At 46.1% G+C, this 72,089-nt stretch overlaps 1 protein-coding gene across 3 annotated transcripts; it reads left to right on the forward strand.

Annotated features, from left to right (window-relative positions):
* The first annotated feature begins 11,334 nt into the window (after positions 1–11,334).
* Positions 11,335–46,314, forward strand: LOC140721459 (NACHT, LRR and PYD domains-containing protein 14-like). 3 transcript variants are annotated; one of them, XM_073036279.1, is made up of 14 exons: positions 11,336–11,838; positions 17,162–17,333; positions 17,430–17,495; positions 19,850–21,641; positions 22,468–22,554; positions 27,714–27,884; positions 31,516–31,686; positions 32,323–32,493; positions 34,251–34,421; positions 35,771–35,941; positions 36,649–36,819; positions 37,352–37,522; positions 38,737–38,881; positions 46,105–46,239. In XM_073036279.1, exons 1-13 carry the CDS (start codon positions 11,653–11,655, stop codon positions 38,837–38,839), a joined length of 3,603 nt encoding a protein of 1,200 aa, XP_072892380.1. In that variant the 5' UTR covers positions 11,336–11,652; the 3' UTR covers positions 38,840–38,881; positions 46,105–46,239. The 3 variants fall into 3 exon arrangements, with proteins under 3 accessions (XP_072892379.1, XP_072892381.1, XP_072892380.1); XM_073036278.1 differs by lacking the exon at positions 38,737–38,881 and having other exon boundaries at positions 11,335–11,838; positions 46,105–46,314; XM_073036280.1 differs by lacking the exons at positions 22,468–22,554; positions 38,737–38,881 and having other exon boundaries at positions 11,335–11,838; positions 46,105–46,314.
* The last annotated feature ends 25,775 nt before the right edge of the window (positions 46,315–72,089 follow it).

Consider the following 72,089-nt stretch of genomic DNA (forward strand, 5'->3'; position numbering starts at 1 on the left):
CAATTCCACGATTAACAAAAGCCAAAATACAATATGCTAAGTACTAAGCACAGGATCAAACTGTGCGGCAACTTTTAAGAATTAATGGAGGTGAACCAGTGTTAATCCACACTGACAGAGCCAGTAGCTCTGTAATTATCCTTGAAGCTTGATCTTCCAAAGGGTATGAAGTTACACCTTTCCAGATTGAACCCCATCTTCCATTTCTCAGCCCAGCTTCATCTGAATTGCATCTTGTCAACGCCAGGTTGTAATCTACGACGATCCTCCACAAGACTACCCGCCCCCCAACAACTCCTCAAACCTTTGTGCCACCTGAAAACTGACTAACCGTGATCCATCTCCTTAGCCAAGTCACAGTAGAAGAGTCACAAAGAGCAGAGCTCCAAGTTCAGATCCCTGCGGAACACGACTGGTCACCGACCCCCCGGGCAGAAAGGTTCAAAAAGATTAATTTATCCTGCTGACATGCAGGAATTTAGACGCTAAACTACGCCGCGGGTTCCCTTGTCTTGGATACAGGGTGTGGCAATGTAATTATACTCTGTCTCTGGAAATGCTGAACTCAGGCTAAAGGAACGAGCCAATCGCACACGTTCTTCTCGAGTGGCTGGCCCTTACTTCTCCCTTTAGGTGATTAAGTGTTCTTTGTCAAGTACTAATGAGATGTTAAAGGATTAATTTGTCCTGATGACGTGCAAGAATTGAGATACTAATCGCACACATTGCTCTTGGCTGGATCACATCTGCTTCCGCTTTAAGTGCTTCAGTATCCTTTGTCCCGTACTATCACTGTTGCCGGGCATGTGACTGGGGGGGGGGGGGTATCCAAAAATTGTATCTTTCATACGTGACTGACTGTGCTGTAAGACCCTGTATAACGGGAGGGCTGTTCTCTCGCTCGGGGGGCATCGCTGGACAGGGCTCCGCAAGCACTGCGAAGTTTGTTAAGCGATCCTCCACAAGACTTGTGCAGGCTTAAATAAAGAATCGTGGCGATCCACAAGAAGTTGGCGTATTGCATTTGTGTGAAGTGTGTAAGAATCTCAATAAAACAAACCGAAATAACAAGATCAACTGCCCCCCCCCCCCGGGTCTATAAACACCCTCTGCCTTCTGAATCCACAAATGCAAGACTTCCTGTATCCCAAGCCTCCTGACTTTCTCAACAAGCCTACGACTGGTAACCTTGTCAAAATCTTTACTAAAATGTATAAACACCGCATCCACAGCTGTACCTTCATGAATGTGATTTGTCACTCCCTCAAATAATTCCATCAGGATCATGAGGCATGCCCTGACTATCCATAATCGTGCTGTGCTGCTCCAAATGTTCCTAAATCCCAAGAATATTCTCCAATAATTATCCGATCACTGAAGTAAGACTCACTGCTGGATAATTTCCAGTGACACTCGAGTCTATTTCTTGAAAGAAGGAATGACATTTGCTTCCCTCCATTCTTCTGATACCCCTCCCGTGGCGATGAGGACAGGAAGATCATCACACAAGGGTCAGAACTCTCTTCCTTCGCTTCCCATATTAACCTGGGGTATATCCTGTCCTGCCCTAATATTATTTTTCAAGCGTTCCTGCGCATCTTCGGTCTTGACGTTGACACATTCCAGTGTGTCGGCCAGTTTCATGCTGTTCACGCAGACGTCAATGTCCTTCTCACTGGTGGATACTACAGCAACGTATTCACTGGGAACCTCACCTGCCTCCGCCGATTTCAGGCACATGTTTCCTCATCTATCCCTCATCGGTACTCCAGTCATCCACCTGTTCTTTACAGGAAGGACTTGGGGTTTTCCTTAACCTTATTCGCCAAAGTCTTCTCGGGTCCCCGTCCTGGCTCCCCTAAGTCCATTCTTCAGCTACTTCTTGGCCAACCTGCAACTCTTCAGTGTCTGTTGATAATTGCTTCCATCAGCTTCTTTCTTCCACTTGACCAGATGCTCCACATCTCTTGTCAACCATGGTTCCTTCACCCTTCCACCTGTTCCCTGCCCCAATGGCACAGACCAAACCAGAACCCCATGCAAGTGCTCCCTGTAGAAGCTCCAGATTTCCCTGAGTTCATCCAGCTTGTTTGTACGTGTTGATTTGACCACAACATCTGCAGTGGACTTTGTTTCCCTGAATACGTTTGTTCCCATTTTACGCTGTCACGGTCCAGTAGAATATCTTTTCCATGGGAAAATAAACTGCCCAACATGCACCATGAACAGTAACATATGTATAGATGTTCCAATACGAGGGGACATCTTGGTCACCATCCAAGCCTGCCTTTGAAAATCATAGAGCTGAAGATAAATTGTCTGTCCTTTACATTCCAATGGATAGAAGCTTACCCCATCGTCTATCCAGCCTGAAGGGACACACTCAGCGATACAGGAACAGCTTCTTCCCCTCTTGCCATCCGATTCCTAAATGGACATTGAACCCTTGGACACGAAGTCACTTTTTTAATATACAACATTTCTGATTTTTACATGCTTTTAATCTATTCAATATACACATACTGTAATTTACTTATACTTATTTATATATTATTATTATAATTATAATATTATGATTATTATAATTTTTATTTCTTTCCTCTTCTATATTATGCATTGCTTTGAACTGCTGCTAAGTTAACGAATTTCATGTCACATGCCGGTGATATTAAACCTGATTCTGATCTGATTACAACAGACTGCTGAGGCCGTGCTTAACGTATTAAGAGTTGCTCGGTCCCATTATTTAAGAAGGGGTGTGCAGACTGTGGAAAGGGTTCAGAGGAGGTTCACGAGAATGAATCCGCGACTGAAAGGCTTATTGTATGAAGAGAGATCTGGAATTTCGAAGAATGAGCGGGGGGTCGTGGGTGGTCGGCTGGGGTATCTTATTGAACCCCTTTGAATGTTGAAAACCCTCGGTAGGGCAGAGCCTCAGATTAAACCGAAGCCAGTTTGAAACGGAGGAATGTCTTTAGTCAGAGGGTGAGACTTTGTGGAATGTAATTCCGCCGTCTGCTGCGGAGGCCCGGTGTTGAATTGACTTTATTTCTTACATCCTTTACATACACGATGAGTAAAAATTTTGATGTTTCTTCTCCGTCAATGTGAAATGTGGAATTTATGGTAATTTGTAATAAGTAGTATGTACAGTAAAATATGCAACAGAACAGTCAGTATAGCTTAGAAATGCAATTGTGTCAGCGTGAATTAACCAGTCTGATGGCCTGGTGGAAGAAGCTGTCCCGGAGCCTGTTGGTCCTGACTTTTATGCTGCGGTACCATTTCCCGGATGGTGGCAGACGGAACAGTTTGAGGTTGGTGTGACTCGGGTGCCCTGTGTCAATGCCCGCTGCCTTGTGTCGATACCCACCCATGGGGAAGGCGTCGGAATTAAATCCCGAGTGGAAAAAGCCCGGGCTGGGGTCGCTCTACGTCGTGTTCAATGCTGACAGGCAACTCCCCGGACGCTGCCGGTGCCAAACCGTGTTGCTCTCTGCTGTTCCTTTGGGTTGATCAGGTGCGTGGAGAGGGGTAGCTCTGGGCAACGTTGCTATGGGCAACTCTGACCGATGGAGGCCTGAGCTCAGCAGGATTGGTACATGATCAGGAGGGTCCCCGGAGAGCTGTGACGCAAGCCAATAGGTTGGGACTGCTGGGCAGCATATTCCACATGAAGAAGTAGAGGGAGGGGTGAGGCAGTGAGGAAGTGGGGAGGGAGCAACGGGAAGTAGTGAGAGGGAGGGGTTGAGTGAGATGGGGAGACTAAATGTCAGAGTTAGAGGTACCTCTGAAGGAAACAGTGTTAGTACAGGCCAGAGAGGGAGAGGTTGAACTGCAGACCTAGTGGAGCGAAGAAGAACTTCACACCTCCTTTGGCAGAGACATAGATCCACCCCGCCACGCAAGATAGATAGAACAGTACCAATAAATTTGACTTTTGATTACGAATTCATCTTAAAGACCACTATGGCCCTGAAACTAAAGTCACCCCCTCGTCTTTTACGATTCCACAGGGACAGCCAGGGAAGCGGCGATCACCATGGCTGCAAAATCCAGTGGGGATCAGGATCTGACTGGATCACAAGCAAGCCCAGGCAAGTACAAAATATTTATAAGTGGCATGTATTCTGGTTCATTAGAAACTGTCAGTGACACAGTCCTGTAGGTCGCGTGCTCTCTTGGGGTAATATCAGTTCATGGATAAGGATTCAGTTAGCGCCGAGGAAGATTAAATTCATCGAGGTGACAGTAGTGGGCACTGATGGTCTTCACCGTCTACCAGCTGCTGCCAGGGGAAGTGGCTGCTAGTGACATTCTCTCTCTCTCTCTCCCTCTCGCTCACTGTTAATGGAGGAAGGTGTCTGCGTGTGACGGTCTCTCTCTCTCTCCCTCTTACTCAACGCTGCTGGAGGTTTATGCCTGAGTCCTGGCTCTCAGGCAGGGTGTAATCGACACAGTTCGTGAATTGGATTCTGTATAACCATATAACTATATCACAATTACAGCATGGAAACAGTCCATCTTGGCCCTTCTAGTCTGTGCCGAACGCTTATTCTCACCTAGTCCCACTGGCCTGCACTCAGCCCATAACCCTCCCTTCCTTTCCTGTCTATATACCTATCCAATTTTACTTTAAATGACAAAATCGAACCTGCCTCTACCACTTCTATTGGAAGCTCCTTTCACACAGCTATGACTCTCTGAGTAAAGAAGTTCCCCCTCGTGTTACCTCTAAACTTTTGCCCCCTCTCAACTCATGTCCTCTTGTTTGAATCTCCCCTCCCTCAATGGAAAAAACCTATCCATGTTAACTCTATCTTTCCCCTCAAATTTTAAATACCTCTATCAAGTCCCTCCTCAACCATCTACACTCCAAAGAATAAAGACCTAACTTGTTCAACCTTTCCAAGTAACTTAGGTGCTGAAACCCAGGTAACATTCTAGTAAATCTCCTCTGTACTCTCTCTATTTTGTTGACATCTTTTCTGTAATTCAGTGACCTGAACTGTACACAATACTCCAAATTCGGCCTCACCAATGCCTTGTACAATTTTAACATTACATCCCAACTCCTATACTCAATGCTCTGATTTATAAAGGCCAGCATACCAAAAGCTTTCTTCACCACACTATCCACATGAGATTCCACCTTCAGGGAACTATGCACCATTATTCCTAGATCACACTGTTCTACTGCATTCTTCAATGCCCTAGTTCAACGTGTAGTTCACATTACGATGTGTTCCTGGTTTCTAGTCGCTCCTGTTTAGTGTTGCTATTTTTAGCCATTTTGATCGGGGCGGCTTGCAGAAAAAGGAACGACATCGCATGAGACAGAACGGAACAGAGCTGAGCTAATTTTTCTTCCCATTCGGGGCAACAGGTCTTTCACTGCGTGCAAGTGTATTTGGGCGAGGGTTCATGTCTTTGCTGGAGCGTGTTCCATGCTTTTCTTTGTTTCGCGGCTATCTGTGGGAAGACAAATCTCACATACTTGTACAATAAATGTATTTTGAATGTTTGAATCAGACCATTCAAATCCATTTTCAAAAGTAAAAGGGGTAAAAATAACGTAATGCCACCATAGGTGATGGGAAGACCTGGACATGTAACTACTGGAAATGGAGAGTGTGCATTTACGAAGCGTCTTGAGCCTCGCGTTTATTCTCGGGGGGGCACAAAGAAGATCAATGTATTGGTAGAGATCCGGATGAGCGCGTAGAAACAAACCACGTGTCCTCCATGCAGTCATCTACCCTTCACTTGAGCGCCCCCAAGTGGACATATCGGCATGACATAACGGCACAATGCAACACACACACACACAATGCTGGAAGAACTCAGCAATTCAGTCAACGTCGACGGGAGTCAACAAACAGTCGACCTTTTCGGGATGAGAGTGGACGCGGACAATGTTTCACCAGTAAAGGTCATCAAAGTGACTCAGAAAGGAAGGAGAGAGCGAAAGTGGGAGGAAGAGAAAGAGATTCATAGATATATCCGGTCAGTCAGACTTAGGGTTAAAAGATAGAGATAGATATATAGAGAGAAAGAGATTTAGATTGAGACAGGCTAAGGAAGCTAGCGAAAGGGAGATAACTGAATGAGTGTTTAGAGAGAGAAAGGAGGAGAGAAGAAAGAGCTACAGAGAGGGGGAGGAAGGTAACAAGGTGCCAGTAGGAGAAAAGGCAATGGTGCAAATATTCGCTAAGACAAAATTGGAGGAGGAGGAAAGACTCACGTAGAGAGAAGGGGTGAGGAAGGATTGCAAGGGAGAGAGAAAAAGAGCAAAAGAGAGAGAAATGAGAGATTCTACTGTACGCAGAGTAACCTTTTCAGTGGAAAATTTTATTTGCTTTCGAACACTTTCTGGAATCGTTAAGACTATAAGACCATAAGACAAAGTAGCTGAAGTTGGCCATTCAGCCCATCGAGTCTGCTCCACCATTTCATCATGAGCTGATCCATTCTCCCCTTTAGTCCTATTCCCCCGCCTTCTCACTATAACCTTTGATGCCCTGACTACTCAGATACCTATCGATCTCTGCCTTAAATACACCCAATGATTTGGCCTCCACTGCCGCCCGTGGCAACAAATTCCACGGATCCACCACCCTCTGGCTAAAAAATTTTTTTCGCATCTCTGTTCTGAATGGGCGCCCAGCAATCCTCAAGTCATGTCCTCTCATACCGGACTCCCCTACCATGGGAAACAGCTTTGCCACAGCCACTCTGTCCATGCCTTTCAACATTCGAAATGTTTCTATGAGATCCCCCCTCATTCTCCTAAACTCCAAGGAGTACAGTCCAAGAGCGGTCAAACGTTCCTCATATGTTAACCCTCTCATTCCTGGAATCATTATTGTGAATCTACACTGAACCCTCTCCAATGTCAGCACATCCATTCTTAAATAAGGAGCCCAAAACTGCACACAGTATTCCAAGTGAGGTCTTACCTGTGGCTTATAGAGCCTCAACGTCATATCCCTGCTCCTAAACTCTATTCCTCTAGAAATGAATGCCAACATTGCATTCGCCTCAACCTGGAGGTTAACCTTAAGGGTATCCTGAACGAGGACTCCCAAGTCCCGTTGCATCTCAGAACTTTGAATTCTCTCCCCATTTAAATAATAGTCTGCCCGCTTATATCTTCTACCAAGGTGCATGACCGTACACTTTCTGACATTGTAATTCATTTGCCACTTCTTTGCCCATTCCCCCAATCTATCCAAGTCTCTCTGCAGACTCTCTGTTTCCTCAGCACTACGGGCCCCTCCACCTATCTTTGTATCATCAGCAAACTTAGCCACAAAGCCATCTATTCCATAATCCAAATCGTTGATATACAACGTAAAAAGAAGCGTCCCCAACACAGACCCCTGTGGAACACGACTGGTAACCGGCAGCCAACCAGAGGCAGGGAGAGAGTGGGGAGAGAGCGAAAGGGGTTAGTGAGAGGGAGGGGTTGAGTGAGATGGGGAGAATGTCAGAGTTAGAGGTACTTCTGAAGAAAACAATGTTAGTACAGGCTAAAGAGGGAGAGAGCGAGATGGAGGGAGAAGAGGATTGTGGATGGAGAGGAAGGAGAGGGGCAGTGGGGAGGGAGGGGTAGAGAGAGGGGAAGAGTAGGGGCAGAGGCAGGGAGAGAGTGGAGAGGGAGCAACGGGGTTAATGAGAGGGAGAGGGTGAGCGTGACGGGGAGAGGAAGTCTCAGAGTTAGAGGTACTTCTGAAGAAAACAATGTTAGTACAGGCTGGAAGGGGAGAGAGGATGAGGGGAGGGGAAGGAGGGTGGGAGAGAAAGAGGTTGAGAGCGAGGGAAGGAGGGAGGGACAGAGAGAGAGGGGCAACAAGGCAGTGTTCGAGTTAGGGTGATTTTTAGAGGTAAACCTCGCCAGGAGCGGCGAGGCGGGGTAAGTGGCAGTGTTTGCCCGGGCCCCGTGACGTCACTGAACACGTGGCAGGTGCTGCGACTCTCCCGGGAGATAGACAGCAGACGGCCGGTCGGTCAGAGACTCAGCGGGCGTGGAGCAGGAAGATGGGCTTTTTAAAAGGAGAGAGGGAAGGCGGTGATGCAGAAAGTGGCAGGCGGTCAGTGGATCGAGGAGGCTTGCTGGATGAAGGTCACATTCCTGAACAGATGAACACTACCTCACGTCTCTTGCTCTCGCTGTCCACTACTTTATTAATTATATAAGTTTTTCAAACGTCCGTTTTCTTTCTGCTGTCCAGACAAGATTATCATTTTCTATTTTTTCTATTTTTTCAGTATTTTCTTCCACTTCCACTTTTACTTCCATCTCTTTACTTCCTTCTCCATCTTCTTTTGTTTTTCTACCACATTATCAAGTGTATTCTGTATCCTTTTTATATCTGTTCTTGTAGTTTTTAATTCATTCGTCAAATATATCAGGATATCTTTTATGTCTCCTTTGATCTCTTTCTTCTTTTCCTCTTCCTCTTCCTCCGAATTTCCCAAAGACTCTATTTCTACTTCCGTTCCAGATCCACTTTCTCTTCCAGCCGTAGTTGGGATTTGTAGTTCTGTTGATATCTTCCCATACATACTTTCGCACATGCGTTCCTTCCATTTCTTCTTAGAGACCGCCGACATTGCTGCAACTTCCTTCCCCTCATCATCAGAAGTGCCATGCACTTCGCCGGGAGGAGATCTAACTTGAGTCCGATGCTTCACCGATACGGTTAGGCCTTTTTCCCCACCGATTTGCACAGTCTTCGAAGTAGTAGCTTTCTACTGTTTCAATTTAGGAGCCATATCAAAAGATAATCCTGAGTTGCTTATAAATAGTTTCTAATAGATATTTGTTAACTCTTCTTCATTTAAACCCTATTTCATTACTTTTTACGAGGGAGCTGGATTTCCAACGTCTCGACCCTACGTCATCACGTGACGCCCCACTGCTTTATTAATTAAATACATTTATACTGCTGCATTAATAGGCATTAAACAACTATCACATGCAGAAAATAAGGAGGTGGAATCGATCTTTTTCCAACGCTGACAAAAAGCTGGCGGAACTCAGCAAGGTCAGGCGGTATCGACGGCAGTTGACTTTCAGGACCAGATCTTTTCTCAGGGCAGAAGCGGAAGCGGGAAGACCTCAGAATACAAAAAGGGGGCGGGGGTTTGAAAGAGGACAGACAGCTCGAAGATGATGGCTCATGCCAGGCGGGTGGGGAAGGTGAGTTAGCTGAGATGGGAGGAATCTGACAACGGGAGAGTGGACCATAGGTGAAAGCGAAGTAGGTGGTGTGCCGACGGAGGTGATGGACAGCTGAGAAGTGGTAAGGGGCTGGTGGGGGGGAAGCATAAGAATATGGCGGGGGGGGGGGTGTAGGGAATTATTTCCTTCCAGTGAAACCAACATTCATGCCATCATGTTGGAGCCGATCCAGACGGAACACAAGGTGTTGCTCCTCCAACCCATGGGTGGCCTCAACTTGGCACAGGAGGAGGCCGTCGATGGACAGGTTGGAACGGGAATGGGAGTCAAAGTTCATTTAAAGGCAGACAGGATGGCAGAGAAATGGGAAGACATACGGCGGCAGAATGCTGGACAGGTCATCGTCATAGGCGATCAGGATTAGCTTGACATTGTTTTTTTTTCTGGAGAAGTAATTTGGCATCGCTTTCTTCTGGGCAGTGTCCTTCCAAGACGGGTGACCACCCCCCCCCCCCCCCCCCAGCCATTAGCAATATACTTCAGGCGTTGTCTGCCTGGCAATGTCATTGGTCACATGTCCAGGACTTGTGATTTGCTGCTCACATGACCAACAACGCTTCCTCCAATGGCTTCACGTGACCCTATTTGAGGGGGTGGGGGGGGAGCGTAAGCAGGCGCTACAGCGGCCAAGGTTGACCTGCAGGCCCAGCGGGGCGAAAAGGCGCTTTACACCGCGTAGATCCACCCCGCCACACAAGCTGGATAGAGCAGTGCTAATAAATTAGGTTTTTGTCTATGACTTCAACTTAAACTCACGATAGCCCGGAAACCATGGTAACCCGCTGGCCTTTCCTGATTCCGCAGGGACGGCCACGGAGGCGGTGATCGCCATGGCTGCAAAATCCAGTGGGAATCAGGATCTGACCGGATCGCAAGCGAGCCCAGGCAGGTGCAAAACATTTATAAACGGCATGTATTCTGGTTCATTCGAAATTGGCGTTGACTCCGTGCCGTAAGTAACGTGAGCTCTTGGGGTAGTAACAGTTTTTGGATAAGGATTCTGTTAGCGCCGGTTTAAGCGTCGAGGAAGATTGAATTCATCGAGACGACAGTGGTGGGCACCGGTGTTCCTCGCCGTCTACCAGCCTCTTGCTGGCTGCTGCCGGGGACAGGTTACATTCTTTCTCTCTCCCTCTTGCTCACTGCTAATGGAGGCTGCATGTGATGGCGTTTCTCTCTCTCCCTCTCGCTCGACGCTGCTAGAGGATTATGCCGGAGTCCTGGCTCTCAGGCGGGGTGAAACCGACGCAGTTTGTGGATTGGACTGTGCAGTTCACGTTGCGATGTGTTTCTTGTTTCTAGTCGCTCCTGTTTAGTGTTGCTATTTTTTTCAGCGATCTTGACCGGGGCAGCGTGCAGAAAAAGGAACGACATCGCACGAGACTGAACGGAACTGAGCTGAGGCGATTTTTCTTTTGCCATTGGGGCAACGTGTCTTTCATTGCGGGTGTGGGTTTTGGGGAGGGGTGGTGTTGGTTCATGTCTTTCCTTGAACGTGTTCCATGTTTTTTTTTGTTTCGTGGCTATCTGTGGGGAGACAAATCTCAGTGCTGTACACTGCATAGATACTTGAACAGCCACCACAGGTGATGGGAAGACCTGGGCATGTAACGACTGAAAGTGGAGAGTGTGCATTTAGGAAGCGTCTTGAACCTCGCGTTTATTCATGGGGGGGGGGGAGGCACAAAGATCAATGTGATTGATGGACGTGCGCATAGAAACTAAACCACGCATCCTCCATGCAGTCATCTATCCTTCACTCGAACGTCCCCAAGTGGTCATACTGTCCTCACTTAAGCACACAATGCAACACACACACGCAATGCTGGAGGAACTCAGCAATTCAGTCAGCATCGACGGGAGTCAACAAACAGTCGACCTTTTCAGGCTGAGAGTGGAAGCGGACAATGATTAACCAGTAAAGGTCATCAAAGAGACTTGAAATGGAGGGAGAGAGTGAGAGTGGGAGGGAGAGAAAGAGATTCACAGATATATCCGGTCAGTCAGACATGGGGTTAGAAGATAGATATATAGAGAGAAAGAGATTTAGGTAATCATGCAGGCTGAGGAAGCGAGAGAAAGGGAGATAAGTGAATGACGGTTTACAGAGAGAAAGGAGGACAGAAGGAAGAGCTACAGAGAGGGGGAGGAAGGTAACAAAGGTGCCAAAAAAAGAAATGGCAGAAGTGCAAATATTCGCCTAGAAAGTATCGGAGAAGCTGGAAAGAGATCGCGTAAGGAAGGAGTGCGGGGCAGAGAGAAAGAGAGAAATAAGAGGTTCTACTGTGCACAGAGTAACCATTTCAGTGGAACATTTCATTCTCTTTAAAGCACTTTGTGGAATCTTTACCGAGGAGAATCTATGCAAGTGCAGTTTGTTTTTTTTTCCTTTTGTATCCTTCTCAATGCAGTCGTGTGTTGTTAATTTCCCAGACACAGCTTCTTCCACTCTTCACCGTTTGAATGACTCCGACATTACGAAGGTGACGGAATTCTACCAGAGCCGACTGTTGCAGGCGATGGAAGAAGGGGTGACGGGCGTCAGCTCAACATTGACCTACGGAAAACACTTCAATGAGAAAGAGCATTGGGTGAGCGAGTGCAGTTATTGGGTGGGGAAGATGGGGGCGAGGGGATTTGCACTGGGCATCACGTCAAATACACAGCGTTCCGGAGTTTGTCCCTTGTGTGTTTTCTCTGACAGCCAAAGGGCAAGCTCGAATATTTATTGATTGAGAAGCAGCCTGGAATATGTCCTCCTGTCCCTTCAAGCCACGCTCCCTAGCATTCCCCCGACGCAGTCCAGGGATAATCACGGCGCAATACCCAAGAACCAATTAACTTACTAACCGGTACTGTCGCTCCAGATAACTGGAAAAAATAAAACGAGTAAACGAATTTTGGAGCCCAGTGCCGAAGACATTCTGTGTCTTGGCAAATGACAAAATTTGTGTAGTCGATGCATTAATTCAGGTTCTTGTGCCGGGGATGCATGAAACTTTAAATATCAGGAAGTTATAACAAATGTGATCAGATGTTCCGAGAAGAGGCAAATAGAATTTAATTTGCTCTGGACAACATCAGGACAGAGGATTGTGAATTTGTGGAATTCATTGTCACGGACGGCTGCGGAGGTCGTCATTGGGTATATTTAAAAGCGATATTGATAGTTTCTTGATCAGTCAGGGCGTCAGAGGTTGTGGAGAGAAGACGGGAGAATGGGTTTGAGAGGGACAATAAATCAGCTGTAATGATACGGTGGACCAGACTCGATGGACCCGTTAGGGCACTTTTGGAGGTTTAGTGTATAAAGTAAATAACTTCAGCACCTGACTCCAGCCACAAGTCATCAGATCTGAATATGGACTGCAGATTAAATTGTAAATGCTGCTCTGAACAATGGTGTCCCAAGGGCCACTGTGAATTCGAAGACCAGACAATGCTGATCTAAGTTAATTTGGGTGTCTGTGGTGTGGGTGTGACGAGGGAGGAGTGAAGTTTCTGTGTAGTTCACAGGAAGCATTGTAGGTGCATTGAAAATATGCAATTGCCCTTTTGATACTTAGCATATAAAATATCGCGTAGTGTTTAGTGAAGGAGGGCTCTTCCTCTGAAAGGGTCTCAAATTGCTCCCTGCTGAGTCTGGTTAAGTCGAATAAAGAGACATCTTCATGTCTACCAGCTAAGTCTCACCGGTGACTTTGTCCTCGCGACAACAGCGCGAAATAGCCTAATTCTGTTTCACTGCTCTTGTGGAAAGTAGCAGGGCAGACGGTTGTCTGAGAACATCAGCGGGATACGCAATGAATGGAGTGTTTGGCCGAAGTGAGGAAAACAAGGGGATATTGGACCCCATGTGCAGAGATACCTCCGGCATTGCGTGTGTGTTGCTGAGGTTGATGGTTCTTGATTCATCTGGGCATCAAAGGTCACGGGGAGAAGGGAGGAGAATGAGGTCGAGGGCGATAATAAATCAGCCATGATGGAATAGCCGAGATGACTGGATGGACCGAACGGTCTCAGTCTGCTCCTGGGCCTTATGGTCATGAAATAAATCTCAGGTTAGTCTATGGTGACTTACTTGTACTTTGATAACAAATTTACTTTGAGCTTTGACCTTTGATCAGCAACTGACCAGACTATTTCTCACACAAGTAGAGGAGGCTTCAGGAAAAAAAAGTTCTCGGAGACACAGAAATGGGAAGCAAAGACTGTCCGTCCTGATTGGTTAGTCTTTATCCAATGAGGTTTCTGCTCTGCCACCTTGTTGACAGTCGGATTGTATTTCTTCCTCAGAGAGAGATCTTCATCTTTGTTAAGAGTTCTTTTCTCTCGCTGTATTTCAATGGAGGACGACTGGAGTATTAGTACCACAGGACTAAACATGCACAGGCATCTTCCCCGATGCAGAAGGCGGAGTTTGTAACATCGGTTACAATCCGACCGGAAGCCCGAGACAAGTTCATTTGCCGTATACGCCGGGAAAGCACCGGATCCTTTTTTAACATGGCTGGATGTTGCTCATCTACTGACAAATAGACAGTACTGTGCTAAAGTCTGCTAATCTGGCAGGAGCAAAGGATTTTGGGAATTTGAGTGCAACCATCCTGGTGAACTCACATCCGTCATCGTAAAGTGTTTCAAGAGGCTCGTCATGAGGCACATCAAGACCCTGCTGCCCCCCTCACTGGACCCCCTGCAGCTTGCGAGTCGTCCCAACCGCTCAACAGACGACATCATTGCCACCACCCTCCACCTGGTCCTCAACCACCCGGCCAAAAAAAGACGTACGTTGGAATGCTGTTCATTGATTTCAGTTCAGCATTCAACACAATCATTCCTCAGCACCTGATTGGAAAGCTGAAACTGCTGGGCCTGAACACCTCCCTCTGCAAATGGATCCTAGACTTCCTGACTGGGAGATCTCAGTCAGTCCGGATCGGGAGCAGCATCTCCAACACCAGCACACTGAGCACGGGGGCCCCCCAGGGCTGTGTGCTCAGTCCACTGCTGTTCACTCTGCTGACCCACAACTGTGCTGCAACACACAGCTCGAACCACATCATCAAGTTCGCCGATGACACGACCGTGGTGGGTCTCATCAGCAAGAACGACGAGTCAGCTTACAGAGAGGAGGTGCAGCGGCTAACGGACTGGTGCAGAGCCAACAACCTGTCTCTGAATGTGAAAATAAACAAAAGAGATGGTTGTTGACTTCAGGAGAGCACGGAGTGACAAATCTCCGCTGAATATTGACGGCTCCTCCGTTGAGATCATTAAGAGCACCAGATTTCTTGGTGTTCACCTGGCGGAGAATGTCACCTGGTGTCTCAACACCATCTCCATAGGAAAGAAAGCCCAGCAGTGTCTCTACTTTCTGCGTGTAACACTTACCCAACAGGCTGGTATATGTCTAGGGGAAAAGGCAATCCAGCCACTCACCAACCCCACCTCCCGTACACGCAGGTGCTGCGAGAAACAAGTTTATGCCGCGCGCGCACACGCAATATCAAACTCACACCAGATACTGTTATGAAATACACTTTAAAGATTTTACTAAAACTAAGAGAGTACTATGCAATAAAGTACACATGACGGAAAAGAAAGTAAAACAAAAGGTGCCAGCTTATCAAAGTTCAGTCAGTTTAGTGCACATCGTTGGAGCTCAACCATCGAACCATTCGACCCCACGTCCCTCTCCTCCGACCTCCTCGTCCTCGCACCTGGGACCACCACCAGCGGTGGTCGACCGAGCAGTGCAGTGCACGTTCACCTTCCGCGGCGTCTCCTTCCCGCCTCCCCTGAAAAAACCGCGAAAACCCCCAAGCTCCCAGCCCCACAAGACAAAATAACATTCCCCATTGGTTAACAAATGAATACAGTCCCCATATCAGCAAGTCCAAAGCTAAACAACTGCGAGACTAAACACTTACCAGACATAAAAGCAATCCTACTCTAGCAAACCAAAGAAGGCATTTTGATTAACATACACAGTACATTCTACATGCAAAAGCTGAGAAAAGTCCATCTCCCACCCCCCACCCTCATCACATTCTACAGGGGTTCGGAAATTGCACCATCTCGGATCACAAGACCCTGCAGCGGATAGTGAGGTTAGCTGAGAAGATCATCGGGGTCTCTCTTCCCGCCATCACGGACATTTACACTACACGCTGCATCTGCAAAGCAAACAGCATTATGAAGGACCCCACGCACCCCTCATACAAACTCTTCTCCCTCCTGCCGTCTGGGAAAAGGCTCCGAAGCATTCGGGCTCTCACGACCAGACTATGTAACAGTTTCTTCCACCAAGCTACCAGACTCCTCAGTACCCAGAGTCTAGACTGACATCTACATGATTTATTATTATATTGTAATTTGTCCTCTACTGTGCCTATTGTCTTGTTTATTAATTACTGCACTGTTTTCTGCACTTTATGTAGTCCTGTGCAGGTCTGTAGTCTAGTGTAGTTTTAATGTTGTTTTACATAGTCAGTGTAGCCTTGTGCTGTCTCACATCGTCTAGTGTAGTTTTGTGAGGTTTCACGTAGTCAGTGTAGCCTTGTGCTGTCTCACACAGTCTAGTGTAGTTTTGTGAGGTTTCACGTAGCACCAGGGACCTGGAGGAACGTTGCTTCACTGTGATCATTAATGGAGAATGTGTGGAGCAGGTTAAGTATCTGGGAGTACAGTTAGACAAGAAGCTAGACTGGACTACACAGATGCCTTGTGCAGGAAGGCACAGAATCGACTGTACTTCCTTAGAAGGTTGGCGTCATTCAATGTTTGTAGTGAGATGCTGAAGATGTTCTATAGGTCAGTTGTGGAGAGCGCCCTCTTCTTTGTGGTGGCATGTTGGGGAGGCAGCATTAAGAAGAGGGACGCCTCACGTCTTAATAAGCTGGTAAGGAAGGCGAGCTCTGTCGTGGGCAAAGTACCGGAGAGTATAACATCGGTAGCAGAGCGAAGGGCGCTGAGTAGGCTACGGTCAATTATGGAAAACCCTGATCATCCTCTACATAGCACCATCCAGAGACAGAGAAGCAGTTTCAGCGACAGGTTGCTATCGATGCAATGCTCCTCAGACAGGATGAAGAGATCAATACTCCCCAATGCCATTAGGCTTTACAATTCAACCACCAGGAGTAAGATATGTTAAAGTGCCGGGGTTAGGACTCAATGTATTTAAGTAAACTACTTAAGAACTTTTTAAAAGCTATTATGAATGCTTTTTGAGAGGGTGATTTTAGATGCATATCATATTTTTACTGAGTTAAGTATTGTATGTAATTAGTTTTGCTACAATAAGTGTTTGGGACATTGAAAAAAAATGTTGAATTTCCCCATGGGGATGAATAAAGTATCTATCTATCTACTGTACCAGCAGTTCATGGTCGAAATGACAATAAACTTTACTTGACTTGACTTGAGCGCTGCAGGAGGGGTGTGTGAGAGGTATTGCCTGGGGCAGAGGGGGTATGGCACGAGTGCAGACACACCCAACCCTGAGACATCAGGCAAGGTCACTTGATTCCAAACAATTGGTTTATTGATCATTACAGAATGTCTCTCAGGTGCTTTCTGCACCCTGCCCTCTCCCTTCCGCTTTTTACAGCCAAGATTCCCCTCTCCATGCCCCTTTCTCCACTCTCTGATGGAGACCCTTATCAGAATCAGGTTTATTATCACTCACATATGTCATGAAATTTGTTGTTTTTTTTTGGTCAGCATATGCAATGCAATAGAAAAGATTATGACAGAACTGTGACAAAGTCTTTGGTACCAGACCTGTATATATGTGCCTCAGACTGTTGCGCCGTACCCTTCACTTGTGATTGCTCCAGCTCAGCATTTTCTTAGCGCACCGGATCCATTTACCCTGTTTCTGAACGTGCAGTCGCTTGTTTCCTTCAGATGGTCACCGAACTTGCGGACAAGGGGCAGAGGGCAGAAAGTTCGGAACTTCTCCTGGGACTGACGATGGCGAAGGGTCCCGCGGCCCAAAGAGCCATGTGGGACTCCTTTGTGAACATGCGCTGTGGGGTACCTAAGCTGGACATGATATTGAAAGAAGTTGAGAAACACGGTACGGCCCCGTCGCGCGCTCGCCAGGCTTTTAACGCGGCCTCCCGAGCAAATGCGATTCATTGCTGAGCTGACCGGATCTGCTTGGATCCAACAGGTGCCACTCTCCCAAGCCACGCAGTCGTCTCAGAGGTTGTATCGGAACTGCCCAGCAAACTACACGGTAAGTGGATAAGACGAGGAAGAGGCTGAGGCAAGTAAAACTGCAGCACTTTCGGATGCATTTGGATACAGTACTGTGCAAAGGACTGGATCACCAAGATCAGGGTGTAGTGGGCAGCGAGGAAGACTACCTTGACGTGCAGTGGGTTTGGGATCAGATGGAACAACTGAAGTGAGAAATGGCGGATGGAATTCAATGCAGACAAGTTTGAGGTAATGTCTTACACAGTGAGCGGTAGGGAACTTGAGGAGTGCTGTCGAACAAAGGTATCTTTGGATACGGGTGCATTATTTATTGGAAAGTAGCGTCACATGTAGATTGGGATGTAAAGAAACCTTTTGGCACATTGGCCTTCATAAATCAAAGGACTGATTGGGAGATGGGATGTTACGTGAAGCTGCATAAGACGTGAAAGAGGCCTAAATTGTAGTATTGTGTGCAGGTTTGGTCACCTAGAGGCAGGAAGGATGTAAATAAGGCTGAAAGAGTACAGGGGATATCGAGGAAGACAAAGAGATAGAGGTATACAAAATTACGAGGCGTATTGATTGGGTAAATGCAAGCACGTTCTCTCCAATCAGCAACACACGCAAAATGCTGGAGGGATTCAGCAGATCAGTCGACCTGTTTGGAAATGAGTAGGCTGTTGACGTTTCAGGTCCAGACACTTTCTCGTGGCTGAAAAGGAAGGGAGAAGATGGTGGGAGGAGGGGAAGGAGGCGAGCTGGCAGGAGATGGGTGAAGCCACGTGGATGCAAAAGGTCAAGGGCTGGAGAAGAAAGAATCTGACAGGAGAGGAGATCGGCCTAAGTCTGAAAAGAAAGGAGGACGGTTCCCTGGGGGAAGTAATAGGCAGGTGAGAAGAGGTAAAATGTCAGAGTGGGGAATAGAGGAAGTGTGAGTGGGGGAAGATGTTTAGCGAAAGGAGAAATTGATATTCATCCCAACAGGTTGTAGGCTACCCAGATGAAATATGAAGTGTTGCCCCTCCACCCTGGGGTTGTCCTCATCATAGAACAAGATAAGACCATGGATCGACATGTCTGAATGGGAATTAAAATGTTAGGTCACCGGGAAGTCCTGCCTATGACGGAGGTGATGGATGAAGCGGTCCGCCAATTTACGACGGGTCTCATCAATGTAGCGGAGGCTGCATCGGGAGTACGGGATACAATAGATGACTCCGGCTGATGTGCGGGTGAAGTGTCACCTGGGAGGACTGCCTGGGAACCTGAATGGTCGTGAGGGAGGAGGTGTGTGGGCAGCTGCAGCACTGATTTTGCTTGCAGGGGTAAGTGCTTCAGGAAGGGTGAATAGGCAGACACGAGTGGACAAGGGGATCTCAGGGAGCGAGCCATCCCCGTGGAAAGAGGGGGTGGGAGGTAAAAAATACTTTCCGTGGCAGGATCCCTTTGCAGATTGGGGAAGTTGTGGAGGATGATGCGTTGGATGGGGCCGATGATGATGAGGAGGTAGATAAGGACAAGAGGAATTCCTCTCAGGAAGATGTGATGTGCATTGTGAGGGCAGGAACAATGGTGGAGGGAGGGACCCCTTGCTCGTTAAAGGAGCGGGACGTATCTGATGTCCTGGAACTGAAAGCCACGTCCCGAAAAGGTGGTGAAGAAGACATGTGGCATACTTGACTTTATTACTAAAGACAATGAGTTCAAAAGTCAGGAAGTTACGTTGCAGCTTCATAAAACTCCAGTTAAGCCTCACCAGGAGTAGGCTGTACAGTTCTGATCACCCAAACATATGAAGGACGACAGGGTTTTGGACAGGGTGCTGAAGGGATTCACCAGGATGTTGCGTGGATTGGAGACCACAGTTATCATGAGAGGTTGGACAAGCTTGGACCATATTTCCTGGAGCGGCGGAGGCTGATGGGAGTTCTTACAGGATTTTACAAGATTTCCAGAGGCATAGAGAAGGTAGACGGTCAGTATCTTTCTTCCAGGGTTGAAATGTCTTAACACATGGATTTAAGGTGAAAAGGGGTCGGTCAAAGGAGATACGGTGGAAATATACAGAGAGTGGTGTGTGCCTGGAATGCTCTGCCTGGGGTGGTGTTAGAGGCAGGCATATTGAGATAGGGCCATGAATGTGAGGAAAATGGAAGGATATGGGCATTGTGCAGAGAGGAGGGATTAGTTTAGTGAACCGTTTGATTACTAGTTAGTTTGGGACAGCTTTGTGGGCTGAAGGGCCTGTTCCCCTGCTGCTCTACACTCTGTGCTCTATGTCAAGTTCAGTACAAATGACTGGCAGCACTGTCTTTGACAGGGAAGGATTCTTAATATTGCAGTTTATAAGCCAGTGGAGTGGTAAAACTCTGTTTGCTCTGTTCAAAGGCATACAAAAGCAGCACAAGGAATCCCTCCTGAAGCTGACCGAGATATTCGAATTGAAGTCTAGCCTGAAGAAGGGAATGGTGAAGCTTTCGCAGCTGGGCGACCGATACACGGAGCTGACCATCATTTCCCCGATACGTCAGTGGAGGCTGGTGGAGCACGAGCTGCTGGCGCGTGGCAAAGATCACGAGGAATGCCGGGAATCGAATCTACGTAGAGATCTGGAGAAAATCCGCATCGGCGAGCTATTTCGAAGCTGTTTTACTCGGGAGGTCCGCCTGGTGCAGAGGTCAAACGGGCAGGCGGAGGAATTTCATTCGGGGTGCTCGGCGGCTGCCTGTGGAGTTCCGGGGATTGGGAAAACGACCTTGGTGCAGAAAATAATTCACGACTGGGCCGCCGGAGATCTGTATCAACAGTTCCAGTTTGTTTTTAGTTTCAAATTCCGCGACCTGAACACCATTAACGGAAAAGTATCTTTGAAGCATCTGGTTGTACTTTCATATCCTTACCTGGAGAAAATTCTAGATGAAATTTGGAAGAATCCTACAGTTTTGCTCTTTATATTCGACGGATTTGATGAATTCAAGGGCAACATCAACTTTGATGACAGCGGGAGTGGCACAGAGCGTCAACACATGTGCCCCGATCCCGATAGCCATGGTGAAGTATCTGACATTGTCTACAGTCTAATCCAGCGCAAACTGCTCCCGGGATGTTCAGTGTTACTAACCACCCGCCCCACAGCGTTGTATCTATTGGAAAAGGCGCAGATCAATCTCTGGGTTGAGATTCTTGGATTTTCTGGTGAGGAACGGAAAGAATACTTCAACAAGTTTTTTGACAAGGACGAGAAGGTGTCATCAGCGTTTTTCAAACACATGGAAGAGAACAAGATCCTGTACACGATGAGCTACAACCCCTCTTACTGCTGCATCCTCGGTCAGGTTTTGGGTCCCTTCTTTATGCAAGACGAGAAACGTACATTAATTCCCAAGACCATCACCCAGCTTTATTCCCATTTTATTTACAACATCCTGAAAAGTCATGTCACCGACACTAAAGAATGTAAAGGCTTATTGCTAAGAGTTGGTCAGATGGCCTTCTCAGGAGTGCAGGAGAAGAAGATAGTGTTTACGGATGATGATTTGAAGAAGCACAATCTGCAGCCTTCCCAGTTCCTGTCTGGGTTCCTGGTGGAACTTGTAGAGAGAGATGATTCTACTCCGAAATTTGTGTACGCATTCCCACACCTCACCATCCAAGAGTTTGTAGCCGCACTTGCACAATACCTGACTCCAGATCCCAGGGATATCCTGAAAATGCTCACTGAAGCCCACAACGAGAGCGATGGGCGTTTTGAGATCTTCCTGCGCTTTGTGGTGGGTCTCTCCTCCCCCGGGGCATCTGGAATACTGGACGAGTTTCTGGATTCTCGCTCTCGCGAAACCGCCTGCCGAGTGATTGGCTGGCTGAAGGAAAAGATGGAAAGCCGGATTGGGCTGACTTGGAGCGAACAAGGTAAAAGGAGCTTGTTGAACACGCTGCACTACCTGTTTGAGACTCAGAATTCTGGGCTGGCTCAAACCACGCTGGGCTCTGTACCCAGACTTGCATTTGGAGATTCGGACTCCGGGAAGGCATTGTTACTCACGCCCATCGACTACGCTGTTCTGTCCCATGCGATTCGGCTCTGCCTGTCCATCAATGAACTTGACCTTCGGAACTGCTCTGTTCAATGCGAGGGGCTCCTCCAGCTGGAACCTGTCCTGAATAAGTGCCAAGTGTTGAGGTGACTCTTTTTTACCTGATTTTGCGACAAGATATGTGTTGAATGTTACTTTTGTTTTATTTTGCATATATAACTGCAATATATGTATATCAGACTCTATGTATACGTGTACACTATGTACATGTATTTGGTATTTTGTATATGAGCAACTATGACAAGGCGTGTATGAGCATCAAAATACTCAGTAATCAACAGGTTACAGATTGGCACTGCGATCCTTCGTCTGGATGTCAAATTCCGGTCCGCGGAAAGCAATCATTCACTAAACAGATATTGGTTAATCTAAGTGTCACCCAGTAAGACAGAGGAGCAGGATTGGGCGAGTCTGCCATCTGACCATGGCTGATCCATCATCGTTCGCTATCCCATTCTCCTGCGTTCTCCCCGTAACCATGCCCTTAGTAACCAAGAACTTATCAGCTTCCGTGTTAAACATACCCAATGACTTGGCCTCTTCAACCGTCACTGGAACGAATTCTACAGATTTGCCACGCTCCAGCTAAAGAAATCCCTCCTTGAGTTCTGTGGCTGTGCCCGTTGGTCCGACACTCTCCCACTGTAGCAAACATCCCCTCCACGTCCATTCTATCCAGGCCTTTCAATATCCGACAGATTTAAATGAGATGCTCCCCTCATCCTCCTGAACTCCCAACGAGTACAGGCCTATTGCCATCGAACGCCCCTCCTACTTTTAACCTTTGATTCCTGGGATCATCCTTTGGACCATAATCTCTGTTGAAACATAGCATCTGATATTGATCACAGAAAGCCCTGAATCAATAAATCATCCATAATTGTTTTGTGTAATTTGTCAATTTCCATTCAGGTTGGAAGGAAACAATCTGGGAGATTCTGGAGTGGAAATATTGTCCAAGGCTCTGACGGATCCCAAATCCAAAATACAAACAGTGGGGTAAGTCACGAACTGTGAAAATGTAAATTGAATTACTGGATGTTTCACATTTACAGTTGGCTATTAGTAGAGGCAGATGTATAATTAACAGGTATTTTGAAACTCGCATGATATTAGTTGACTTTCATTTTCACTGTTTCAATCCATTCTCTTTCTCTCTCTCTGCTTTCCGTATCCATGCTCTCTACATATTTGTCCTTTCTCTTTTCCACTTGCACTTCGAATGCTTTCCCCGTTGCTTCCTTATTTTGTGCTACTCCCCACAGTCTCTTTCACTCTTTCCTTCTCTGCTCTTCCTCTTCTCTTGCTGAGTTCCTGACATTTCTTCGCTGCCCTCTTTGTACCCCTCTACTACTTGCTATGCTCTCTCTCTTATCTTTTATTTTTCTCTCTTGATGTTCCCCAGTTTCTTCCTGATATTTTTATCCTGCCCTTCTCTTGTTCCCTCCGCTGTTCTTCTTTTCTCCCTTCAACTCTTTCCCTTTCTATCTTTCCTCTCTCACTTTCTGTTTTTTTCTTCCCCTCTCACACACCCCCACTTCCTTTGTCATCTTATTTTCCGTTATTTCATTTTGTCTTTCTCTCCTAATTTCCACAACCATTTCCAGATATCCCATTCACCTCTTTGTCCAGGGGTGTCAAACTCATTTTAGGTCACGGGCCGGATTGAGCAAAATGCAGCTTCATGCGGGCTGGATCAGTCGGACGCATGCGAACGCAGCTTTCGTTGCCTCTGTTTTTTCAGCCTGCTCTCATGTGTCTCAGTCTCTGCTATAACTACAAAGTGTTTCACTTTACAAATTCCGTTTCTTATGAAGAAGACTGCCGAGCAAGACTGCCGAATAAACACTAAAACCCTGAAAACCTGGTACCTGAATAAACTCAGCATTAGCCATATCATACGCCATAGGCGCTTCGATTACTGGGGCCAGCTTTAATAGTAATTAGATATTATCTCGCGGGCCAAAGATAATTCCACCGCGGGCCGGATTTGGCCCGCGGGCTTTGAGTGTCTCTTTATCTATCTGGTTGAGAAAGTTGTAATCCCGTAGTACACATACACACACACACACACACACACACACACACACACACACACACACACACACACACACACACACACACACACACACACACACACACACACACACACACACACACACACACACACCTCGGAGTGTCCACGGTGACGGCCCAGTACCAGTGTAGGGTGGGACCATCGTACATACATTTTGCCTTTAAAAAAACTCCAGATGAGAGGGACAAGAGCAAGAAGAGGAATGCTGGCTCGGACGTCGCCCGGCTTAACAAGCCCCGTCCCAATGTTTGGGGAACTGGGACCACCTGGTGAGAAACTGGATACTGGAACAAACCTTAAATGGACGAGGCTGGACAACATGGAATTCATTGAATGTTACTTTAACAGCAACCCTCATAAAAGAGGATATATCGAGCCCATGTGTTGTTTCTGGCAGCAACGAAGACCGTCGTCCCGCTTCACGAAAAAGCAACTGGTGACCCAGCAATCAAGCATTGTCTACCACAGCTTGAATTGGAAAGCATACAATAATGATGCAACACAGCAGCTCCACCGCAGGACCGGGCCGACTGGGAAACACGAGTTCAAACCCCAGCTCCACAACTCACAGACAGCACAAAGGTAATAGCATCACTTTGTACACAGGAAAGGCAAGTTGGAACCACACCTCAGGCAGTCCCGGGTGCTGGCGGCTGCAGTCGGAGAGAAGATCATTGCTAAACTGGCGAATGTGAATGAATGAACCAGGCTCCCCAAACTTCGGCAGCAGCAGCCCGAAGGAAAAAGCTGGGCTACCAAATTAAATACGGTGGAGACGACTGTTAAAATGCCCTCCCCATGGAGACCATGACTGGAAGGCAGGAAGAAAGCCACAAAGGTGGAGGTCAGTCGAGTCACAGCTGCAGAAAGTTCGGAAATACAAAGTCTCGGCTACTAAGGAAGTACAGAGGCATGTCCACAGCTGAAGCCCTGGAAACTGCCAAGCAACAGTTAACGTCTCTGTCGGCCAGACTACAGAGGTACACTGAGGAGGCAGAGGCCAAGCGAATACAGGGACTGTGCTCCAAAGAGCCTGGAAAAGTATTCGCACAGCTCCAGAGCAATAACCTGAAGCATCCGGAACAGTGACTGAGGAGTGCCGGAAGAGTAGCATCACGTAACGCCAAGTGCCCGATGGCTGAAAGACCTACGAGCAAGACTCTGCAATCTCCCAGGGGAAGGACCCGTCACCATCACAGTGGAAGATATCTAGCGATGGGTAGCAAGAATGCAGAGCTGGACCTGAGTAGGGCCTGACATGATTCACGCCTGTTGGCTGAAGGAACCAGCAGCATCACATACACGACGAGCAGCTCAAATCCAGCAACTCCAAACCTTAACTGGCTGAGTCAGGGAAGGACGGTACTCGTTCCGTTTACAAGGATAAGTGCCAGGAGGGAGATCGGTGGGGAGGAATGGGGGGGACAAGTGGACAAGGGAGTCGTGTAGGGAGCGATCCCTGCGGAAAGCAGAAAAGGGGGGGAGGGAAAGATGTGCTTAGTAGTGGGATCCCGTTGGAGGTGGCAGAAGTTACGGAGAATTATACGTTGAATACAGCGATCCTATTCTAGTTGGTTGCTGGTTAGTAGTGGTGTTTCGCAGGGGTCGGTGTTGGGGCCTCTTCTTTTTACACTGTATATCGATGATTTAGATTATGGATTAAATGGTTTTGTGGCTAAGTTTGCGGATGACACCAAGATAGGTGGAGGAGCAGGAAGTGTTGAAGAAACGGAAAGGTTGCAGAGTGACTTGGTCAGTTTAGGAGAGTGGGCAAAGTAATGGCAGATGAGATACAATGTTGAGAAATGTACGGTTGTACATTTTGGAAGAAGAAACAATCGGGTAGATTATTATTTAGATGGGGAGAAAATTCAAAAATCGGCAGTGCAAAGGGACTTGGGGGTCCTAGTGCAGGATACTCTAAAGGTTAACCGCCAGGTTGGATCGGCAGTAAGGAAAGCAAATGCTATGTTGGCATTCATTTCAAGAGGAATAGTGTATAAGAGTAAGGAGGTGTTGATGAGGCTCTATGGGGCACTGGTGAGACCCCATTTGGAATACCGTGTGCAGTTTTGGGCCCCCTATCTTAGAAAGGATGTGCTGACGTTGGAGAGAGTTCAGAGAAGATTCACGAGGATGATTCCTGGAATGCAGTGACTAACATATGAGGAGTGTTTGTTTGCTCTTGGATTGTATTCATTAGAGTATAGAAGAATGAGAGGGGATCTCATAGAAACATTTTGAATGTTGAAAGGGTTTGGATAGAGTAGATGTGGAAAGGCTGTTTCCCTTGGTGGGTGAGTCCAGGACAAGAGGTCACAGTCTTATAATTGGAGGGTACCCGTTTAAAATAGAGATGAAGAGAAATTTTTTTTTAGCCAGAGGGTCATGGATTTATGGAATTCGTTGCCACATACAGCTGTAGAGGCCCAATCATTGAGGGTGTTTAAAGAGGAGATTGATAGGTATCTAATTAGTCAGGGTATCAAGGGATATGGGAAAAAAGCTGGAAATTGGAACGAGATGGGAGAATAGTTCAGCTCATGGTGGAGTGACAGAGCAGACTCGATGGGCCGAATGGCTCCTTTGTCTTGTGATCTTGTGATAATGAAGAATCCTCACAAAGGAGCAACTACCGGCCCATAACCTGCCCGTCAACAACATGGAAGCTCCTGTCAGGCATCAGAGCCACCAAGCTGAAGGAACATGTGTTAAACTTCCCGAGCATTGCTCAGCGAAGCTCGGAAATGGAATCCGAGGCTCCAAACACGAACAACTGGTAGACAAGCAGTCAAGTCAAGTCACTTTTTATTGTCAGTTCTATCATAACTGCTGGTACAGTACACGGTAAAATCGAGACGACGTTTTTCAGGACCATGGTGCTAGATGAAACAATGCCAAAACTACACTGAACAACGTAAAAAAACAACACAGAAAAAAAGCTACACTAGACTACAGACCTACCCAGGACTGCATAAAGTGCACAAAACAGTGCAGGCATTACAATAACTAATAAACAAGGCGAGACTATGAGCAGGGAATCCAACCTAAGCACAGACTGGATCGTCTGCCGGAATGCACATGTCTGAAGGTCCCAGACATGAACCCTGGAATGCCTGTCTCTGTAGAAGGTCAACAAGACACTAAGGACAGTAATGAAACTGGAAAACTTCTGAGAAGGTGATGGAGAATGACAGATCTGGGATCCCGTGTGACTTCCAAATACAGACTGATTGGAAGGTACAGGCCAACCAATTAGATACAGTAATACGGGACAAGGACCAGAAGAAAGCAGTTGTAATATAAATTGAAAAGTTAAATTAAATAAGTCGTGCTGAAAGTAAAAATAAACAAGAAAAATAAACAGCAGTGAGGGAGTATTCATGGGTTCAATACCGATTCAGAAATCTGCTGACAGAGGGGAGGAAGCTATCCCTGAATTGTTGAGTGTGTGTTTTCATGCTTCTGTACCTACTTGCTGATTGTAGCAATGAGAAGAGGGCACGCCCTGGGTAATGCGGGTCCTTCATGGGGGATGCCGTGTTTTTCAGGCAGCGCCCCTGGAGGATGCCCCAGGGTAGTGGCTATGATGGAGCTGACATAGTTCACAAGTCGAATGAAAGCTCTCGTCCTGAATCGACAACTGATTGTCTATTTCCATTGGTGGTGCCTGACCTGATGCGTTCTTCCAGCATTTTGCATCCGTTGTTTTTTTGATTTCCAGCATCTGCAGGCTTTCTCCTGTTTATAAGTTCACAACTATCTCTCGCTCTCCCTCACCCCCTTCTTGCCTCCTTCCTCTTTACTTTCCTATTCACACCCACCCCGCCCCTTGTCCATGCCATGTTCCATGCTGCCCACTTTGGGACTTTAATTCTCACTCTTTCTTCAGGCCTTCCCTCTTTCTATTTCAAGTTCATTCAGTCTTCTTTCCACATTTCTCGCTCTTTCTTTCCTTCACACTTTCCTTCCACTTCCTTTCTCCTGTCATATCTGCTCCGTTAAGTATTATCCCGTCCCTCTCTTCCTTGCATTCATTCCCTCACTCTCACTCACATATACAGTTTCTGTCGCACCGCAGGCTGGACAACAACAACCTGACGGACTCCTGCGCCAAACATCTCGTGTCCGCTATCACTAAAAGCCCATCGTTGATGGAGTTGGAGCTGGGTAATAACAATCTCGGAGATCCTGGAGCGAAACGACTGTTCGCAGCTCTCGGAAGACCCGAGTGTAAAATAAAGAAAGTACGGTAAGCCCCCGATTGTACAAGGAATGCTGCAATAACATTGAAGGATGAAAACCGGTTCAACCACAGCGATATCTCTGAACCACTAATGTGTAATTGCTCCATTATAATCACTCTAGATTCAATGTACTTCACTGTCCAAATGCCACAGTACACAATTTTGAGTCTTCAGTAATTACAGTGGAGCGATTACTGGTGTCATGTAAACAAAGTCACTGGAGAGAAGTATTAAAGAACAAAGAACAATACAGCACAGTACAGGCCATTCGGCCAACAATGTTGTGCTGACCCTTAAACCCTGCCCCCCCCCCAATATAACCCCCCACCTTACATTCCTCCATATACCTGTCTAGTAGTCTCTTAAACTTCACTAGTGTATCTGCCTCCACCACTGACTCAGGCAGTGCATTCCACTCACCAACCACTCTCTGAGTGAAAAACCTTCCTCTAATATCCCCCTTGAACTTCCCTCCCCTTACCTTAAAGCCACGTCCTCTTGTATTGAGCGGTGGTGCCCTGGGGAAGAGGCGCTGACTGTCCACTCTGTCTATTCCTCTTAATATCTTGTACACCTCTATCATGTCTCCTCTCATCCTCCTTCTCTCCAAAGAGTAAAGCCCTAGCTCCCTTAATCTCTGAACATAATCCATACTCTCTAAACCAGGCAGCATCCTGGTAAATCTCCTCTGTACCCTTTCCAATGCTTCCACATCCTTCCTATAGTGAGGTGACCAGAACTGGACACAGTACTCCAAATGTGGCCGAACCAAGGTTTTATAGAGCTGCATCATTACCTCGCGACTCTTAAACTCTATCCCTCGACTTATGAAAGCTAACACCCCATAAGCTTTCTTAACTACCCTATCTACCTGTGAGGTAACTTTCAGGGATCTGTGGACATGTACCCCCAGAACCCTCTGCTCCTCCACACTCCCAAGTTTCCTGCCATTTACTTTGTACTCTGCCTAGGATTTCGTCCTTCCAAAGTGTACCACCTCACACTTCTCCGGGTTGAACTCCATCTGCCACTTCTCAGCCCACTTCTGCATCCTATCAATGTCTCTCTGCAATCTTCGACAATCCTCTACACTATCCACAACACCGCCAACCTTTGTGTCATTTGCAAACTTGCCAACCAACCCTTCCACCCCCACATCCAGGTTGTTAATAAAAATCATGAAAAGTAATGGTCCCAGAACTGATCCTTGTGGGGCACGACTAGTCACAACCCTCCAATCCGAATCTACTCCCTCCACCATTTCTGAATCCACCTGGCCAAACTTCCCTGGATCTCATGCCTTCTGACTTTCTGAATAAGCCTACCGTGTGGAACCTTGTCAGATACCTTACTAAAATCCATGTAGATCACATCCACTGCACTACCCTCATCTATATGCCTGGTCACCTCCTCAAAGAACTCTATCAGGCTTTTTAGACACGATCTGTCCTTCACAAAGCCATGCTGACTGTCCCTGATCAGACCATGATTCTCTAAATGCCCATAGATCCTATCCCTAAGAATATTTTCCAACAGCTTTCCCACCACAGACGTAAGGCTCACTGGTCTATAATTACCCGGACTATCGCTACAACTTTTTTGAACAAGGGGACAACATTCGCCTCCCTCCGATCCTCCGGTACCATTCCCAAAGGATATTGGTAGATAGAAAGCAATCTCTTTATTCGACAGAATGAGATGGAGACCCTCTCGGAGGAACAATGTCTGCCTGATCCAACGCTACACAACGTTTTATGTGTTACAGACCAAATCAGAATTCCATATTTACAATGCATCCATAAAACCTTCTTTGAACTACAGACAAACTTCACACTGCACGCTTCGCACGCACACCAAGAAACGAATTTCAGCCGGCTTTGTCCGGCTGTCCAGCTTACTGTGGTTCACGTTTCTCAGGAACCCATTGTTCGGAGCTGCAATTTAGACTTAATTCCGGTTCATATTCGCAACCTGAAGACTGTTGGCTGAAGTCAGTTGCTGCGGTTGTTTGCAGCGTGGGGCCTAACCCTGAAAAATAGTTCCAACAGTTTCAAATGAGTGGCGGTTATCCAACTCAAGATTCAAGGTTGTTTGTTGTCATTCTTCAGTACACGAGTGTAAAGGAGAATGAAAACACAGTAAGTTAAAGTAATACAATTAATATAAAGATATAAGCAATATGAAACATGATTCCCAAGTATTATATAAGGTCAGTTGATGTACATAGACTGTTGTTCGGAGTATAAAGTGACTCGAGGCGCAGGAGCTTTTGCTCATATGGTGGTTGACAGGAAATGCTAAAGTGAGGAGGTGACTCTTAGCTAAAGGAGCTCTTCAAGGCAGCACCAGGGCTCATGAAAACCTTAGAGCGACTGATTTATTTATTTATTGAGCTACAGCGTGGAATAGGCCTTTCCAGCCCTTTGAGCCTCGCCGCTCTGCAATCCCCAAATTAACCCTGCCCTGAACGCGGGGCAATTTCATATGACCAACTCACCTACTACAACCCGCTACGCCTTTGGACTCTGGGAGGAAACCGGAGCATCCGCCGTAAACCCACGCGGTCACGCGGGTGGGTGAGTTGTGGGGACGTACAGAGTCCGCACGGGCAGCTGCAGGAATTGAACCCGGGTCGCTGGACCTGCGAAGCGCTGTGCAAACCACTAGGGCACCGGGCCGCCCTTTGTGCGGGTCGCTTTAGATTTCCAGCACTTGCAGGATTTCTCGTGTTGATAGATTACATCCCCTCCATCGTCGCCTTCGGTAGTTGGTTTGTTAAGCCTGCACTGTGAAGCATTGTCCCAACCATCATGATAAAACCTCCTAATGTCGGACGTCCAAATCAACACACACAAAACGCTGGAAGGACTCCGCCAGTCAGGCAGTATTGATGGCAGTGAATAAACTATTGACGTTTCAGACCAAGGCCCTTCTTCAGGACTGCAGAGGAAGGGGGAAGACGCCGGTATGAAAGGCTGGGGCGAGGTGAAAGAGGTTGGTTGGCAGGTGATGGTGAAAGCCCGGTGGGCAGGAAAATTAAAGGGCTGGGGGGGGAAAGAATGTGTTAGGAGCGGAAGGTAGACCACTGGCCAAAGGGGAAGGAGGATGAAATAACAGGCAGGCGAGAAGAGGTAAGGGACCAGAGTGCGGAATCGGAAAAGAGGGAGAAGGGAAAGGAAATTGTTCTTTTCTTTTACCGGAAGTAGAAATCAACAGTAGGACAGTGGCCGTGCAGTTACGCGGTATGGAACACAAGTGTAAAGTTGTCGTGCATGGAATGAGGCGAGTGGGTGGTGGGTGCCGAGAGGCTGTGTAGAGGAGAGGCTGAGGCGGGTGGGGTGGGTGATTGGGGAGGAGGTGTTGATAGGTCTTGACAGCTTGGGGGGAGGAACTGTTTTTGAGTCTGGTGGTCCTGGCGTGGCTGGTGCGTTGCCTCTTCCCGGATGGGAGCGGGGTAAACAGTCCACAGGCAGGTGGGTGGGATCCGCCGTGATATTGTGGGCCTTTGTCCATGACCGTTAGGTCTATATGTCCTTGATGGCGCGTTGTCTGGTGCCGGTGATTGTTGGGGTAACTTTAACCTGTTTTCCCCGTTTTCCTTCAATCTCTTTATTTGCCTCCATGTGTGACCCCCAGCCTGAATAACAACAGCCTGACGTCCTTCTGTGCCGAGGATTTGGCCTCGGCTCTTCGCACAAACTGTTCCCTGACGGAGCTGGACCTGGGTGGCAATAAACTGGGAGATTCTGGAGTGCATCTGCTGCGTACGTCTTTCAGGGACCGGGAGTGTAAAATACAGACGCTGCGGTAAGATAACGTGAGCGGAGGAGGAAGAAGGAGTGTGAGTGTGAGTGTGTGTGTGTGTGTGTAAGAGAGCGTGAGCAGATGCTATGGAAGAAACTGTGAGAGAGAGAGAACGAGCAGGTTTTGTGGAGGAAACAGATCAGATTGTGTGGAAGAAACTAGGCGAGGGAGAGAGACAGAGAGTGGGCACAGGGTGAACCCACGCCTCCTTTCGCAGGCGAGAGTGGGGCTGCCCGTGGCGGAATTCAGCAACTACGAGAATTAATTCAGTATTCTTCAGGTCTTTCTTGCGTGCTGAACTGGAAAAAGGTCGGGGACAGCCCAGATCACGGCGGCATGACCATATTGAAGCGGCAGGGCCCTGGTCCGAGAGCAAGGAATGTCCCGATGTTTGGACAATTTCAGTGATTTCATGGCCGTGGATTCACTTTTGTGAACTTCATTTCCGAAAGTTATTTGCTTACCTTTATTTTTTTGCATAATTTGTTTTTGACATTAGGTGTTTCATTCTATCAGCTTTCTTTGTTTTGTGGCTGCTGGAAAAGAGACAAATCTCAAGGATGAATTTCATCTGCATACTTTGGTACTGCTTGTGCTTTGACCTTCTCGCTCTTTTGTTTTCACCTTGTTCGACTCCAGTCTGAACAACAACGGCCTCACGGCTTCTTCTGCCAAAAGTCTCGCGGAGGTTTTCCGTAGGAACGACTCCCTGAAGGAGCTGGACCTCGGACACAATACACTGGGAGATTCGGGAATAAAGCGACTGTCTTCTGCTCTGAGGGAATCCGACTGCCCAGTGCAGGACCTGCGGTAAGTGTCTGACTGAGGGGGACTTTGAGATCCTCTGAAAATCCCAGCAGAAAAGTAGATCATAAGACATAGGAGCAGAAATTGGGTCTGCTCCTCTATCCCATCATGGCTGATTTAGCATTCCTCTCAACCCCATTCTCTTGCCTTCTTCCCATAACCTTTGATGCCCTCATTAATCAGAAACCTATCAGCGTCTGTGTCGTGTTCTCGCACAGGTGTAAAAGAACTCTGAACTAAACACCAAGCATAAACCAGTCAATGAGGCGGTCCCAGTAAGATTAACCGTTTACTGTTCACTCTTCCACATTAACGTATGGTGAAAACTGTTGATAAAACAATGCAAAATATATACAGTATTTGTTTCCTTCTTGACATCACATTTACATCATAAATACTTGCAAAAGTAAAACTACAACAACTATATTACATTAAAGTGCAACATACAGTCAGAATCTACCTACGCCATCGACTGGCTTTAAATACACTTCAACACAAACTATCCGCAACTCTTTAAATAACAAAAAACATAAACTTTATCAACCGTCATTACTTTTAACAGAATCAGCGTTAACATTTTTAATTCAACATATCAATTATCTCATGAACTTACGGCGTTGCTTCACTAATGTTTCTAGTGCGTAGAAAGAAAACTTTCCTCGCGTTGATCCTGCACACGTGAGCCCCCTCCTTCCCGTTTCTCCAAACCGGTATTTTCCCACAAGACGCGGCAAAACCGGGTGTGATGTCATCGCATGCCGGACGATATATCACAGACAACGAATTTACTTTCAACAACCTTAACTTTAACTAGAAAATGATAACAAATGAATTGCTAAAGCGAAAATATAATAAACAAATGCCTTAAAGCATATATGTCAAACTCAAGCCCCGCGAGCCAAATCCGGCCCGCGGTGGAATTATCTTTGGCCCGCGAGATAATATCTAATTACTATTAAAGCTGGCCCCAGTAATCGAAGTGCCTATGGCGTATGATATGGCTAATGCTGAGTTTATTCAGGTACCAGGTTTTCAGGGTTTTTAGTGTTTATTCGGCAGTCTTCTTCATAAGAAACGGAATTTGTAAAGTGAGACACTTTGTAGTTACAGCAGAGACTGAGACACATGAGAGCTGGCTGAAAAAACGGAGGCAACGAAAGCTGCGTTCGCACGCGTCCGACTGATCCGGCCCGCACGAAGCTGCATTTTGCTCAATCCGGCCCGTGACCTAAAATGAGTTTGACACCCCTGGCTCAAAGGCAACACAGTCTGCTTTAAATGTACTCAATGATGTGGCCTCGGTAGCCGTCCAAGGAAATCTTAGATTCACCACTCTGTCTAAAGAAGTTTCTTCTCCTCTCTGTAGAATAGATGACACTTTGTCCTGAGGCAATGCCCTCTTTTCCTGGACTTCCCCCTCATGCTTCTGTGGTAATGAATGTGATAGATTCACCACCCTCCTCCATACCTCTTCTATTCCGAGGCTCTGTGCTCTGGTCTTAACACCACCCCACCCCACCGCCACTCCCTATTCTTTATGTATCCGCTCTATTTTGGTCTTTCAAGACCTGATAGGTTCCAATGAGGTCCCTTGGTACTCTACAAGGGCCCCCAAGTTGAGGGTAGATGAACCTTCACGGCCGCTCCTGCTCCTGTAACTGTTCTGTTTTAATGTTGGGCACCAGTCGTTCACAGTAACGTTACCACGCAATCCCGGTTTTACTTCACTCATCTGCATTTGTTCTCTTTCCGATGCTCAGGGTGAATGACAACGGTCTCACCGCCTCTTGTTCCGAGGACCTCGCGTCCGCCCTCCGCGCCACCCCCTCGCTGACGAGGCTGGAGGTGGGCAACAACAACCTGGGGGATTCAGGCGTGAAGACGCTCTCTACTGCCCTGAAGGATCCAAACTGTAAAATGCAGAAACTGTGGTAAGTTCGCGATGGAGTCGGATTCTGGACAAAACTGAACGCAACGGTGGCTGACGCACAGAGGCCACTTCATAAGGTTGCACCTGGTCGTTAATGCAAGTATCGAACCAGCCAATCATGTGGCAGCAAATTGACGCATAAAAGGATGCCTACATGGTCAAGAGGTTCATTGGCTGTTCAGACAAAACATAAGATTGGGGAGGAAATGTGATCTGAGTTCCAGACAGGGTGGTATGAGTATCTCAGAAACGGTTAATCCGTGGGGATTTTCACGCACAACAGAGTCTAGAGTTTGCAGGGAGTTGAGTGAAACAGCAAAAATAAATACAGCGAGCAGCAGTTCTGTGGGCGAAAATGCCTTGTTAACGGGAGCGCTCAGAGGAGAATGGCAGGATTGGTTGAAACTGACAGGAATCTGGCGGCAGCTGAAACAACGAGGCATTGCGACGGTGGTGGTGTGCAGTAGAACAGCTTTGAACGCACAGCACGTTGAACTGTTGAAGTAGTGTTATGTTTATGATTAGAGATAACAGGTTCTTCGGAATATGAGCCATCCAATACAGGAAGCAGTTTTTTGTTTTCTGTGTGCCTGATACCGGTGTGAGCCGTCTCTTTTGTTCGGCGGGAGATGAAGCGAGAAGACGCTAGAGAGAACCGGTCGGAGGATCCGACCCGGCGGGGGACCCTGATTGCATGGAGCAGGGTGCTGAGGCCTACTGAGGGTCGGCGAATATGACTCTTTGGAGAGTTGAGCTCCAACCTGTGCACACTTATTTGATTGTTTCATTATTGTTTTCTTTCATTTCTGTACTAACCCTTTCGTTAGGTTAAGATTCATAAATATAATTCCTTTCATGGTGTGCAGTGTGCTGCATGTTATTTCATGGCACCGAGGTGTAAGAGGGTAGCACAGCATCCACGCAAACCGGGGTCTGGGGTGGGAGAGCCCACCCAATCTCTCCAATTGGGGTGGGACCATAGTGTGCAGTCCCCAGACTGACACAGACCAAGGAAACCGGTGGGGGCGGGGGTGGTCGGTGTTCAACCACCTTGCTAAAAAGTTTACTTTGACTTTTCTACTAAATGCCATTTTTAGGACATGTTTATTATTTCCTAATTTGTTTGTGATATCACAGATTGAAGTGTGGTGTCTGAGTTACGTGTGTTGCGTTGTGCACCTGGGTCTGGTGGAATGTTGTCTCGATTTGCGCTATACGTGTATACGGTTGAAAAACAAAGAATTTCAGCATGAACTCGTCATCGCTGTAATGGTTAGATTTTGTTACAATATATTTATGGATATTTTATCTTTATAATCTTTACTTTTTATTCCTTCTAACGACCCTCAGCCTGAGTAAAAACGGTCTGACCGCCGACTGCGCCAGAGATCTCACCTCCATTGTCGCTGCAAACCCAACGCTGACTGAGCTGGATCTGGATCAAAATCAGTTGGGAGATTCTGGAGTGGAAGTGTTGTCCGAGGCACTCAGGAAGTCGAACTGCAATGTCCAGGAGCTGAGGCAAGTGTCAGACTGACGACATTACGGACGGGAGGGTAGCGGAAGGGTTAACGTAATGCTACAACAGCACCAGCGACCTGGGTTCAGTTCCCTCCGTTGTCCAAGATGAGTTTGTACGCTCTCCCCGTCGCCACGTGGGTTTCATCCGTGTGCTCTGGTCCATTCCCATATTCTAAAGACGGACCGGTCTGTAGGTTAAGTGGGAGGCGCAGACTCGTTCGGATGATTGGGTCCATCACCGTGCTGAAGTCCAAAATAAAGAAAAATTAAAAACAATTTTTAAATGCCTCAGTAATGTTAGGGCCATCAGACATAGGGGCAGAATTAGGCCATTTGGCCCATCGAGTCCGCTCCACCATGGCATCTTGGCTGACCCATTTCCCTCTCAGTTCCAATTCCCCACCTTCCCTCCGTATCCCTTCATGCCCTGGTGAACCATGAACGCATTGATCCGTGCCTTAAATACACCCAGCGATTTTGCCTCCACAGCCGCCAGTGGTAACAAATTCCACAGATTCACCACTCTCCGGCGAAAGAAACCCCACCTCATCACTCTTCTCAATAGACATCCTTCTGTTCTGTGGCTCTGTCTCTGGTCTTAGACTTGCCCCACTGTACAGTGACGTGTATCATGGTCGGTCACATTCTTTCCTTCCAGTGCGAAGCTCACCTGATTTCTATTCCTCTTTCCTTCCTTCGTTCCCCAGTCTGAATGACAACAGCCTCACCGCCTCTGCTGCCGAGCATCTGGCCTCGGCTCTCGGCAATAACCCCTCGTTGACTGCACTCTCACTGGGTGACAATAATCTGGGAGATTCGGGAGTGAAGCTGCTGTCTGAAGCTCTGAAGACCACAGACTGTAACATACAGGAATTACGGTAAGAAAGTGTGGGGGATAACGAGGCACTTCGTGAATGCCTTTACCATCTAATTAGTAAATAGACTCAGTGGCCTCTTTATTAGGTACAAGAGTGCAGCTGTCGTTAATTGTTGGTGTTACCATTCACGTCGGAACGGGGCATTTGCCTGTTTGACCCCAATGGATGGAAAGCTGGTAAACCGCCAAGTGGATAAGAACTGGGGACCATTGGCCTGGAAGTCTGGTGCCGATTTCACTACACCACTGGCCAGCTGGTTGGTGTGCATGCAAATGTCTAATTAGCCAATCATGTGGCAGCACGCCAAAGCACTAAGAACATGCAGGCATGGTCAGGAATTGTTGTTCAGACCAAACAGCAGAGTACTGTAGGAACGTGATCAAGTGACTGTGGCCGTGGAGTTAGTGATTGGCAGGAGACAGGGCAGGTTTGAATATCTCAGAAACTACAGGAGCTACTGAATAAAGTGGCCAAGGAGTGTGTTACATCAGATTTTCATTTTGTTTCTGGGGCCTGATTCTCTGATCCCTAGGCTGAACAACAATGGTCTCACACCGTCCTGCGCGGAGGATCTCGCCTCTGCGCTCGTCACAAGCGACACGTTGACGGGACTGAACCTGAATGACAATAATCTGGGAGATTCCGGGGTGAAAGTGCTGAACAAGGCACTGATGCATCCAGACTGCAAGATAGAGAAACTGGGGTGAGTACCAGTCTTTGAGACATCGGACTTTCCCGGGCCTTTCAAGATCACAGCTTCAACACATTTTCCAACGCAGTAGCTCATTGCATTAAAAATGGAGAGCGACTCTGGAGTCAGGATTCAGGATTGCCTACCGCAACAAATATAAAGGGGAGTAAAACGATTGTTACTCCGGATTCAATTCAGAATAAATAAACACGATGGCATAAAACATGATACATAGAGTGTACCACGTAAAAGTCTTAAGCGCATATTTATAGCAAAGGTACCCAAGAATTTTGCACACTACTGTAACAACTTTATGTATTACACTGTCCTGCTGCTGCCTAGAAACAATCCTGACACACGCGAGTGATGATAAACCTGATTCTAATATGGACCTGCATTGTGGACTGAAAGGCGGAAGGGACAGGGAGCAGAAAATATCCTGGAATGATCAATAGACCAGATGACTGGAATCAAATAACCTTGCCTAGTATCTCAGGGCTGGGTGCATCGCCAACCCGCTGACCCTGGCACCGCTATACCAACTGTCCTGCACCCCTCTCGTGGCGCTCCACCCTCATCATTCCCAACTTCCTTTACCATCTCGAACTCTGTTCTCCACTTTGACAAATATAGTACCATGCAAAAAGATCAGAACCCCAGCTATACCTATATTTACACCCAGGTCTGTTGCACAGTACTGTATATAATCATGAAATCAGTCCTATAGAACATGGTGTACAATGATCTGAGTGGTATATGCGATTACTTACATAAATTGACAAGAGTCTGTGGACCTAAACTGATAATAAGCAGAGGAATATGTGAAATTAAGGGGAGTTAGTCATGAGTTAAACTGCGACTCTTGGCAAGAGCAACTCTTGTTCTGATTTGTCTCTATCCCTTTTTCCCTCCCCCTCTCCGCCCTCTTCTACCCCCACCCTGCTTGCTTCTCTCTGTCTGTCTGTCACTCTCCTCTCTCTCACACACGCACACATTATTATTTCTTCTACAACACCCGCTTGCTCTCCCCCACTTTCATGTTTTCTCTCACTCACACTCGCAATTATACATAATCTGTCTATTTTTTTCCATCTGCCATGCTTGCTCTACCATCTCTTTTGCCCTTTCTCTCACTACCCCTCTCTCTCTCACTCACTCCATCTCTCTCCTTATCACTCTCCCCTCTCCCCCTCCCTCTTTGCCCTTGCCCTCTTCCTCTCCATTAGACTTGCTGGCACTGGGCTGACTGACTCCGGCTCGGAGGACCTGATGTCCAACCTCAGCACCAATCGAAAAATGAAGGACGTGAACCTGCGGCATGCTGTATGAGACCCCGAGATTCATTCGTGCAGGCATTTTCAGTAAAACTAGGTAAAAGCAATAGAATCGTTGAGTAAAATAAAAAAAACTACACAGTAAGGCTGGCAAACAACAAGCGTTCAAATGTAGCCAAACCATGCAAATGCATAAAACCCTAAATAATGATAATTAGATAGTTTAAGTGAACAAATAAGCAAAGGCATAAATAATGATGCTGAAAAAGGTAAGAACAACTTACTTCATCAGAATAGTCATTCCAAATACACATAACTTACAGAAATCAACAAGTGAAAAACACCAGAAATATGGTGAACTAAAAAAGGAAATTGAAAGACTTTGGAACATGAACAGGGAATGCATTGTCCCGATAGTAATATCTACCATGGGCCTTTCCTCAAATGCACTAATGCAATAGCATTAAGCTGTTTGGGCAACACAGTATTCGCTACTATCTATGTAAATCTTCAGAAAGCCGCAATTAAACTAGAGTAGCCGGAACGTTTCTTGCAATTGAGAAATGAGTGTGCTTGGCTGTGCCCGTACCTCTGGTTTTACCAGCTTGATCTGAGAAAGAAAATTTAATAACAACAAGAAATTGAGAACATGAGTTGTGTATTTCTTTAAAAAGTGAGTCCACAGGTTGACGAATGAGTTCAGTTTTCAGTCAAGTGCAGCCTGATGGTTGAAGGATGATAACAGCTCCTGAATCTGGTGGTGTGGGACCTCAGGTTCCTGCACCTCCCTCCCGATGGAAGCAGTGAGAAGGGAGCATGGCCTGGATGGTGGGCTCCTGGAGGACAGATGCTTCTTTCTTGTAGCAGCTCCTTGTAGATCTGCTCAATGGTGGAAAGGGCTTCTCCTTGTGATGGACTGGGTTGTAGAGTTTTTTGTTTTTTTATATTAAATGTTTTTAATTAATTTTTATTGAAGGTTAACACAAGATACATTGTCAATATGCCATTCTGTACAATAAAGAATTAAATTAGCAAATAACTGATTAACAAAGCTAAGCAATATATCAATAATAATAAGAAGAAAATAAAGTGTTAAGAACATTTTTTGAAAGAAAAAGAAGGGAAAAAAAGAACCCCGACTAACTAAAAAAAACACCCTACACAAAAAAAAAAGAAAAAAAAACATTGGGAGCACAACTCTGGAGCTATACATTATACAAGCTTCCAAAAAAAAAATCAATCTGCCAACTCAAATCCACTTAAAGGAAAATCGGAAGGAAACAATACTAATTATCTCAAATCAGATGATAGTAGCGTGCAAATGAACCCCACCTTTTCTCAAAATCGAATTGAGGATCAAAAGTTCAACTTCTGATTTTCTCCAAACTAAGGCATAACATCACCCGAGAAAACCATTGTATCAAAGTAGGAGCAGAAGCATCTTTCCATTTCAACAAAATAGCCCTTCTGGCAAATAATGTAACAAATGCAATTACATATTGGTCTGATGGAGAAATACCATGAATATATTGAGGGACTATACCAAATAAAACTCAATTTATTAGGTTGTAAATTAATTTTTAAAGCTTTAGAAATTGCAGAGAAAATAGACTTCCAAAAATGTTTCAATACTGAACATGACCAAAGCATATGTGTCAATGTGGCTGTCTCAGTTTTACATCTGTCACACTGACTATCAACATGAGGAAACATTTTAGACAGTCTGTCCTTTGTCAGATAGTAACGATGTACAATTTTAAATTGAATTGAAGAATGATTGACACAGATCGAAGATGAATTGACCAAATTCAAAATCCACAACCAATCTTCTGTTATCAGGGTCATGTTAAGCTCTCTCTCCCAAACTTGCTTAATCTTAAGTGAAGGATAATTGTGCTGTTGTACCAATAAAACCTTTCACTAAAGGATTCATTTTTAAAATAATATCTAACAGGTCAGAATCTTGTATATATGGAAAATTACTTAAGTATTTTTGTAAGAAGTGTCTGACCTGAAGATATTGCAGGAAATGTGAATATGAGGGAGAGTATTTAGTTAATAATTTCTCAAAAGATATCAGTCGGCCATCTTGGAACAAATCCATGAAGGAATAAATCCTTCATTAAGTGATCGTTTAAATAAATAATTTTGATAAATTAAACTAAAAAGTTTAATTTTTTTAAGATTAGAAAAATTACAAAACTGGAACCAAATTTGTAATGACTGCTTAATCACAGGATATAAATTTAGATTAGTAAGTTTGGCCAGTTGTACAGGCAAAACAAGACCTCCATCTTTTTTTAAATTTTTGTAAATGATATTTAGCAATTCTTGGTCTTTTATTATTCCAAACAAAAGATGAAATAATGGAGTCAACCTAATCAAAGAACTTCTTTGATAAAAAAAACAGGGATATTTTGAAATACATATAAATATTTTGGTAAAATCATCATTTTAACTGCATGAATTCGGCCAACTAACAAAAATGTAAGTGGATTCCATCTACAAAATAATCGCTTCTTAAAATCCACTAAAGGAACCAAATTAGCTGTATAAAGATCTGTATGACCTTTATGATTTTTAGTGATAAATAATACCTAAATATTTAAATGAATTCGTAATTCTGAAAGGAATGTCATCATATATAGAAGCAGAATCGTTTAAGGGATTCAGCATAAAGAGAGATCTTATGAACAGTCCCATTTATAAGAATTCCATGAATATCTTTAGCTTCATGAAGTGCAATAGCCAAGGGTCCCAGCACCAAATTAAATAACAAAGGACTTAACAGACATCTTTGTCTCGTACCCCGTGAATGCCAAAATAAAAGATCAGCAATTGTTAGTAATAACAGTAGCAATAGGGCTTTTATATGTTATTTTAATCCACTTATTAAAATTAATACCAAAGTGGAATTTCTCGAAAACATTAAATAAGTATTTCCATTCAACTCTGTCAAATGCCTTTTCAGCATCAAGAGAGATGACACATTGGGGAGCCTTAGAAAAGGATGAATATATAACATTTAACAGTCTCTGAACATTAGCAGAGGAATAACAGCCCTTTACCAAACTTGTTTGATTTTGAGAAATAATTTTAACTAATTAGTTCTCCAGCTGATTAGCCATTATTTTTGAGAGAATTTTAGCATCCACATTTAATAATGAAATAGGTCTATATGAAGCACAGTCAGAAAAATCTTTATCTTTCTTAAGAATTAAAGAAATAGAAGCATCATAAAATGTGGGAGGTAATGCTCCTATCAAAAAAGAATCTTTAAGCGTTTCCAACATATATGCGGAGAGCAATTTTTCAATTTTTAAAAAAATCCTACTTAATAACCATCCAGTCCAGGAGCTTTACCAGATTGCATTGGAAAAATAGCTTTCTGAATTTCGCTTTCAGTAACAGGAGCATCAAGAGTTTGTTGATCTTCAACAGAAATTTGAGGAAAATCAATCTTTTGTAAAAAGGCATTCATTTTGGAAGAGTTAACTGGAAACTGAGATTTATAAAGTTCCATAAAAAAGTCTTGAAACATTTTATTAATATCCTCATAACTGCATGCTAAACTACCATCTTGCATACGAATTTTAAAAATATGTCTTTTAGCTCTAGCTGCTTTTAATTGAGATGCTAATAGCTTATTATTTTTATCTCCAAACACATAAAATTGAGTTTTCAATTTAAGCAAATTACTTTCAATAGGATAAGTTAATAATAAATTATATTGTGATTGGAGTTCAACTCTTTGTTTAAATAAATCAATGTTAGGAGAGATTGCATAAATATTACCTAAGTCTTTAATTTGTTTGGAAATCTTATCTACCGGTAACTCTGTTTTTGTTTGCTTCTTAAGCTTAGCTGGATAGGAAATTATCTGACTGCGCAAGTATGCTTTAAATGTGTCCCATATAATCAATTTTGTTACATCTCCTGTATTGTTAAAAAGAAAAAAATCCTTTTATCTGAGTCCGGACTTTGTAATAAATTTTCTGGAAAATGCCAGGGCAAATTTGCAATAGCGACATCATTCAATTCGAAAGCTAAACTTAAAGGCGCATGTTTCAAAAGAACTATAGGATCATATTCACATTTCTGGACTTTGGACAAAAATCAGGGATAAAGTATAAAGTAATCGATTCTCGAATATTTTTTGTGAACATATGAAAAAAATATAATCTCTATCATTAGGATGTAAATATCTTCAAATTTCAACCAGCCCAAAATCAATTAGAAAAGAGTTAATAAGTGATGCAGAACAATTCAGAAGCTGCAGATTGGTTGAGCTCTTGTCAATCAAAGGATTTAAACAACAGATAAAACCACCATCCATTAACAACATATATTCATTTAAGTCCGGCAATATAGCAAATACATTTTTATAAAAGGAAGGATCATCTACATTAGGTCCAGATAGGTTAACCAGAACAATTTTTCTATTACAAATTGTTCCTTTAACAATTAAAAATCTACCATTAATATCTGCTAGAATATCTTTTTGGATAAATAAAATATTAGATTTTTTAAAAAAAATAGATACTCCCTTTGTTTTAGCTTGACAAGTAGCGTGAAATTGAAGGCCATTACATATTTAAAAATATCTATTTTGATCGCCCATTTTTATATGTGTTTCTTGAACAGAAATTATACCGGGTTGGAATTGATTAATGATTTAAAAAGTGTTCTTTCCCTTAATAGGATGATTCCAACCATGTACATTCCAACTTATAACGTTTATCTGCCATTACAAAAATTTATTTTACTTAACATACAAATGAACGCATACCAGCACAGTCTAACTAAAATTGGCAGTGATAAGTACAACCATACACAAAATATGCATGCTCTGTAACTCTGTAATGGGAAAAAATACCAAACAGAGAACTAAAATTAATTAATCCTGTAAATCAAAACTAACCCCAATCCTCCCACCACCCCAAAAAGACCGAAATTCGGCAGAAAAAGCCAAAATGCCTCCCCATAGAATAAAAACAGAGAGAGACTCCGCGAGCTGCCCATTTTATAATAGCGGTTTTAAAAAGCTTTCCTTAATTCCTCCCCCCAGTTACAAAAAAAGACAACATACGGCCCTAAAATAAAAAAGACTTCCAAAGGAAAAATTTTTTTTGCTAAGTATAAAAAGCCTAACAGTACAAAGCAACATAGCAACATATCAAGTCATGTTAACTGGTTCCTCTGCCCACTTAGAGGCCTTACTTCTAATTATTATACATGCAATTTAAAAAATCAATTTACTTTAATGCCTTCCATTACATTACAGAGTATTATTGCACTGAAACAATGGACACTGGTGATGCTGGGTAATCATTAAGACATGGACCAGAGTCCCAGCTGAAATGGCTAATACAAGAGGACACAATTTTACAGTGATCAGAAGAAAGTATAGGGATCTCTGAGATATTTTTTTCATAGACTAGTGGGTACGTGGAAAGATCTACCATGGGTAGTCATAGAGGCAGACACAGCAAGGACATTCAAGAAGCTCCTAAATAGGCTCATAGTGAAAGATGAATAGAATTCTCTACGGGATAGAAGCATTAAATTCATCATGAAGTAAATTGAAAGGTAGGCAGAACAATATAGGCCAAAAGGCCAGCACAGTTCCATTTTTCTCTACAACATCTAGCTCCACATATCCAACATTAAAGTTCAGAGAAAACAGTGTTTATACTTAATCCTTAGAAACACACTGGGGAACGCAAAAGAATCTCCAAGGATGCCAAAGCTAAAAATTAAACAAAGAGAAAAATACCTATGTAATCTCTAGTGAAGAAAAATCAGCACCATTTTCCATTTAACTGACACGCCCAATGAAAAACTCTTTTTTAGAGAAAACTAATCTATCGACTAAGCCCTCCCAACTATATATATATAAGTTAAAAAAAAACCCTTATGAACTATGGAAGCTATTGCTTAATTAATAAAAAAGGAAGAATAAAACAGATGATCAGTCTATCCGTTCTCTTAATTCACTCAGTTGACCAAACAGATTTCAAAAAGTCATTCATCATTCGCATCCACAGGTTCACATCTTCTTTAAATGATCGATTAATCAAAGGACATCTTAAGCAAATCAAAAATATTCAAAGCTTATCTTCTTTCTGAAAGAACAATTATTCAGCAGACCTAAAACCATTCAAACCTCGGCTGCAGCCAGAATAGAGTTAACATAGTCCAACACCTGTTTGGGGTCCAGAAAAACAGGTGGAGTCAAATCTTTGGGAAATAATTTTAATCGGGCTGGATACTGAAGTGATGGGAATAATCCCTTAACATAGGCTATCTTCATGGTTGGAATGAATTTAGACCGCAAAGCCATAACCTCCCGTGGATAATCTTCATAAAAAACGAAGCTCGGAACCTTTAAATTTAAAAAAAAATTTGTTTCCTTGCATATTTTATGATTCGGTCTTTAACTTTAAAATGAAGAAAGGAGACCAAAACTGACCTTGGCCTGTCTTGGCGAGGTATCACAGTAAAAATTCTATGCGCTCTTTCGATGTCAGGAGGTTGAGATAAAATATCCGGAAACAGAGATTGGAACAGGTTAGCAAAATAGTCCAATAAATCTCCAGTCTCAGATCCTTCCTAAAATCCAACAATTCGAATATTATTCCGACAAGATCTGGCTTCCAATTCGATGATCTTCTTTTGTGACTTCTCCAAACGCGCTGACATTTCCGCAATTTGCCGCTTTGCCTCCTGAAGTTCAGAATTCAGGGAGATAATGTTTCCCTGCACAAGTTGAAAACTCTGTCTTAATGACTTCATCTCAGAAGAGGTAGCATCAAGTTTTACCGTGTTGTTGTCTATCTTCTTATCAAGACTCATCAGCGAATTTTCTAATCGCTCGACCCAAGCTGGTGTTTCCTCAGACTTTTTCCCCTTTCCATTGCAGGACTCAGGAAGCTGCTTTCCACTTCTTAAAGATTGTGCCATAGTAACAACTATTCCCCTCTAAGATCCGACAAATAAAAGTTAAAAACTCAAAGTTTTAAACTGGGGAATAGGAGGAATTAATTGCAGCCACGCAAATCTGTGTGTCACTCCATAGACAGTCGGCGGAGTCTACCCTCGTAGAGTTTTAAGAGTGAGTGCTGGTGGTATGTGAAGCAGTCAGTGTCGTGGATTTGCGAGCAGCTCCAACCGATATGACGTCACTTAGCATCGAGCCTATTCTTATTAATTGGGCGGTTACATCTCACCCCCGATTTCCGAGAGAACGTAACGTGTTTGTGCTGCTCTGCGTTATGCGATAGAGCAGGCATTAATGTCTAACCTCACTTTATTTTACAGTCTGCGGCAGAATCTGTTTAAACATATCGGACAGGAAACGGCCGTGGCTGCTGCAGGGATCTGGATGGTGCTTGATGGTGCAAATGCTTTGGACCCGCTGCTTGGGGATTAACGGTTGCCTTGTATAAAGAAAAGACTCTGGTGATACGATGATAGTTTACTGTGTCTTTTTGTATATATTTTTACTATCTTCATCTTGCTAACCCAATAAAATGCGATAGATTTCACATAAAAGTGCATCGCCTGTTGATTGTGCAACTTCCTTTGTTTCCGATTAGGGCCTAGAAACTTACTTGTAACTTATATAACAGTTGCGGATGTCCCTATTCATCGTGCTTGTGGAATTCTCTCCAGCATTTACAAAGTCAAAGATCCTGTCAATGTTTCAGATCAAGTCCTGTATCTGGACCTGGATAGTAGAGGCGTGAGGTAACCGGTAAAAAATAGTCGAGAAGGAGGGGTGAGAGGAGACAGATCCTGGGAGGTAAGGCCTGACCAGCTGAGGTCGGAGATGATGAAAATAGTCACAGAGGAGAAGATTGAGAGATGGTGGAATTCAGACGGGTCCTCTGGATAGGGAAAGACTTGTCAGGGTGAAGTGCATAACTCTTGTGTGTTCTGAAACACACATTATTTTAATGTGGTTTCGTAATTTCAGACCAACTGACGGGGAGTGTCAATGGTGATTAGAACTGAGGCTCGTATCATGAAATTTGTTGTTTTGAGGGAGCAAATCATTCATTCATCACGTGCCGTGTGGTATGACGTGGACGATTATGGTCTTTCCATGACCATCAGTGTTCTTGACAATTTTTTTTCCCCGAACAGTTTTGCCATTGCCGCCTCCTGGGGAGTGTGTTTACAGGATGGGTGATCCACCCACCCCCCACTCCCCCGAACCATTTTCAAATGCTCTTCAGAGATTGTCTGCTTGGCGTCAGTAGTTACGTAACCAGGACTTGTGGTATGCACGAGTTCCTCAGCCGACCATCCACCACGTGCGGCCAAGGCTGCACGTGATCCGGATCGGGGGGACTAAGCAGAAATCAATCATCGCGCCATCAGGTTTGATAGCACCCAAACAGAATATAGGGTGTTGCTCCTCCACCGTCAGGGTAGCTTCATCTTGGCTTAAAGGAAGCCACGGATTGGAATGTCGGAACTGGAATGAAAATCGGAAGTAAAATAGCACACACAAAATTCTGGAGGGACTCTGCGGGCCGGGTAGGGACTCTGAGACGTCAGATTCCGAAACGTCGATTGTTCACTCTTTTCCATAGATGCTGCCTGGCCTGCTGAGTTCCTCCAGCATTTGTGTGTGTGTTGCTCTGATTTCCAGCACCTGCAGAGTTTCTCTCGCCTGCCACCGAATTAAAATGTCTGTCTTCTTGGGGAATTGTGCTTGTGTCGGATGGTGTTGAACTGCTTGGCGAAGCGACCCCCAGTCTACGGTGGGTCTCATGTCGAGGAGGCTGCAGCCGGAGCACCGGACGGGATACCCGACACCCCCAGATTCTCAGGTGAAGTGTGGCATCACCGGGAGGTCAGATCCTAGCCCTGACTGAGGTGCCAGCCCTCCTTCCTCTTTCTGCACTTTTTACTCTGCAATATTCTCCCTTCCTTCGCAGTCCCGACGAAGGGTCTTGGACCGAAAAAATCGACTGATTTTCCCTCCCCTTCGCGATTTCTGTAAATGACCGGGATGAAGAAGTGGAAGGGTGGGTTAGTAAGTTCGCTGGTGACACAAAGGTTGGGGGCTGTTGTGGATAGTCTGGGGAGTTGTCAGAGATTACATCAGGACATCAACAGGATGCAAAACTGGGCTGAGAAGTAGCAGGTGGAGTTCAACGCAGGTAAGTGTGAAGTGGCTCATTTCGGTAGGTCAAGTTCGAAGACAGAATAGAATATAAATGGTAGGACACTTGGCAGGGGTTGAGAATGTGAGAGATCTTGGGGTCCGTGTCGATCGGACACTCAAAGCTGCTGCGCAGGCTGACAGTGTTGTTAAGAAGGGATATGGTGTGTCGGCATTCATCAATCTAGGATTGATTTCAAGAGCCATGAGGTAATGGAGCGTCTATGTAAGATCTTGGTCAGACCCCGCCTGGAGTTCTGGTCACCTCGCTTCAGGAAGGATGTGGATACTCTAGAGAGAGTGCAGAGGGCATTTACAAGGATGTTGCCTGGATTGGAGGGGATAGCATATGAGAAGAGGATAAGAATACTTGGCCTTTTCTCCTTGGAGCGACGGAGGATGAGAGGTGACCTGATAGAGGTGTATAAGATGATGAGGGACATTGATCGTGTGGATAGTCAGAGGCTTTTTTTCCACAGGGCTGAAATGGCTAACAGGAGGGGGCATAGTTTATCAGACAGAGAGTGGTGGGTGCGTGCAATGCACTTCCGGCGGAGGTGGTGGAAGCGGATACGGTAGGGTCTTTTAAGACCCTCTTATCTAGCTACACAGAGCTTAGAAAAATAAAGGGCTATGCAGGAGGGAAATTCAAGGCAGGTACTCAGGAGTAGGTTACATGGTCCGTACTACACTGTAGACGGAAGGGCCTGTAATGTGCTGTAAATTTCTATTTTCTATGTTTGCTCTTTTCACTAGGTCCTGCTTCATCTGCTCAGTTCCTCCATCATTGTGAGTGTGAGAGAGTGAGTGTGAGTGTGTGTGAGTGTGTGTGCGTGTGTGTGCGTGTGTATGTGTATAACGTCGTCATATGAAGAGGTATAAAAGAGTAAAGGAGCAGTGAGAGTGAATATCAGACTGCTGGAAGGGGTTCTAATGGGGGACGAACTAGCAGACGAATCTACCAAGTATTTTGCGGAAGATACAAGCCCTTTGCTAGAAATTCGAGAGCGTCGGGAGCAGGAGTGTTATTACCAAGGAGAAGGTATTTGGGAAGCTGAAAGGCCTGAAGACATTGCAGATCAGTCAGCTGGACGAGATGGACTAACACCCCGAGGTTTCAAAGGTACATTTAATTTCAGAGAAATACATCCCAAATGCATCCTGAAATGCATTTTCTTCGCAATCATCCACGAAAACAGAGGAACGTCTCCGAAGAATGAATGTTAAATGTTCGAACCTCAAAATCCAACCCCCCCCCCCCAGCTCCCCTCCCTTCAGCGCGTAAGCGGCAGCAAGCAACAATCCCCCCTCCCTCCCTCCAGCGGCAAAAAAGATTTCCTCAGTGGATTGATGCGAGATTACGGTGGAATCAATGTAACTTCCGATTATTTTTAGCTACACTTGCAACTACTTCCAGTGATCAGTGATTCGGAAGTCGTTGGCTCTGTTTCAACTCTCCTCTGGCGGTGACTGATTACGGATTTCCCTTCGTTTCTTCTTGAGATTTCCTACACGTGTTTTTTTTTTCTCTTTTCAATGGTGTATTCACCCTCCACTTTCTACGGAAATATGTAGAGGAAGCAAGATGAGAGTTTGGCAGTACATTCTTTGGCCTTTGAGGAAACAGGGACACATCTTTTTTCCCTTATTAGGGACAGAGGGAGCCGGTGGTATTCCGAATTACCGGGTGATCGAGTAGTCTTTGGGGTCCTGCAAGTCTGTGTCTTTATTGATGCTTTGCTGCAGGCTTGAGTGCGCGGTGGGGGTCGCCGATGCTTTTTCGTTACTGGTGGGGGATGGGGTACCGTTGCTTTGCTGCTGCTTATGCTTGGGAGGGGGACTTTGGGATTCATTCATACTTTGGGCCGCTCCTCTGTTTTCATGGATGTTTGTGAAGAAAAGGAATTTCACGAAGTATCTTGTATGCATTTCTCTGACATTAAATGTACCTTTGAAACCTCTGAATATGGGAAACCTCCAAGAGCTATGCGTTTCATTGTCCCGATTAAATTGTACATCACGGCAAAGAATCACGCTATCCAAGAACACTACAGCACGGAAAGAAGTCCGCCCGCCACCTGCTCCGTGCCCAGCTATTATTCGGCCTACTCCCATCGACCTGTACCCTTACGGTCGGTCCCTATTCCGCTGCTAAATTTCTCTTATTGCTAAAATCAAAACCGCATCCACCACGTCTGCTGAAAGCAGTTGAGGTCGGGACGTCAGTGGTCGGGACGTCAGTGGTCGGGTCGCTCTCGGAGAGGTGCGTGAGGGAGAGGAAACCTGATCATCTGGAAAAGGACGTCCTAATTATGGACAGTCATCGTGGCTTTGCGCGAGAAGATCAGGTCTTACGAAGTTGATTGAGTTTATCGAGGAAATGACGAAGGTGGAGATGGATGGATGGCAATTGTTTTGCACGAGTGTTAGTCATGCGTTTGACAACTCTCCTTCTGATTAGCTCTTTCAGAAGGTAAAGCCACTCTGCTCCACAGAGATTTGAACAATCGGATTCAGAATGGGCTTCCGTACAGAATACAACTGGGAATGGGATTCATTTTCACACTCACACTCACACACAAGGGATGGTGACTTAATCTGACTGAAGGCACTTGCCTAATGGCATTGCATCGGGACCTGGGCTGTGATCTCGCTCTCTCTGTTCATCTATATATCTCTATCTCTCTCACCAACATATACAGGCTGACACTCACACAACACACACTCACACAAACACACACACACGAACACAAGCACACACAACAGCGCTGCAGATTCTATGAAGTTTTTCCCGAAGGACACTGTGGTTCAATAGCAGAAGTGGCAGGTGGAGTTCAATACTGGTTTGTGTGCGGTATTGCACTTTGGGAAATCAAATATAAAAGGTAAGTAATTGTTGGATTGTGTGTTTTGTAATGAACCAGATTTACTGTTCACAGTAAAGGAACCTGCAGGGGCTCCGGATAATGCTATAATTGAATTCGCCCTGGAGTCTGAGAGTGAGGGCCAAAAATCTGATGTATCACAGTAAAGGGAAATGCAGAGTCATGTGATCAAAAGCCCATCCGAATACCGACAAACCTGCATACACTATCTCCCTGTGTCCCTGACCATGAAGCAGTATCTCCCCCAGTGTAAACACTGACACCGAAGTAGTATCTCCCTGTGTCCCTGACACCGAAGCAGTATCTCCCCCGGCGTAAACGCCGACACCGAAGCAGTAACCCCCCCCCGGTGTAAACGCTGACACCGAAGCAGTATCTCCCCCGGTGTAAACGCCGACACCGAAGCAGTATCTCCCCCGGTGTAAACACTGACACCGAAGCAGTAACCCCCCCCCCCCCCCCAGTGAAAACACTGACACTCACGATTGATGAAGGCCAATGCACCGCACGCCTTCTTAACCACAGAGTCAACCTGCGCAGCGGTAATCTTTGATGACGGACACTGCGGAACCTCCTGTAGATCCTGTGGAGGGGAAGGGAAGGAGGGAGGGTGAGGAGGAGGGAGGGAGGGAAAGAGAGGCAGGAGAGGGTGAGACAGAGCGTGCAGGAAAGAGAAAAAAAGTGAGGAGTGTGGTGAGAGAGGAAAGATTGGGGGCGGAGTTAACATGGCGGGTAAGTAGCCAGATGTCTTCGTACATGTTGGCGCCAATGACATAGGTAGGACAGACGAGGAAGTCCTGAAGAGATATTTTAGGGAGTTAGGTAAAAGGCGAAAAGCAGGACCACTAGGGTAGTGTCATCCGGCTCTCTGCTTGTACTATGCGCCAGTGAAGGTACGAATAGGAGCAGTTGGCAGAGAAATGTGCGTCTGAGGAACTAATGCAAGGGAAAAGGGGTCAGATTTCTGGAATATTGGGATGTCTTCTCAAGAAGGTACCTCCTGTACAAAGAACGATGGGTTACAGCTGAATCCGAGGCGGACCGCTATCCTTGGAGGCAACGTGCAGTGACACTGCTGGGAAGGATGAGCTGATGACAGCGCAATCTTGCCGTCAACGTGAATAAATGCCATGCAAAAGCGGGGCAAAATTGAGAAGGTAGATGAATACAGGGAGGAAGATATATGTGAATGGACACAATATATGGAATAATGTAGATTACCCTGTAGCGCAGATGCTGATTGACAGGTTCGACGTTGTGGACGCAACTGAGATGTGGCTGAAAGAAGGTTGCAAGAAGCTGCACATGCAGGAATTGCACATTGCATTGAAATGACAGGAATGCAAGTAGTCTTGCTGTGGCTCAGTTGGAAAAAAAACAAATCGTACCCTCAGAAAGATGTGACATAATATCATCTGGTGAATCATCCTTGTGGCTGGAGATAAGAAACCACAATGGGGGAAAAAAGATCCTGATAGTAGTTATTTACAGACATTCGAACACTATCAAAGATATGCACTACAAATCACAATAGGAGATAGAGAAGGTATGTCAAAAGGACAATGGGGGGCAATAGTCATGGGGGATTCAGCATGCAGGTAGAGAGGGTAAGTCAACGGTGCTGGATCCGAACAGACGGAAATTGTGGAGTGCCTACAATCTACTTTATACAGTAGCTCGAGGTTGAGCCCACAAGCGGGTAAGCTATTCCGGATTTGGTGTTGTGCGAACAATGAGAATGGACGAGAGCTTAATGTACAAGAACCCTTAGGGCTATGGTGATCATAATATGACAGAATTCATCCTGCAGTTTGAGAGCTGAGAGCTACAGTCAGATGTAGCAGTATTACAGAGGGGTACAGGGAGTTACTGATGCATGTGAATATAACTGGCCAAACGTGCTTATAGAGATATACCAGCAGGGGTCCCGTCAGAGCAGGAATGGCTGGAATTCCTGTGAGCAATTCTAAAAGTACAGGATAGATACATTCAAAGAAGAAGTATTCTAAAGGCAGAATGACACAACCGTGGCTGACGAAGGAAATCGAGGCCAACGTAAAAGCCAAAGAGAGAGCACACTATATAGCAGATATTTGAAAGAAGTTAGAGTATTGGGAAGCCAAATGCCAACGGAAGACAGCTAATAAAACGTATAAAGTGGGAGAAAGTAAGTTAGCCAATAACATGAAAAAATGAAGGAGAGGCAAAAGTTGATATCACACCGGTGGAAAACGATGTTGGAGAAAATGATAGACGATGAGAAAATGGTATATGAGCTGAATAATGTTTTGCATCAGTCGTCACTGTTGTACCTAACAGTATGCCAGATGTTGCGAGGGTCAGGGAGCAGAAGTGATTGAAGTTACCAATACTAGAGAGGTACTGATTGGGAAACAGTAGGATCTGAAGGTAGATAGTCACCGGGACCAGCTGGTCTACAACACAGGGCTCTGAAAAAACATCGGTCAACAGATTGCGGAAGCATTAGTTATCTTTCCAAAAAAAAATTCTGCCATGGCTGAGGAAGATTGGAAAACGTCAAACGTCAATCCGCTCTTCAAGAGATAGAGGCAGAAAACAGGGAATTATAGGTCAATTAGCCTGATGTCAGTGATTAGGAAGATATTGGAGTCGATTGTTGAGGAACTGGTGTTGAGCTGTTTAAGGGCATACGATTAAAAGGCCGGAGTCGGCAGGGTTTCCGTATGGGAATATCTCGCCTGATAAATCTATTGGATTTTTTTTTCTTGAAGAAATAACCAGAACGGTGCACAAAAGAGAATCGGTGGATGTCGTGTACTTGGATATCCAGAAGACCTTTGACAAGATATTACACACGAGGCTGCTCAACAAGTTAAGAGTCCAAGATATTACAGGAGAGATATTATCTTGGATAGTGCGTTGGATGATCGGCAAGATACAAAGAGTTGGAGTGAAGAAAAAAAAACTTTTCTGGTTGGCTGCCGGTCAACAGTGACTTTCCACAGGGGTCTCTGTTGGGTTTGTTTCTTTTATGTTATATCGAACTGATTTCGATGAAGGAATTTATGGTTCTCTGGCCATGATACGTGGAGGTACCCGTAGTGTTGAAGAAGCGCCAGACGGTCGGATAAGTTATCAGGACCTGCCGGGGTCATGCGTTTTGGTTGAAGACATAAAGGTGTAGTGTACTTTCTGAATCAGTGTTCCCAAACAGGCTGCCACCCAGGCAGGAAATCGCAATTCTAAATAGAGAGAGAACTCAGACATGCGAGGTACAAGATGACTTTGGGATCTTCGTATAGAATATCCTAAATATTAACTTGCAGGCTGACTCAGTGGTGAGGAAGGCAAATTCAATGTTTGCACTCATTTCGAGATGGCAGTACAGTAATATAAAAGCAAAATAAACCGGTAAGGCCTCACTTGGAGTACTAGGAAGAGATTTGGGCACCTTATTGAAGAAAGGATGTGCTGACATCGGAAAGAGTTCAAAGGAGGCTCACGAGAATTATTCTGTCAATGGTAGTGTCACCACATGAGGAGGATTGAGAGCTCTGGGCCTATACTCACTGGAGTTCAGAAAAAAAAAAGTGGGTGGGGTGAGCGGATCGCATCGAAGCTGTTGAATATTGAGATAGAGTGGATGTGGATAGCATGATTTCTATGGTGGGATGGTTTCTTTTATGTTATAATCAAAATGATCTGGATGAATGAATTTATGGCTCTGTGGCCATGATACGTGGAGGGACATGTAGTGTTGAAGAAGAGCCAGATGGTCGGGTAAATTATCAGTACATGTAGGGTCATGTACTTTGGTCGAAGACATAAAGGCGTAGTGCATTTTCTGAATCAGTGTTCCCAAACTTCTTATGCCATGACCAACACTATTATCAAGGGAGAAATTGTATAACCCAGGTGGGGAAAACACAACTCTAAAGAGAGACAACTCAAACTTGCGAGGTACAAGATGACTTTGGAGTCTTCGTATAGAATATCCTAAATATTAACTTGCAGTTTGCCTCAGTGGTGAGGAAGGCAAATTCAATGTCTGCACTCATTTCGAGATGGCAGTACAGTAATATAAACGCAAAAGTTTAATGTTGAGGCTTTATAAAGCACCAGTAAGGCCTCGCTTGGAGTACTAGGAAGAGATTTGGGCACCTTATCTAAGAAAGGATGTGCAGACGTCAGGAAGAGTTCAAAGGAGGCTCACGAGAATTATTCTGTCAATGACAGTACCACCACGTGAGGAGCGATTGAGAGCTCTGGGCCTTTACTCAACTGGAATTTAAAAAGTGGGGGGTGGGGGTGAGTGGGTCTCATTGAAACCTATTGAATGGTGAGAGGTCCAGACAGAGTGGATGTGGATAGCACGATTTCTATGGTGGGGGAGTCCAGGACAGAGGGAGGTCTGTCTAGAGCCTTGACGAGGAGAAAATTCATTAACCAGAGAGCGAATCTGTGGAACTCAGTGCCCCGGGCGCTTTGGTGGCCAGGTCACAGGGTATATTTAAGGCAGTATTTGAGAGTGTCTTGATAGATCAGAACATGAAAGTTTGTGATGCGAACACAGGGAGTTGGGGCTGAGAAGAAAATAGATGAGCCATGAAGAATGTGTGGGTCATGGTATAAAGGTAGGTTTGGGGAAACGAATTTAGAAAATACTCCTCGCGTTTACGTCTGTGACTACAGTGCATGGCCCGACACGTCCTGACACTATTTCACAAAACATAAAAATCTACACCACGTTACCAGCGCTTCTGGTAACGTTCCTCCATGACCAACCTTTGCGTTCTGGGGGGGGGGGAATCAATTCTGGATCCACAAAGTGTAATCTCCTCGGATCCTATGCCTCATCACCTTCTGAATGAGCTTCGCATGGGAACTTTATCAAATGCCTTACTGAAATCCATATACACTACATCCACTGATCTACCTTCATCGAAGTGTTTGGTTACATCCTCAAATTATTCATTCAGACTCGTAAGGCATGACCTGCCCCTGACAAAGTCATGCTAACTATCCCCAATCCGGCCTCTCAGGATCTTCTCCAACAACTTTCCCACCACTGAAGAAAGATTGATTGGTCTATTATTTCCTGAACCTACTATATTTCTCGAAAAAAATACCTTTCAAAAGATCCATCACATCCTCCTTCCTAGTGTCTACACATTCAAGCTTTCTGTCCATTATAAGCCATCCCCACAGAGGCGAAAGTCCTTTTCACTGGTGAATAACGAAATCAAAGTATTCATTAAGCACGCCTCGCTACCTCCTTCAGCCCCATGCGCATGCTTCCACTCTCGATTCTGATTGGTCGTATCCTCACACCTGCTTACCCTCTTGATCTTCACATACTTGGAGAATGCCTTGTGGTTTTCCTTAATCGTGCTTTCCAAGGAATTCTCTTGGTTCCTTCTTGCTTTCCTAATGCCATTATTGATCTCCTTTCTGGAACTCTTAGAATTTTCTAGAGCTCTAACAGCACCTAGTTTCTTGGACCTTTCATAAGCTTTTCTTTTCTTCCTAATTAGATTTTCTACAACATTCCTGCACCATGGTTCTTTTACCCTACAATCCTTTCCCTGATACTTTGGAAAATCCCTATGCAGAACGCCATCTAATTGTTTCCTTTACATTTGCCACTTTTTTTTTGTTTCCCTGATGCCAATTTATGTTCCCGATTTCCTGCTTAATAGCATCATATTTCCCCCTACCCCAGTTAAATGTTTTCCCAAATTGTCTGTCATATCTCAGTTCAGTGCCATGGTAAAGGAGGTACAGTTGTGATGACTTACTCCAAAATGCTCTCCCACCGAGAGATCTGACACCTGACCGAGTTCATTTCCCAATACACGATCGAGTACAGACTCTCCTCTCGTTGGCTTACCTACAAACTGCGTCAGGGAACCTTCCTGAATACACTTAATAAACTCCAACCCAACTAAACCCTTTGCTCCAAGGGGATGCTCGTCAGTATTAGGAAAGTTAAAAATCACCCATCACAAGGACCCCATTATTATTGAACCGTTCCAGAATCTGCCTCCCTATCTGCTCCTTGATGTCTCTGTTACTATTGGAGGGTCTATTTAAAAAAACAGCTAATAGTGTTATTCCCCCCTTCCTCTTTCTGACTTCCAACCCCAATGACTCAGTAGACAATCCTTCCATGACTTCCTCCTTTTCTGCAGCTCCATTCTGTCCATGATTAAAAGTGTCACCCCCACACCCCGCCTCTTTTGCATTCCTCCCCGTCCTTCTTGAAACTTCTAAAGCTCAGCGGTTCTTTGTCCATTTTCTTAATCTGCATAAATATGATCTGCAACATGATCAGATTTTCAGGTGTCCGAAAACTGGATAAAGAGAACCCAATCAAATAAATTCCACAACATTGTACTTATCGACCAAACTGATCAAATATTGCGTGCATTTGTTGGACAGAGTACGTGAACCTCTGGGGTAATGCATTCTACAAAATCTCTTTGGAGTCTGCTGCTTCCAGTAAATGAGATGATATCGCAGGTGTGGGTTGTGGCCGTGCCCTGCCCTATAACAGGGCACACAAAGTCTGTTTTCATGAAATATTCTTTATGTGACCCAAGCTTCAATCAAAACTCCTTTCAGAGGACGTTTAAAGAATAGCAGACAGGCATGAAGCTGAAAGCGGCTACGGAGGTACTGCTAAGATTTGAGTGTTCGTCCACCCACAGTAAGAGATATTGTCTAAAATGCAGGAAAATCAGTACTGATAGCTACGTGGAGTGGGCACCCTGCAAAGATCACAACAAGATCACAAAGTTCAATATTTCGAGAGGTGCAAAGGAGCCCAAGGGCAACAGCGGAAAACCTGCAGGAACATCTAGAATTCACAGAAGACTCGGATCGTGTGTTCAATAACAGGAAAACACACTGAACACAAATGGCGTTCATGGAAGGACACCACCGGGCAAACCGCTACTCTCCGAAAAATAGAAACGTTGCTGCCAGGTTTGCAAAAGTCCACCGCGATGTTCTACGACGCTTCTGGGACAATATTCTGTGGACAAATGAGACAAAAGAAGAATTTTTCCTGCGGAACGCACGTTGTTAGGCACTGCACGTCAACACCAAAACCTCATCCCAGCTGTGAAGCGCGGTGGAAGGAGCAGCATGGTTTGTGTTGCCTTGCTGCCTCAGTGCCCGGACAGTTTGCAATGTTTGATAGAGCTACGAATTCAAAATTGTATCAGGATATTTGACAGGGGAATGTCAGGGTGGCAATGCATCATCAGAAGCTTAATAGCAATTGGATAATGTAAAGAGACAATAATCCAAAAGAGAAGAATAAATCAACAACACAATGGTTTAAAAAGAAAAACGATTATGTCCTGGAATGGCCAAGACAAACTCAGGAACTTAATCCTATGGAAATGCCGTGGAAGGACCTGAACAAGCAGTTCATGCAAGAAAGTCCGCCAACTTCCCAGAGTTCAAGCTGCTTTGTGAGGCCGAATGGCCTAGGCATCCTTAAAGTTGATGTACAGGCCTGACCAAGAGTTACTGGAAACAGCTGGTTGAAGTCATTGCTCTACAATGGGGTCACAGCAATTACTGAAGGGAAAGGTTCACATACTCCCCCCCCCCCCTTAACAAATAGATGTAATATTAAAAGGCAACACGAGTGAATCTGCAGATGCTGGAAATAAATAAAAACACAAAATGCTGGCAGAAATCAGCAGGCCAGACAGCATCCGTGGGAGGAGGTAGTGACGACATTTCGGGCCGAAACCCTTCATCAGGAGTGAAGTAACATGGGATGGCCGAGGGGGGATAAGAAGTGGGGGGAGGGATGAAGTAGAGAGCTGGGAAGTGATAGGCTGGAGGGAAATGGGCTGGGGGGGGGGGGGAAGGTGGAGAATTATGGGAAATAAAAGAAAGGTAGGGCTGGGGGGAGATTATAGTGAGGGGGAAAAAGAGAAAGAGAACCAGACTAAAATAATAGATAGGGATGGGGGTATGGGTGGGGGTCAGGGGTATCAACAGAGGTCTGTGAGTTGGATGTTCATGCCGGCAGTTAGGAGGCTATTTAAAAAAGGCTCGAAAAATAAATTCGGAGATTATAGTCGGGTGTGTCTGAAATCAATACTGGGAATGTTATTGGAACGTATTGTTAGGGACAAGTTATCAGAGCACAAGGATAGACCTGGACTGATTAGGGATAGTCAGCACGGGTTTATGCGTGACAGGTCATGTCGAACCAATCCTGTAGCGTTGATGAAAGCAAGGTCATGGACATTGTCTAGGTGGACCTTAGCAAGGCGTTTGACGAGGTCTCCCAAGGGAGTTTGATTAAAAACTTTCAGTTCGCTCGGCATTCAAGACGAGGTAGTAAATTCGATTAGATACTGGCTTTGTGAAAAAAAAGCCGGACGGTTTCCTCTCCGCCCGGAGGTCTGTGGCGAGTGGAGTGCCAGAGAGATCAGTGCTAGGCTTCGTTGTTAATTGTCATCTCTATCAACCGGATCGGCAAATGTGCGGAAGACGCTGAGCCCGGGGGTGCAGTGGAGAGCGAGACGGACAAGCAACGATTAAGGATTTCAGACATTTTTTTTCCAAAATGATGTCGCCGAGACTGGGTGACCTCTTTTACACAGGAAGTCTGAGTTAGTGCGGACGTAATTTCTTGAATCGTAGAAGACTTGGGGGGCGGGGGGGGGGGAGATTTCTTGGAAGTATACCGCATGGCATTTGGTATAGATTGGTTAAATGCAGCTGAGTTTGGGTGGGACGAGAGCTGGAGTTCATAGACCAAGGATAGCAACAGGACAAAAAGGAAATGGCAGATAACTGAATAATTATTTTGTGTCAATCTTCCCTGCAGATGGCAGTAGTAGCATTCCAGAAGTTCGAGAGTGCCGCGGGCAGAAGCCCAGGTCCCTAACCCCTCCTCCCCCACGGCCATGAAGGGTTCCAAACAGACCTTAAAGTTGAAGCTACACTTCACCTGCGAGTCTGATGGGGTTATCTACTGTATTCTGCGATCCCGGTGTGACATCTTTGTACACCAGTAGGACCCGGGTTGTATCGGGAGACCTCTTCGCCGAGCACCGACGCTCCGACCGACGGAAAAAAAACGGGACCACCCGGCGGCCACCCATTTCAATTCCAATTACCTTTCCCTTTCCGACCTATCAGGCCATGACCTGCTCACTGCCGCGATTGGGCCACTCTCGGGTGGGAGGCGCAGCACCTTATCTTGGTCTGAGTAGCCTCCCAAGAGAAAGTGAGCATTGATGTCTCGATCTTCAGGTCATTGACCACCCTTCTCCTTCACGGTTCCCCATTCCCCTCTCTCACCCCATCTTTTTTTAAACCCTCCGATCACCACCCGCTGCTGATCCTCCACCTTCCCTATCATCCATGGCATCCTGTCCACTCCCTTCAGTTTCCCCGCTTCTCCAGACCTTCAGCGTTTTCAGCAATCCATTTCCTCGCTCTTTGCTTCACACTTTCTCATCAGCCGATGTCAACTTCCACCCAATACTTTGTCCTTCTACCTCCCTCAATCCACCGTCCTATTCTGACTTCTCATCTACTTTTTTTTCCCCCCAGTCTTGATCAAAGGTCTCGGCCCGAAAGTTTGACTGTGTACTGTTTTCCATACATGCTTTGTGGCTGCCGAGTTCCTACAGCATCTTGGACAATTGTCGTCTGTGGTGTTTTACCTGACGGTTCCGCCTACGAGGTAATTTTGTATCAGACCATCACGTCTGCTCTAACATAACCTCCTGACTGATCCGTTACTCTTGGCCTCGTTTTCTTGCCTTCTCCCCATAAGCTTTCACGCTCTGAAAAATCAGGAAGATGTCAAACTCTGCCAAAATTACATCGAGTGACCTGATCTCCAGAACCAACATGTGGCAACGATTTCCACCAATTCCATTCCCTCTGTCTGAAGCAAATCCTCCTCGTCTGTCCGAAAATGGACGTCGCTCTTCATGATGCTGGAAAACTCCCCGAAGGATATATCTTCTCCAAATCCACGCTACGGGGCCCTTCAGCTTTCGATAGATTTCAATGAGATTCCCTTTTTAGACAAGGAAGATTTAAGACCATAAGATGTAGGAGCATAGAACATAGAGTAGTACAACATAGTACAGGCCCTTCGGCCCACAATGTTCTGCCGACCTTAAACCCTACCTCCCATATATCCTCTCACCTTACATTCCTCCATATTCCTGTCTGGTAGTCTCTTAAACTTCACTGGTGTATCTGCCTCCACCACTGACTCAGGCAGTGCATTCCACACACCAACCACTCAGAGTGAAAAACCTTCCTCTAATATCCCCCTTGAACTTCCCACCCCTCATCGTAAAGCCATGTTCTCTTGTATTGAGCAGTGGTGCCCTGGGAAAGTAGTGTTGGCTGTCTACTTTATCTATGCCTCTTAATGCATCGAGTGACCTAATCTCCCCAACCGCATGTGGCAGTGATTTCCACAAATTCAACACCCTCTGTCTAAAGCAAATCCTTCTCATCTCTGCCCGAAATGGACATCCCTCTTCATGAACGCTGTTCGCCCCGATACTAGACAACTCACCAAAGGAACTATCTTTCTACCCATCCACACTATCGAGGCCCTTCAACATTTGATAGATTTCAATGAGATTCCCTCCTCATTCTTCTGACTCCCTGTGAATTCAAACCATAGAACCATAAGACTTAGGAGCAAAATTAGTCAATTCAGGTCATCGAGACTGATCTGCCATTCCATCAAGGCTGGCACCGGATCCAAATCAATCCCATAGACCTGCCTTCACGCCATATCCTTTGCTACCCCGACCGATGAGGAAACGTTCGCCTTCCCACTTAGATATACATACGAACGACCTCCACCACAGACTATCGCAGTGAATTCTGCAGATTCACTACTGTATGGCTAAGCAAATTCCTCCTTAACTTCTGGTCCGGTCCGCCATTCGATCACGGCAGATCATTTTTTCTGTGTCCTCCTCAACCCCTGCTCCCGGCCTTCTCCCCATAACCTTTGATGCCCTGTCCAATCAAGAACCTATCAATCTCGGCCTTAAATACACCCAACGACCTGGCCTCCACAGTTGCCTGTGGCAAAAAATTCCACAAATTCACCACCCATCAGCTGAAGTGTCTCCACATCTGTTATGAAAGGGCGCCCCTCTATCCTGAGGCTCTGCCCGCTTGTCCTAGACTCTCCCATCATGGGAAACATCCTATCCACATCTACTCTCGCTGGGCCTTTCAACATTCGAAAGATTTCAATGAGATCCACCTTCGTCCTTCTGAACTCCAGTGAGTACAGACCCAGAGCCATCAAATGTTCCTCGTATGAATACGCTTCCATTCCCAGAATCATCACTGTGAACCTCCTCTGGATCCATTCTAATGCCAGCTCATGTTTTTCTAAGATGAGGGGCCAAAAGCTGCTTACATTACTCATGGTGAGGCTTCATCAAGGCCTTTTAAATCCTCAGCATCACGTTCTTGCTCTTGTATTCTTGACCTCTTGAAATGAATGCTAACGTGGCAATTGCCTTCCTCACCACCGAATCGACCTGCAAGTTAACCCAGGGTGTTCTGCACAAGGACTCCCAAGTCCTTCTGCTTCTCCGATTCCATGAATTGTCTCCCGGTTTAGAAAATAGTCCGCACATTTATTTCTACTACCGAAGTGGATGACCATGCATTTTCCAACATTTTATTTCATTTGCCACTTTCTTTCCCGTTCTCATCTGTTTGTCCTTCTGGATCCTACCCGTTTCCTCAACACTACCTGCCTCTTCGCCAATCTTCGTATCATCTGCAAACCCGGCAACAAATCCATCTGTCCCATCGTCTAAATCAGTTATATGCAGCATAAAAAGAAGTGGTCCTGGCTCCGACCGCTGCGGAACACCACTCGTCACCGGCAGCGAACCAGAAAAGGATCCTTTTATTCCCACTCACAGCCTCCTACCAATCAGCTAATTCTCCAACCATGTTAGTAACTTTCTTGTAATACAAAAGCCTTTTAACTTGGCAAGCAGCCTCATGTGTGGCACCTTTTCAGAGGCATTCTGAAATATACTACGTCCACTGCATCCTCTTTATCTATCCTACTTGTAAACTGCTCAAAGAATTCCCACACGTTCCACAGGCAGGAATTTCCCTGAAAGAAACCATGCCGGCATTGTACTTTCTTGTCCTGCGTCACCTCATCCGTGACAACGGACTCCAACGTCCTCCCAACCACCGAGGTTGTGCTAACTGGTCTATAACTTCCTTTCTGCTGCATTCCTCCTTTCTTTAAGAGTGGAGTAACATTTGCAATTTTCCAGTCCTCCTTTTCCAATCCCCGTTTTTTAAGTTGCCCTTGACTGTCCTTGTTAGCAACGGTGGCATATTTCTGCCTTTAGAATATCTCTCGTTCTTTGTGGTGTATCTATCCTACACCTTCTGAGTTGCTCCCAGAAATTCTGCCCGTTGCTGCTGTGCCACCAGTGTCCTCTTGCAATCAGCGTTGGCCAACTTCTCTCTCATGCCTCTGTATGTCCCTTGACTCAACTCTAATAATATTACACCTGACTTTAGCTTTTGCGTGTCGAATTGCATTGCGAGTTACATCATGCTATGAACACTTCTCCCTCATGGCTCCTGTAACTTAAGCTTTCTAATCAAATCCGAATCATTGCACAGCACCAAATCCAAAATAGCTGATCCCCCGGTTTGCCCAACCACGAACTGCTCTAAAAAGCCATCTTTTACACAAATTCACCCTCTTGGGATCCATCACCAACTTGATGCTCCCAAAGAACCTGGAAAGTTGAAAGCCACCATGGCTGTCATAATATCCCCTTCAACTCCCCTTCCCCCCGCCCCGCAGCATACCTTTTCTGTCTCCAGTAATAATTTGTATCCTGCATCTTTGCTACTGTTCAGAGGCTCGCACTCAAGTCCCATCTGGGTACATTGTCCTTCTTAGCTCCACCAAAAAGGACTCTGCATCGTATGATTTCATATCACCCCTTTCTAAGGATTTGCTTTCCTAATTTTAGCAACAACAACACCCCATCTCATCTGGCACTCCGCCTACCCTTACTTTGGATATTAAGCTTCCAATTATAACCTTCATCCATCTAGGTCTCACAAAGTGTTGGGGGGGGGGCGGGATGCAAGGGTGCTGGAGGAGGACAAAATGACGTTTTGTAAGGTTAACTAAAAAAAAGAGTTTATTAGTATTTAAAAGTAGAACAGGATAGTACAGAGAAATCAAGGAGAACCAAGAGGAAGCGGGAATAGGCCGGGACTCAGGGTCTGGGGGCTAGGACCTGGGAGCGCCACAGCCGGGACCGCGCACTGGGAGCGCCACAGCCGGGACCGCGCACTGGGAGCGCCACAGCCGGGACCGCGCACTGGGAGCGCCACAGCCGGGACCGCGCACTGGGAGCGCCACAGCCGGGACCGCGCACTGGGAGCGCCACAGCCGGGACCGCGCACTGGGAGCGCCACAGCCGGGACCGCGCACTGGGAGCGCCACAGCCGGGACCGCGCACTGGGAGCGCCACAGCCGGGACCGCGCACTGGGAGCGCCACAGCCGGGACCGCGCACTGGGAGCGCCACAGCCGGGACCGCGCACTGGGAGCGCCACAGCCGGGACCGCGCACTGGGAGCGCCACAGCCGGGACCGCGCACTGGGAGCGCCACAGCCGGGACCGCGCACTGGGAGCGCCACAGCCGGGACCGCGCACTGGGAGCGCCACAGCCGGGACCGCGCACTGGGAGCGCCACAGCCGGGACCGCGCACTGGGAGCGCCACAGCCGGGACCGCGCACTGGGAGCGCCACAGCCGATGGAGAGACAGGAATTATGGAACACCCAGCTTGTGTACAGGACTGATTACATATAACCCAGCTGGGACCCCTCCTTGGGGGCAGGACATAGGGCCGGGACTCATACGCGGAACACTACGACAGTCTATTCGACAGCCTACCTACAAAGTTAGATACGAGACGATAAAACAACAATAGACGGACCCAAGTTTGTTCTAAGCAACGGGAGCTCTGAACTCAACCTGGCGGGTTGACATTGCCCGGACCCGCTCTGGCGAGGGAAGGCGGCTTGCTGGCACTTACTTCGGGTGGAGTCTTGGTTTGCTCCGGCTAGGTGACTTCGTTACCGCTCTCGCACCGAAAGGCTGAAGCCGGAGACTTATAAACTGCCGGTTCGGTCGAGAGTAAATTGTCTTCAATCACCAAGCCCCGAGGGTCACGGGAAGACAGGGAATTAAAGGGAAACAAGGAGTCAACGGTCCGGATCGTAACCAACTAGGTAAATTTAAAGGGCCATGACACTAGGAGCCGACGTTCAGAACAAGATGAATACACAAAGCCGCACAGTGAAGGACAAAGCAGACGGATCCTTTACAAACCAGGCTGATCCCGTTTGAAATCGGGAGAATGCAGGCATGATAGCTGTTCATTAACCTTCGTTGGGCATTGGCAATTAAAGGAAAATAATGCACATGAAGGATATGGCGATTAAAGGAAAATAATGCACTTGAAGGATATGGCAAACAAGGAGGGAGGTAAGTGTTCTGGCCTTTGGCTGCGAATGTTGTATTTTAGCCAGATTTGAAAGGTTTGAGTGTCGGCAAGGAGAAGCCAGGAGACTCGATTCGATTTCATCGAGGCTTGCATCAGTCGCAGGACGCTGAGGGACACGGCTTATTAGCTTTTGGGCATTCCGGAACTGTTCATCAATCATGTGTTCTGTGCTGTGGGAATTGATGCTCCAACCTTCTTGTTAAGCCCTCACTTAGAGGAGGCCCAGTGGGGGGAACGGCTTGGGGGGTCTCTGGGGGAAGCACGTTCCCAGCAATGTACCAAGGAACTCCCGAAAGGAACAGACCCTATTCCTGAAGGCTCTGAGGGATCACACACTCGGGTGTCGTACGGGTGGATGGAAGCCACGCTTAACCCATCCTCGACACCGGGGTGCCGGTTAAGTTGCTTTACAGTTTGTTTTACAACCGTTATTGGAAGCATTTCCCCTTGACGACATTGAGGACACTGGAGATTTGGGGTACCAGTGCCGGTGATTATCCAGACGACGGTTGCTGGTCAGTGAAAATGGAGTTCTTAGAGGCAAATGTGGGGGTGACTGAGGTTCGTGAATCGTTAATGCTGATGTGTCCGGACCCTGTTGAGACGGGCAGCGTTTCGGTTCTGGAGAGGACCAATACCCTGCTGGTGCGCCAGGGGGCCTGCCTGGAGGATGCGGGTGAGAGCTGTTTGGAGGCATTGTCGATGCACCCAGAGTTTCGAGCTGTTTGTGCGGACGTGTGTAGCAGCATTGGGACGATACCGAATTCAAACGAGAGCCGTTGGTGGTACGGCCTGGGGGAAGTATCTGAGGATGAGACCCTCTTAGCAGACGCTGTGAAATACCACGAGGGAGGGGAGTTGACCGCTGAAGACACCTCGGTGAGAGAGAGAGGTTGCGGCGACTGGGCCCTGAAGCCGTGGAAGACGTAGGCAGCGTGTGTGTGGAGTATAGTGCGGTGAAGAGGTGCACTGTCAGTGACCAGAATACGGCCCTGAGGGCCGAAGAGGCGATGGCCTGTCTGAGTGGTGCGAAGTGGTTTAAGGTGCTGGATCTGAGGAGTGGATGTTGCCAGATCCCGATGAGTGGGGCCGACAAGGAGAAGACGGCCGTTATAAGTTCCCTAGGAGCCTTCCAGTCTGAAAAGATGCCACAGAGCATATCCGGAGCCCTTGCAACCTTCCCGCGGGGCATGTGGAAGACCATGGGGGATGTGGAGGCGTTTGGAGTTTAAGCGTATGTGGATGTTCTCCTGGTATTTGGATTTGCCTCGGGAGAATATGAAGTGAGGTCGTTGCAGGAGCGGCTGAGAACTACAGAGTTGAAGTGTTTTCTGGACACGTGCCAGGGCTGGCGAAGGTCGCAGCTCGTGAGTGACTGTCTCTATGGAATCAAGTTTGAAATGAAGACGGAGAGACTGGAGAAAGTTGATCTGGAAGAAGTCATGAGGAAGAAAAAGCTGGAGAGAAGTGCAGTGAATACTGAACTGGAGGCTGACCAATCTTTAACTGCTGCTTTTCGGGTCGGGGTGGAAGAAGCTGTTGGAGTAACTGCGTCCCAGATTGAGATGGCCGGGATGCGTGAGTCAGAACTGCTGAGCCTGTGGCGAGAGTTGGAGGAGCCAGAGAAGAAGCTGATATCTCGATTGCAGGAAGCTGAAGAGACTGCAGGAACAGTGCGGGCCACCTGTTTCCGTTTGGAGAAAATCAAACAGCAGCTACCGATCAAAGAAATGAGGAAGAATACGGATTCAAAGGCTGATGTGCTGGATGTGTGGTACATGCTGCCTTTTGCTGACTTTCTCTCGATTAAGGAAGAGACCTTTGTCCCTTCTTCCACTGAGTCAGGTGTAGTGGGGAGGGTTAGCTGTGTGCAGTGGGGGGCATGAGTGAGAGGTTGAGAGAGGAGTTGGTAGCGGGCCCGAGGTATCCCCAGTTGTGTCGAGCCTGAAGGGTTTAGGTAAGGGGGTATGGAGGTCTCAGAGGGTTAGGAAACTCCCAGATAAGTTGGCCTATGTAGCACCTGAGGAACAGGGCATGAGGATTACTGTTTGGGAAGCAATGTCCCTGTTTGTGCCTGGGTTAGGGTTTGTGTTGACAGGAAGAGTGGGCGAGTTATTTAATAGTCATGTGGACATGACTTTCATTTGCTGGGGGGAGAGAATAAATGGGGGGTTTCTTCTTTTTCTTTGTTACTGCGCATGTTAATCAAAATGGCTTCTTTGTTTTGTTAAAAGTAGGAATGCTTCTTTGTTGCGAGAGAGTGCTGGAAAAACCTTGTCAGGGTTAAAATTTACTGATAACGAGAATTGTATTCCTTTGTTAACCAATTGGGATTAATGTTGTTCTTTCTTCTGAGTCTGTAAGCTATTGTTGGCGGGCTTTTGGGGAGTCGGCGTGAGGGGGTGAGAGAGAGAGAGAGAGAGAGGACGCGATGCTGTAAACTGGGCGAGGAACGGACCCCAAGCGGGGGTCCGAGGCCAGGAGGTACCCCGAGGAGAGGAGACGAAGATAGATGTGCTTGGTTGACCACTTCGGGTGGTCCTGAGCTGCGAGTTGAGGAGTTCGGAAGGGATCGAATGGCGGACAGAAGACTTCAGTAATTGAGCTCCAACGGTTGTGCACGAAGTGGTTTGGACTTTGATAAGTTTGGCGCCTTTTCTTTATTTTCTTTTCCTTCATATACACTGCATGGTTATTAATCAGTTATAGTAATCTCTATAAATTGTACTCATTTAATCGCATATGGTGTACTGTCTGTTTTGGGCGAGGCGGGGACATCACACAGCATCCACACCAGCTGATTGCCCAGTTTGGCGGGGCCGAAGGCTGCTCCCCCTGGACGAGAACGAGCTGAGCGAGCCTGAGGCGACCCAGGGGGTTACATAAGTGTAACCCCATATTACTGGGCGTCTCTGGCCAATGGGCTCGTTTGGCCACCTCTTACGGGGAGAGAGCTCCGCGGCGAGGAACCTGCCTCTACACGCTGTGCACATCGCTCCAACTCCACAAAGTTGGGATGTCTCGCAAAACCAAACCCCTGGATGGGTGAACGGAGCACCACTGCAATCGCCCCCTGAACGTACACTGTGTAGACAATTCCAAAGGACGCAGAATTATGACCGTTAACTTAACCACAGAGTCACGAAAGAAAAGAAGAAAAACATTAAAAAAAAAGGCCCTTTCGAATGCCGCTCGACATCCACCACGAAATATAGGCGTTCCCACTGGTGCACTGACCCTTCATCCGTGAAGATATTCACCTGCACTAGGCAACAGGGTCGGAATCCTCAGCCTTCTTCCCTACCCCCCCCCCCCCCCCACACCGTCTGGTCCCAGCTCCCGCCAAAAAGAGCTCAACTGACGTCATTGTCCCTCACGTAAATCTTCTCCGCCCAGCGTAGTCCAGAACCTGCTCCCAATCCAACCATCCTGATTGGCTGACATCGCATCCCTAAAATGAACAGCACAAACCCAAACAGGCATAAAGCAGACTAGATCTTCTCTCACGGAACTGCTAAACTGAAATACCTACAGCAGAGCAGTAAAAAAAATCTTACCCAAGGCATTACATAAAGGATTGACAAGTAAACATTACCTACAAGCTCCTGCCCAGAAGGTTAAACGAAATGGGATTTAAACTGAGCTTGCAACTTGGAAACAGAATTGACTTGATGTTATGGGCATTTTGGTGGGAATGGGGGATTTTTAAAAATTTTGTTCTCGGAATAAATAAAATTCCCAATGGAAATTAATTAATTAAGATGCAAATTGATGCAATAAGATGGAAATAGAATTGCTTGGATTGGGGAGCATGTCCTATGAGGATAGGTCGAGTGAACCCGGCCTTTTCTCCTTGGAGTGACAGAAGATGAGAGGTGACCTGATAGAGGTGTATAAGATGATGAGAGGCATTGATCGTGCGGATAGTCAGTGTTGTGGTCCGGTCCGGGGTCCGCGTTCCAGTTCACTGTCCACGGGCTCTGGACTCTGGGTCCCCCGGCTGTCCCTTGTTTCGGTTGGACTAAACCATAAACACCTGATGCTCATCTCGTTGGCTGGGAATATAAGTGGTCCTGGGATTGAGTGTGGTTGGTGGGGGGTGGGGGGTCGTCTTGTCTTGCCATGCCAAGCTTCCCTGGCAATAGTCTCATGGAGCAAATGGCCGGTGGAAGGCAGGTACGGCCACTTCCCATCTTTAGGTCATGTTGGAGAACCATTGCTTCTTGGAGCCTTGTTGTCGGTAGTCGAGCTGTCATTGCAGTATGCATTCGGCCGTTTCCTGGGCCTGCTGGGTGGCCTTCAGCCACTCTGAGCTAGGTAGGGATCCGGTTGTCTCCGTGACTGCGGCCATGACTGCGACTCGGAGCAGCCCCGATGCAGAGATGGAACTGTCTGTCGTTCTTCGGTGTTTGTCTCTTCCTGTCCTCGCCCCGTGGGGTAAGTCAGGCCGTCCTGCCGTTGCCCTGCGGGGGGAATCTGTCTTGTCTGTGCCTCCGTCGGTTAAGTCTGGCCGTTCTGCCGTTACCCGACGGGCGGTCCTGACCCACCTTGGTGTGGAGTGAAAGTTGCTTCCCGGCTTGTCGAAGGAGAAGTCCCGGCTCTATGTTTCTGTACAGTTCCTAGTCTGCCTCCAAGGCTCGACCCCAGCCTTGAGCCTCGAGCCGAGCCTCTAGACCCCCGAGCCTCGAGCCGAGCCTCTAGACCCCCCAGCCTCGAGCCGAGCCTCTAGACCCCCCAGCCTCGAGCCGAGCCTCTAGACCCCCCAGCCTCGAGCCGAGCCTCTAGACCCCCAGTCTCCAGCCGAGCCTTGTCACGTCCTTACCTGGTTTTGGTCATCCGAGCCCGAGGTTCTGGGTCCTAGTCCAGTCTCGAGCTCAGAGTCTACTCCAGGCTCCTTTCTCACAGTCATTCATCCTGCCCTGTTCCTAGCACTGCAGTGTCAGCGTCCTGCATTTGGGTCCTGATACAACACCCCTTCATGACAGTCAGAGGCTTTTTTTCTCAGGGCTGAAATAGTTGACACAAGTGGACACAGGTTTAAGGTGCTGGGGAGTAGGTACAGAGGAGATGTCAAGTGTAAATGTTTTACTCGGACAGTGGTGAGTGCGTGGAATGGTCTGCTGGCAAAGGTGGTGGAGGCGGATATGATAGGGTGTTTTAAAAGAGTTTTGGAGCTTAGAAAAATAGAGGGCTATAGCTAAGCCTAGTTATTTCTAAGGTAGGGACATGTTCGGCACAACTTTTGGGCCGAAGGGCCTGTATTGTACTGTAGGTTTTCTGTGTTTCTATGCACTTTGATGGAGATACAGTGACCCTAATGGCCTTACCTAGACTGACGAGTCTCTGTCCTTTAATAGTTAATTGAATGATACTATATTACGCTCAGGTCTTCAGTTTATGTTGTACATCAGATAATTTACTCCCGTTAGATTTGTACTCTCAGACAGGTGGGACATCACGCAAAATGCTGGCGGAACTCAGCAGATCAGGCAGTGTCTATGTAAAGGATTAACGCTGAGAATATTCATCAGCCAACATGAAAGCCAGAATACAGTAGAGCAAAAAAAAAGTGGGGAAAATAGAGGATTTGGAAGCTTTTAAAACTAACAGAATGCAACTAAAAATCATTAGGAAGGTAAAGATGAAATACAAAAGTAAGCTAGCCAATAATATTAACAGAGATATCAATTGTATCTCCAGATGCACACAGTGTAAAGGAGAGGCGAGAGTAGAAATTGGACAACTGGAAAGCTATACTCGAGATGTAGTAATGGGCGACATGGAAATGGCAGGTAAACATAATGTGTATTTTCCATCAGCGTGTACCGTGTGAGATCATAGAAGGATGGTGAAAGTTACCAGTGTCAGAGGTCATGTGGACTGTGAAGTTACCATTATGAAGGAAAAGGACCCTGGGACACTCGACGTCCGAAGGTAGACAGGTCACCTGCACCAGCTGCTGTACCACCCAGGGATCTGAAGGAGGTGGCAGAAGATGTAGTGCAGGCATTGGTAATAATCTTTCAAGAATTACTGGATGCTGCAATGGTTCTGGAAGACTGGAAAAAGTTAAAAGTTACTCCACCCTTCAACAAGGGCGAGAGACAGGAGAAGGAAATCATAAGCCAGTTAGTCTAACTTCCGTGGTTGGAAGATGTTGGGGTCGATTGTTAATGCTGTGGTTTCTTGACACTAGGAGACACCTGATAAAATAATGTTTTTTTTCCTCGAGAAAATCATCTTACCTGACATCTGCTGGAATTCTACGAAGGAATAACAAAAGAGAATCACTTGATGTTGTTTATTTGGATTTTCTGAAGGCATTTGACGAGGTGTCACAGATAAGGCTTCTCGTCAAATTACGAGAAAATGGTATTAAATGGAAGCTTCTAGATTGGATAAAGAAGCGGCTGACTGGCAGGACGCAAATAACGGGAATAAAGAGAGCCTTTTCTGCTTGGATGCCCGTGACTGGTGGTGTTTCGCAGGGATACGTGCCAAGACTAATTCTTTTACATTGTACTGTATTTTAATGATTTGGATGATGGAACTGATGGCTTAGGTGCAAAGTTTGCAGAAAATACTAAGATATCTGGATCGAATGGTAGCTATAAGTAAGTAAAGAATACGTACACAATGCTGGAAGAACTCAGCAGGTCAGGCAG

This window comes from Hemitrygon akajei, unplaced genomic scaffold (assembly GCF_048418815.1).
Source record: "Hemitrygon akajei unplaced genomic scaffold, sHemAka1.3 Scf000055, whole genome shotgun sequence".
Classification (NCBI taxonomy): Eukaryota; Metazoa; Chordata; class Chondrichthyes; order Myliobatiformes; family Dasyatidae; genus Hemitrygon; species Hemitrygon akajei.

Excerpts from the sequence above, each read along its gene's own strand:
- LOC140721459 (XM_073036278.1), top strand. The coding sequence starts at position 11,653 with ATGCAGTCGTGTGTTGTTAATTTCCCAGACACAGCTTCTTCCACTCTT. Across the intron at positions 21,642-22,467 it reads AATAAGTGCCAAGTGTTGAG|GTTGGAAGGAAACAATCTGG; the intron begins GTGACTCTTTTT and ends ATTTCCATTCAG. Across the intron at positions 22,555-27,713 it reads TCCAAAATACAAACAGTGGG|GCTGGACAACAACAACCTGA; the intron begins GTAAGTCACGAA and ends GTCGCACCGCAG.